Source organism: Bos mutus, chromosome 19 (assembly GCF_027580195.1).
Source record: "Bos mutus isolate GX-2022 chromosome 19, NWIPB_WYAK_1.1, whole genome shotgun sequence".
Classification (NCBI taxonomy): Eukaryota; Metazoa; Chordata; class Mammalia; order Artiodactyla; family Bovidae; genus Bos; species Bos mutus.
In genome coordinates, this window is record NC_091635.1 from 28,166,906 (window position 1) to 28,237,963 (window position 71,058).

The 71,058-nt window shown below is 40.9% G+C and overlaps 7 protein-coding genes, 1 non-coding gene and 1 pseudogene across 17 annotated transcripts; 5 read left to right on the forward strand and 4 right to left on the reverse strand.

Moving 5' to 3' along the window:
• Positions 1-7,108: 7,108 nt before the first annotated feature.
• Positions 7,109-7,670, reverse strand: KRTAP4-1 (keratin associated protein 4-1). Its single transcript, XM_070389822.1, is given in 2 exon segments — positions 7,109-7,412; positions 7,414-7,670. Coding segments are annotated over 2 exon segments (561 nt in total).
• Positions 7,671-13,856: 6,186 nt separating this feature from the next.
• On the forward strand, positions 13,857-14,696 carry LOC138983946 (keratin-associated protein 9-3-like). Its single transcript, XM_070357327.1, has 3 exons — positions 13,857-13,971; positions 14,080-14,197; positions 14,282-14,696. Exons 1-3 carry the CDS (start codon positions 13,857-13,859, stop codon positions 14,694-14,696), a joined length of 648 nt encoding a protein of 215 aa, XP_070213428.1.
• Positions 14,697-20,018: 5,322 nt separating this feature from the next.
• LOC106701021 (keratin-associated protein 9-6) lies at positions 20,019-20,522 on the forward strand. Its single transcript, XM_014479382.2, has one exon. It carries the CDS (start codon positions 20,019-20,021, stop codon positions 20,520-20,522), a length of 504 nt encoding a protein of 167 aa, XP_014334868.2.
• Positions 20,523-29,506: 8,984 nt separating this feature from the next.
• LOC138992115 (keratin-associated protein 9-2-like) lies at positions 29,507-29,974 on the forward strand (annotated as a pseudogene).
• An 8,157-nt stretch (positions 29,975-38,131) lies between these two features.
• On the reverse strand, positions 38,132-38,719 carry LOC138992114 (keratin-associated protein 9-9-like). Its single transcript, XM_070389821.1, has one exon. The coding sequence runs from the start codon at positions 38,717-38,719 to the stop codon at positions 38,132-38,134; it is 588 nt and encodes a 195-aa protein (XP_070245922.1).
• A 2,835-nt stretch (positions 38,720-41,554) lies between these two features.
• LOC138992113 (keratin-associated protein 9-3-like) lies at positions 41,555-42,322 on the forward strand. Of its 3 annotated transcripts, none has more exons than XM_070389820.1 (4): positions 41,555-41,601; positions 41,659-41,726; positions 41,835-42,038; positions 42,123-42,322. In XM_070389820.1, exons 1-4 carry the CDS (start codon positions 41,555-41,557, stop codon positions 42,320-42,322), a joined length of 519 nt encoding a protein of 172 aa, XP_070245921.1. The 3 variants fall into 3 exon arrangements, with proteins under 3 accessions (XP_070245921.1, XP_070245920.1, XP_070245919.1); XM_070389819.1 differs by having other exon boundaries at positions 41,835-41,952; positions 42,037-42,322; XM_070389818.1 differs by having other exon boundaries at positions 41,835-42,322.
• A 12,237-nt stretch (positions 42,323-54,559) lies between these two features.
• On the reverse strand, positions 54,560-55,134 carry LOC102267163 (keratin-associated protein 9-3). The gene has a single exon (XR_011467995.1). It is a non-coding gene; the product is annotated as a keratin-associated protein 9-3 (transcript).
• A 2,841-nt stretch (positions 55,135-57,975) lies between these two features.
• LOC138992023 (keratin-associated protein 9-3-like) lies at positions 57,976-58,629 on the forward strand. Of its 5 annotated transcripts, XM_070388846.1 has the most exons (4): positions 57,976-58,022; positions 58,089-58,259; positions 58,344-58,390; positions 58,430-58,629. In XM_070388846.1, the coding sequence occupies exons 1-4, from the start codon at positions 57,976-57,978 to the stop codon at positions 58,627-58,629; spliced, it is 465 nt and encodes a 154-aa protein (XP_070244947.1). The 5 variants fall into 5 exon arrangements, with proteins under 5 accessions (XP_070244947.1, XP_070244943.1, XP_070244945.1 ...); XM_070388842.1 differs by having other exon boundaries at positions 57,976-58,037; positions 58,089-58,390; XM_070388844.1 differs by having other exon boundaries at positions 57,976-58,037; positions 58,344-58,629.
• A 10,170-nt stretch (positions 58,630-68,799) lies between these two features.
• Positions 68,800-69,567, reverse strand: LOC138992022 (keratin-associated protein 9-7-like). 4 transcript variants are annotated; one of them, XM_070388840.1, is made up of 3 exons: positions 69,521-69,567; positions 69,170-69,340; positions 68,800-69,085 (listed from the first exon to the last, which is right to left on the reverse strand). In XM_070388840.1, exons 1-3 carry the CDS (start codon positions 69,565-69,567, stop codon positions 68,800-68,802), a joined length of 504 nt encoding a protein of 167 aa, XP_070244941.1. The 4 variants fall into 4 exon arrangements, with proteins under 4 accessions (XP_070244941.1, XP_070244940.1, XP_070244938.1 ...); XM_070388839.1 differs by having other exon boundaries at positions 68,800-68,999; positions 69,084-69,340; XM_070388837.1 differs by having other exon boundaries at positions 68,800-69,340.
• Positions 69,568-71,058: the final 1,491 nt, after the last annotated feature.

Sequence of the window (71,058 nt, forward strand, 5' to 3'; positions counted from 1 at the left end):
GGGAGAGGGGCTCAGGATGGGGAACACATGTACACCCGTGGCGGATTCATGTTGATGTATGGCAAAACTAATACAATATTGTAAAGTAATTAACCTCCAATTAAAATAAATAAATTTATACTTAAAAATAAATAAAAGCCAATGTCCTAGCCCCACACACACACAAAAATTATAAAGACAATTTTGTGTCCCCATTATCCCACACTAAAATTCTAAAAGCTGTCCTTTTAAGTCTTCCTTGCTGCAGTTTCTCTTGTCTTAAACTTGCAATGGTGAGATACCCCCATGGCTCTGATTTTAGCTTCTTTTATTTATCTTCTGTTTGCCTACACATCTTCCTTGTTCGATTTCACCCAACTCCATAGAACACCAAGAACACCACATTTTTAACACAATCCCTGACTTTTCCACTGAGCTGAAGACTCCCTAGTTAATAGCTTCATTTGGGTGGATAATATTAATCTCCAATTTGACATGGTTAAAACAAAACTCTTGGTCCATTTCTTCCTCCAGGTTTATTTTTCTCTCAGTCTTCATATCAGTAGATGGCTCTACAGATGGTCCTTGTCTTACAGTGGTTCAACTTAAGATTTTTTGACTCTACAATGGTGCATAAGTGACATTCCTTCAGTAGAAATTATATTTGAATTAAAATTTGAATTTTTATCTTTTCTTAGGTTAGTGATATACTGTATGATACTCCAGGCAGCAGCAATGGGCCATAGCTCCTAGTCACAAGAGTAAACAACCAATACACTTACAACCCACTCTGTATGCATGTTGTACCCGTACTCATTCTGTTTTTCATTTCAGTACAGTATTCAATAAATTGCATGAGATATTCAGCACTTTATAAAAAAATAGGTTTTGTGTCGAATGATTTTGCCCAACTGTAGGCAAGAGTAAGTGTTCCAAGCATGTTTAAAGTAGTCTAGGGTAAGCTATGATATTCAGTGTGAGTGTGTGCTCAGTTGTTCAATTCTGTCTGACTCTTTGTGATCCCGTGGATTGTAGCCTGCCAGTCTCCTCTATCCATGGAATTTTCCAAGCAAGTGGAATGGACTGTCACTTCCTACTCCAGGGGATCTTTCCAACCCAAGGATGAAACCCACATCTCTTGTGTCTCCTGCATTGGCAAGCAGATTCTTTACCACGGCCCATCATATTCAGTAGGTTTAGTGTATTAAATGCATTTTTAACTTATGATATTTCAAGTTACAATTGGCTTATCAGGATATAACCCCTCATATATTCCTGAAATTTGCATAGGACCACAAAAAACTTTGAATAGCCAAAGCAATCTTGAGAAAGAAGAACAAAGCTGGAGTTATCACTCTCCATGACTTTGAACTATTCTACAAAGCTATAGTAATCAAATCAGTATGATACTGGTAGAAAAACAGATACATAAATAAATGGAACAGAATAGAGAGACCCCATATAAATCCATACACATGAGAAACCTATATGCAGGTCAGGAAGCAACAGTTAGAACTGAACATGGAACAACAGACTGGTTCCAAATGGGAAAAAGTACTTCAAGGCTGTATATTGTCATCCTGCTTATTTAACTTATATGCAGAGTACATCATGAGAAATGCTGGGCTGGAAGAAGCACAAGCTGGAATCAAGATTGCTGGGAGAAATATCAATAACCTCAGATATGCAGATGACACCACCCTTAAGGCAGAAAGTGAAGAGGAACTAAAAAGCCTCTTGATGAAAGTGAAAGAGGAGAGTGAAAAAGTTGGCTTCAAGCTCAACATTCAGAAAATGAAGATCATGGCATCCGGTCCCATCACTTCATGGGAAATAGATGGGGAAACAGTGGAAACAGTGTCAGACTTTATTTTTTGGGCTCCAAAATCACTGCAGATGGTGATTGCAGTCATGAAATTAAAAGACGCTTACTCCTTGGAAGGAAAGTTATGGCCAACCTAGATAGCATATTGAAAAGCAGAGATATTACTTTGCCAACAAAGGTCTGTCTAGTCAAGGCTATGGTTTTCCCAGTGGTCATGTATGGATATGAGAGTTGGACTATGAAGAAAGCTGAGCACTGAAGAATTGATGCTTTGAACTGTGGTGTTGGAGAAGACTTTTGAGAGTCCCTTGGACTGCAAGGAGATCCAACCAGTCCATTCTAAAGGAGATAAGTCCTGGGTGTTCTTTGGAAGGAATGATGCTAAAGCTGAAACTCCAGTACTTTGGCCACCTCATGCGAAGAATTGACACATTGGAAAAGACTCTGATGCTGGGAGGGGTTGGGGGCAGGAGGAGAAGGGGACAACAGAGGATGAGATGGCTGGATGGCATCACCGACTCGATGAACATGAGTCTGAGTGAACTCCGGGAGTTAGTGATGGACAGGGAGGCCTCGTGTGTTGCAATTCAAGGGGTCGCAAAGAGTCAGACAGGACTGAGAGACTGAACTGAACTGAACTGATATGGTCAATTAAACTATGACAAAGGGGGCAAAAATTTACAGTGAGGAAAAGTGGGGAGAGACAGTCTCTCAAATAACTGGTGATGAGAAAACTGGACAGCTACATGGAAGAACATAAAACCTAAAACTAGATTTTTTTTTCACACCATATACAAAAATAGACTCAAAATAGATTAAAGACTTAAACTTAAGACCAGAAAGTATAAAACTCCTAGAAGAAATATAGACAGTATTCTCCTTGACTTTGGTCTTAGCAATTTTTTTTGATCTTTCTTTTTAAGCAAGGGAAACAAAAGCAAAGAAAATTAAAAAGTCTTTGTATAGTGAAGGAAACCTTAACAAAATGAGAAGGTTACCTAGTGAATGAAAGAAAATATTTGCAAATGATATGGCCAATAAAGGATTAATATCCAAACTATGTAAAGAACTCATACAAATGAAAGTCAAAGTGTTAGTCGCTCAGTTGTGTTCGACTCTTTGCAACCCCACGGATTGTAGCCCACCAGGCTCCTCTGTCCATGGTTTTTCCCAGGCTGGAGTGGTCGTCATTCCATTTTCCAGGGATCTTTCTGACCCAGGGATCAAATCCGGGTCTCCCACATTGCAGACAGATTCTTTACTGTCTGAACCACCAGGGAAGCCAAAGAACTCATACAGCTCAATATCAATAGAACAAGAAAATATAATTTTAGAATAGGCAAAGGTCCTAGATATACATTTTTCCACATAATATATATATATATGGTCTGTGGGCACATGAAAAGATGTTCAATATCACTAATGCAATCAAAACCACATTGAGATATCACCTGATACCTGTCAGAATGGCTATCATTAAAAAGACACAAAATAATAATTCTTGGCAAAGATATACAAAAAAGGTAACTGTTGTGCACTGTTGGTACATTGAAAATTGGTAACATTTACATTAAGGAAAACAGTATGGAGTTTCCTCAAAAAATTAAAAATAGGACTACCATGCAATTTAGGAATCCCACTCCTGGTATTTGCCCCCAAGAAAAGGAAAACACTAACTTGAAGAGATATATACACGTCAGTGTTCATTGCAGCATTATTTCCAGTAGTCATAACATGGGAAATAATTTATGTGTCCATTGATATGTAAATGGATAAAGAATGTATAAGTGGAATATTACTCAATTATAACAAAATGAGGAAATCTTACACGTGCAATAGCGTGAATGGACACAGAAGAGTATTATCTAAGTGAAATAAGCCAGACAGAGAAAGACAAATACTGTATGTTTTCACATATATGTGGAATCTAAAAAACAAAACAAACAAATGTAACAAAACAGAAACAGACTCATAGATACAGAAAACAAACCAGTGGTTGCCAGAAAGAAAGGAGGTTTGGGGAGAGCAAAATAGGTGAAGAAAATTAAGAGGTACAAACTGTCAGTTATAAAATAAATGTCACTGAGATGCAATGCATTGCATTGAGAATATAGTCAATAATGTTATAACTTTGTATATTGTATAGTTACAGAAATATCAAATTACTATGTTGTACATTGAAACTAATATAATGTTGTGAGTCAGCTATGCTTCAATTTTTCAAAAAGGCATACGAATCGCCAGTCCAGGTTCAATGCATGATACAGGATGCTTGGGGCTGGTGCACTGGGATGACCCAGGGGGATGGTATGGGGAGGGAGGTGAGAGGGGGGGTCAGGATGAGGAACATGTGTACACCCATGGTGGATTCATGTTGATGTATGGCAAAACCAATACAATATTGTAAAGTAATTAGCCTCCAATTAAAAGAAATAAATTTATATTAAAAAGGCAAACTTGTCTAATTTGATTAGCTAGAACTTAAAAAAATAATACCTTTTACCTTCTTTCTAGTACATTTGAAGCATAATTGAGATTCATAGCTAAAGAAGGCTTCTAAGTCATAAGTCAAGGCTTGGGTAGAGAATGATATGATTCATTTATAATTAGTGCTAAGTAGGTCCACATTGAGTTAAATATATCTTTTGTGATTATATTTACTTTAATTTGCCTTACACACAATCATTTTATGGAAGAAGCCAAATTTTATAGAAACACAGGTCAGGAAAAATAAGCTACGCATGTCCAAAGTGGGATGTGTCCAAATTAACTAGATTTTATTGTGTGAATGTCAAAGGAAGAGACTTAAAGAATGTTGGAGACATTCCGGACATTGTCTTAATCCTTTCTTAATGATTCAGGTACTATGTCAGTCAAGTGATGGATTATTGCACTGACATATAACATTCCCAGGAATGTATAAAGCCCTTAGTAAGGAATTACTTTCCTGAGAGTGAAAGTGAGTCACTGACCCCAGTTTTCAGTGTTCAGAATGTACACACGGTCATGTAAGGATTAGGTTGAGGCCTAAAAAAGCCCCAAGTGACTCACAGTTGGAATTACAACATCAGGCCCATGTTTGCAAGATCTTGGTTATAAATGTACTCCTTGAAATGTCTCTATTGGATTTGACAGAATTATAAGCCTGAAGTCCCATATTGCTATAGATTGCCACTCATCTACTCAGCAAACAGTTGTTGAGAGCCTCCTATTCTGTTCTAGGCATTATGCATGAACCACCATCCTATTTCTTCTTTTTTTTTTTTACTTTACAATATTGTATTGGTTTTGCCATATATCAACATGAATCCGCCATGGATGCACATGTGTTCCCCATCATGAACCCCTCTCCCACCTCCCTCCCCATACCATCCCTCTGGGTCATCCCAGTGCACCAGCCCCGAGCACCCTGTATCATGCATTGAACCCGGACTGGCGATTCGTTTCCTATTATACAGAGTGAAGTAAGCCAGAAAGAAAAACACCAATACAGTATACTAATGCATATATATGGAATTTAGAAAGATGGTAACGATAACCCTGTATGCGAGACAGCAAAAGAGACACAGATGTCTAGAACAGTCTTTTGGACTCTGTGGGAGAGGGTGAGGGTGGGATGATTTGGGAGAATGGCATTGAAACATCCTATTTCTTCCTTAAGACTTAGTTGTCATTATCTCCTCCAATAAACCCTTTCAGATACTTTCCACCCACATCACCGTTCCCTAGTCCTCTTCTAATATTCAAGGAGCATGCTCCTCATGTGTTTCACATTGTTTTATTATCACTTTTCCAGAGCTTCCTATGAAGATACTAATAGGTCTTTATTATAATCCCTATGCTTTGTTCACAGCATGGCCAAGAGCTGGCTCTATATACATGTCTGTTGAATAAATCATAGAATCCTTGCCTTTGAGAAACACAGTGTATATAGGGAAAGAGATAAATAGTTACAGTATAAAGAATAATTCTATATAGAGAATCAAGTGTTATAAACTTCCATATGGTAGGAGAAGTAACTGTCTAAAACTGATGCACAAAAGTGATGTTAGAACATGGACCTTGAATAATAAGAAGGAGACAGTTTGAGAGTGAACTCGAGCCAGAAATGCTGACATGTACAAAGGCAGAGACAGGTTTAAGGAGTGGTGGCTCAGACAGTTCAGCGTCTGTCTACAGTGTGGGAGACCCGGGTTTGATCCCTCTGTCGGGAAGTTCCCTGGAGAAGGAAATGGCAGTCCACTCTAGTACTATTGCCTGGAAAATCCCATGGACAGAGAAGCCTGGTAGGCTACAGTCTATGGGGTAGCAAAGAGTTGGACACGACTGAGTGATCTTCACCGTAAGTGATTTTGGAGAGCTAGAGTTTTAACAGAGATTCTCTAACATTGGTGTACTTAAGAATTACCTTAGAAACTTGATAATAATGCTGAGGGATTGAGAAGATCCCCTGGAGTAGGAAATGGCAACTCACTCCAGAGTTTTTTTTTGTTTGTTTGTTTTTTTGCCTAGAGAATCCCATGGACAGAGGAGCTTGGTAGGCTGCAACCCATGGGGTCTCACAGAGTCAGACACAACTGAAGCAACATAGCATGTACACATGCAGACAGAAATTCACCTTTCTCATGAATATTACCCAACATATTCTCCCTACCTGGGAGGGTCCTCTTAACTCCAGTGTTGGATTGTGAGCTCCTGATAGGAAGGAACCATGCCTCACACATGTTGGAATGATCTCCAGAGCCCAGCAGTGCAAGAACATGCCCAGGGATGGATCATTTTACTGACTGGGTAAGAATATTATTGTTTGTTAGGTAGGATGGCTTATCTTATTTTGGAAAATACATAAAATCCTTTCTATTATGTAATACAGGCATTAGGGGATATTTGAAAAACAAGTTTTCTTTCCTGGCCATAGAAACCCACACTTTTCTTCATCTTGAGAAAAAGAATGCTGGAAAATAAACTGAAAATCAACTCTCAAAAATAACTAAAGAAGAATACACGGATTTATTATATCAAGATACTGTTATTTAGAAATAGTTAACATAATTGTGAAGGTCAAGGCAAGTATAATAGTCAGATATCTGGGGGTTTAGTTCAAGTACATCATGCACATGAGGTTAGATGCAGGGAAGAGATCTGTGGGGAACAAGAATGGTCTTGAATGCAGAATGGGAGCCGTTTTGCTTGTGGCTTAGTGGTACCACAGAGTCCTAAAGCTGGTGGTCATTTAAAACAAGGAAAATTTTAAACGAATGATATGCCCACATTGATGTGATAGTGACTGGTTCATGGTTGATTTCAGCAAAAGGATCCACCACAGCTGGGGCGACAGCAAGTTGTACGGCAGCAGGTGGTCTGGCAGCAGACGGGGCGGCAGCAGCTGGACACGCCGCAGCTGGGGCGGCAGGTGGTCTGGCAGCAGATGGGGCGGCGGCAGCTGGACACGCCGCAGCTGGGGCGGCAGGTGGTCTGGCAGCAGATGGGGCGGCGGCAGCTGGACACGCCGCAGCTGGGGCGGCAGGTGGTCTGGCAGCAGATGGGGCGGCGGCAGCTGGACACGCCGCAGCTGGGGCGGCAGGTGGTCTGGCAGCAGATGGGGCGGCGTGGACACGCCGCAGCTGCAGCGGCAGGTGGTCTGGCAGCAGATGGGGCGGCAGCAGCTGGACACGCCGCAGCTGGGGCGGCAGGTGGTCTGGCAGCAGATGGGGCGGCAGCAGCTGGACACACCGCAGCTGGGGCGGCAGCAGGTGGTCCTGCAGCAGGTGGTCTGGCAGCAGCTGGGGGAGCAGCAGGTCTCTTGGCAGAGATTTTGGCCACAGCTCTGGTTAGAGCAGATGGAGCCACAACAGGAGCTGACCATGGTGTCAGAGGATGGAGATTCTAGGTGAGTTAGAGAGTGAGATTCTTGAGTTTGGAAGTCTCATTGCAACATGTCCCCTTTTATAACCATCTGAGGGACTGCTGTCACTATGTTAAGGGCTATTTCCTTGTTATTGTTTGCCTTAATAGATAGATAGGCGATTATCAAATTAGTTATTTGGTGAATAGAATGCATTTTTCCTTTCTCTGTGTTGTGGTTCAGCCAATCTAGTCTTTCCTCTTGACTCACATTTCATCTTCTTTCTTATGTGCATCATCTGATTTCAAAGACTCTTCAGCTTCTTCATCTAATTGGTTGTCATATAAACATCATTTAAATGTCAACACTTGGCGTCATCCTTAAAGCTGTGTCTCATATCAGCCCTCAAGTGGGATAATAGATCTTGTTCCCTAAAGACAGTTTGAGAAAAATAAACTGTGACCATACTGGAGTACTTGGAGGAATTTTTCTTAAAAAAGTGGAGAGGCTATTCTAAGACAGAAAACTTACTAACAATAAAGGAAAAGATTAAAAAATTTTAATGTCTAATTAGTCTTGGTAAAGCTTTAAACAAAACCAAAAGACTACAAAAGAGCAAACTGTACAATATTGTAAAGTAATTAGCCTCCAATTAAAATAAATAAATTTAAATTTAAAAAAAAGAGCAAACTGAAGTAAATAACAAATGGGTTAACCAATATAACCAAAAAGACCTAATTTTCTTTTTTTTTTTTCCTGTTTTACCCAAAGTTTATTTATTTATTTTACTTTACAATATTGTATTGGTTTTGCCATATATTGACATGAATCCACCATGGGAAAGACCTAATTTTCTTAATGCATGCATAGTAAGAAAAAAAACGTCAACAACCAAATAGAAAATTGAGGGAAGGATATTAACAGTCATTTCACTGAAAAAGAAATATTAATGCCTTTTAAGGTTTTAAAAGATGTTCAGTCTCATTTATAATTTTGAAAATTTTAATTGAACAATTTATCCATTTGCAAACCAAATATTGAACACTTACTATGTCCCAGGTCTTGCCCTAGGCTCTGGGGATAACAACAGTGAATAGTTTGAAATGACAAATACAAAATATCTAATTTTTTTAAACTCTAATAAGATGGAGAGCTTGAAAGGAAACAGATGTTTTCATACACAGAATGGTAGGTGTCTAAGCTGGAGTAAATTCTTTATAAAGTAATTCAGCAGTAACTATAAGATTTGATTGAGCAATATCACTTCTAGAAAAATATTCAACAGATACACATAAGCAGGAGCTCCAGGATATAAACTCAAAATATTCTTTGCAGCATTGTTGGTAAGAACAAAAGTCTGAAATTGAACTGTATTGTGACTATGGAGGAGAATGTCTCTGATGTAGAAAATATACACCAGGGCCTAAATTACAGAGCATCATTTTGTCATGAAGAACACTTCTTGAACTATTCTTGCAACTTTTCCATAATTTTTAAATTATTTTATTTATTTATTTATTTTTGGATTTTATTTTTTATTTTTTTATTTTTTTTAATTTTATTTTTAAACTTTACATAATTGTATTAGTTTTGCCAAATATCAAAATGAATCTGCCACAGGTATACATGTGTTCCCCATCCTGAACCCTCCTCCCTCCTCCCTCCCCATACCATCCCTCTGGGTCGTCCCAGTGCTCTAGCCCCAAGCATCCAGTATCGTAAGGAAAATAAGTATACTTCTATGGCAAAACAGACCATTCCTATTCCATATAGACACACCTTGTTTCTTAGACAAAATTTCAGCAAGGAGGGAAGAAGGTAAAAAAGAAAGCCAAGCTATAGGAACATGCTTGGTTGTGCTGTTTTTCAGTTATTTAAGTCTAATTTCATTGCATTTGGGTAAGAGAGAGAAGTTTATATTATTCTGCTTTAAGAGTTTTCTTTGTAGTCTATATGTTTGTGAACATCCTTGAGATATATAGATATATATGAAAATTATGAAAAGTTTGTCAGGCATGCCTGCTCAGTCATGTCTAACTCTTTCGATTCCATGGACTAGAGCCTGGAAGGCTCCTCTGTCCTTACGATTTCCCAGGCAAGAATACTGCAGTGGGTTGCCATTTCCTTCTCCAGGGGATCTTTTGGACCCAGGGATTGAACCTGTGGCTCCTGTATTGTCAGGCAGATTCTTTACCACTGAGTCAGCTGAGAGTGCGTATAAATGTCAATTACATCTAAGTTGATAATGGTTCTACTCACATTCTCTATTTCCTTGTTTATTTTTCTCCTTCAAATGACCATTCTAAAATAGGGTGTTAAAGTCTCTGCTATAATTGTGGTTTTATAAATTTTAACTATGTATAATAGGGTTTTTGCACTTAGTTTCAATATAGCTCAAAAGCATTTATGATAAAAAGAAAGTTACAATTTATATAGACATAAATTCATATATTAGTGAGAAGTCACAAAGTGAAAACAAGAACAGGTGTTAGAGATTTTGATCTAATTGGGCCACAGTTCTACAGCCATTTATTTGTTTGGAGATGGTTGGTGCTCTGCCTGAAGGCAGGAAGACAGCTAGGAAATATCCCTCCTCCTTAGAATGATTATAATGTGTTTTGAGGGAGTAGTTTTAAAATCATAATTACATTAGAAGAATATACACACTCTACTTCCTTCTGATTCATTCCTTCACTTTGTCTTATGTAGTTGTAAACTGTACACTATCCCTTGAATTTTCATACATGACACGTTTTACTTCTAAGAATCAATCTCTATACATTACCTGTCTTCAACAGAATGGTTTCTCTTTCTCATCAATATCACCAATACACTCTGCCTGACACGTGTCTTCCTGTTGAATCCAAGATTTCATTGTGAGTTACATTGTGATGGGAATTGGGTCACATTTGACTTAATGCTTCCCAAAAGGACCTTGCAGGGTGGTCCATAATTCAACTGTAGTAAAAAGGAAGCTCTTGTTTTCTCTCAATAAACTTGCAAAACCAATACAATATTGTAAAGTAATTAGCACCCAATTAAAATACATAAATTTATATTAAAAAATAAAATAAACTTGCAGGCAAGGAGGGGAATCTACTTTTGGGGGGGAAAGTCATTATTTAGCATTTTCTCTGATACAGGATTTGATTGATATGTAAAATCAGTTTTATTTGTTCACATGACAGAAATACAAATTTATCTCCAGTTCATAATCAACACTAAAAAAATAAAGGGCCAAAAATGTTTCTGATACCAAGTGTTTATGGCCACGTAATTGTTCCATCACACAGAACTCACTGCAAAGGCCAGGTCATGCACAGCAGTCACAGGATTAGGAGCCTGTCCCCACGAACTAGAGTAGACATTTGATCGTCTGCCGGAATGTCAAGGTAACAGGCACAGAATCTGGAGAGTCTCTGTGGTACTCAGTTTAAACTGCCTCTTTTAGAACAGCTTCTTGGTGGCACGATCGATGGGATGGACAAACACAATGACAGATCAGAGCCAGTCCAGATGCTGTGGACAAAAGAAATGAAAAAAAAAAAAGAATACACAGGAATACTGGTGGTTGACTCAGGGCTGGGGTGAGAAATGAAGTTCAACAACAAGAAAATCCGTAATGTTGGGAGACACCAGGCAGTCTGGCAACAGACTGGGCAGCAGCAGCTGGACACTCCACAGCTGGGGACACAGCAACTGGAACTGTAGCAACAGGGAGTAGCAACAACTGGAGACGCAGCAGCTGGATGCACGGCAGCTGCAGTGACAGCAAGTGGTCTGGCAGCAGTCTCCTGGCAGACACGTTGGCCACAGCCCTGGTCAGAACAGATGGAGCCACAACAGGAGCTGACCATGGTGTCAGAGGGTGTGGGTTCTGGGTTTCCAGGAGAGTGAGGTTCTCAAATGGAAGTCTTCTCCCAAGTCCTGTTGTATACCCTGATGAGGAGATGTCATCATCATGTCCAAGATTATTTTCTAGCTGCTGTTTATCACGTTTAAAGGGAAATTATCAGACATTTTGACGCGGCATCTGGTTAGCTTTGGTATTTAAAGAGTATGCTTACTTATCTTTATTTAATCATTTATGCCTGAAAAGGAGCATTTGCCTTTCTTTTCTTATTTTATCTTCATCCCATCTGCTCCCTCTTATACTTTCCAAAATGTGTTATTGATACTCTGAACATTATCATTCTTTAGCCTTAATGACATTTAACTTCTTGTACCCAAAACAGACACACAATCACAATTCTTGCTATTTGGACAATACTTAGATCCAAACATGGATAAGCTAATGCACCAAAATTCAGACCTCAATACACTATAGCAAAGTGGCTGGTGGCAAAATCAGCATATAACACACTAGTAACTTATGAAGAAGCTAAGGAATATAACTGGATTTAAGGCACATGGCTTCAGATTGTTCAAAATAGAAGTGATCACTGTTTCAAACCAACATCCCAACATCCCCATTACTCAGCCCTATTACAAATTACTGCTAGGTCAAGTTCCAAGCTAGTAAACTTGGAGTTCTCCTTTATTCAAGTGAGTCCATGTTGATTCCCACCCTTTAAGAGCCATTCTCAGGACAGAGGCACAGAAGGGAAAGATGATATTCAATCCATCCCACTTCTGCTATGATTCCACTCTGACTCAATGAACAGCAGCTGATTATTTGACTGGATGAACTGGTAATGCTATCACCCATACACTGGATCTACTAACAGGGGTTTATAGATCTTTGCCACCAAGACCAGGATGCCCAGCAGCAGAGGCATCAGAAATCCATAACTACAGTTAAGTCAGAGCAAATGAAATATCAGGAGCCAGTGTTAATCAGTGAAATAAATATGCTCTTTCTTTCAAAAGGTTACAAATATGGAAATAGCTAAGTATCCAAAATATTATGCTTTGCTCCACTGAGTCATTGTTGTCCCTTTTGTTCCTGCATGTTTATAATTTATTGACATTTGTATATTTTTATTGGCTTATAACATTGAGTTTTGCTTGTAACATATTATATTTAGATTTCTGTATACACTACCAAATGATCATTATCAAAGGTATGGTTTCCTTCACCATACATTTGTCCATCTTTACCCACTTTGACATCCTCCATAGCCTTTCTTTGAAACTGCAATTCAAAGAAAACTATTTCAGTTGTCAAATTAGCAGCTTTGAAACTTTTCCCTTTGCCGTTAAATGTATTAATAAAGATAGCGTCCCCAGGGTAAGTTGCTCAGTCGTGTCCGACTCTGACACCCCATGAACCACAGCACGCCAGGCTTCCCTGTCCATCACCAACTCCTAGAATTTACCCAAACTCATGTCCATTGAGTCGGTGATGCCATCCAACTATCTCATCCTCAGTAGTCCCCTTCTCCTTCTGCCCTCGATCTTTCCCAGCATCAGGGTCTTTTCAAGTGAGTCAGCTCTTTGCATCAGGTGGCCAAAGTATTGGAGTTTCAGCTTCAATATCAGTCCTTCCAATGAACACCCAGGACTGATCTCCTTTAGGATGGACTAGTTGGATCTCCTTGCAGTTCAAGGGACTCTCAAGAGTCTTCTCCAACACCACAGTTCAAAAGCATCAACTCTTCTGTGCTCAGTCCCTCGTTTTTAGGAAATGAGATACCAAGTGGAAAAGCTTCCTACTCACAGATTTATCTATCATTGAATTTTGTGTGGCATAGATGAAAGGCTTGTTAAAATGTAACTTTAATTCAGAATGTGTTAAAATATGAGTTGAATTCATCACTTTTGTTTCACCTGTCTTGAGGGGTGAATCCCAATATAAGTAGCTCCAAGAGGAAAATGTAGGTGGGGACAATGGCTCTGAAATCTTCTACAAATTATCCTAACTGACAGGTCACAAAAGGATGAAGTCTGTCTTGAGAAATGATGATTCATACTTAAATAAGGGTATGGATGTTGATGGTTTCTCCCGTTTCTGGAAATAAGTCCCTATGGTTTAATATTAACTAGGAGAATAATCCTATTTTCAGAATATTCATAATAGTTAGGGAACACTTCCTCCTTAAGCAATTTTCCATGGATCATGAAAAAAGTTATAAATAATAACAAGGAAATTTCTATTCATTGGTCCTAAATTTGGGAACCAGAGTATAAAAGGTCTGGTAGAGAAGAGGTATTCAGATTCTGAGAAATTTATCTCTGCTCAGAAGCCACCCCTCCACACCTGACACCATGAGCCATTCCTGCTGCTCCCCTTGCTGTCAACCTACCTGCTGCAGGACCACCTGCTGCAAACCTACCTGTGTGACCACCTGCTGCCAGCCCACCTGCTGTGAGCCCAGCTGCTGTCGGCCTTGCTGCCCCCCAACTTGCTATCAGACTAGTGAAAACACCTGCTGTAGGACCACCTGCCGCAAACCTACCTGTGTGACCACCTGCTGTCAGCCCACCTGTGGTGGGTCCAGCTGCTGCCAGCCTTGCTGCCTCCCTATCCGCTGTCAGACCACCTGCTGCAGGACCACCTGCCTCAAGCCTATTTGTGTGACCACCTGCTGCCAGCCCACCTGCTGTGAGTCCAGCTGCTGTCAGCCCTCCTGCCCCCAAACTTGCTGTCAAATCACTGAAACCACCTGCTGCAAACCTACCTGTGTGACCAGCTGCTGTCAGCCCACCTGCTGTGGATCCAGCAGCGCTGGACAAACCTGCGGTGGTTCTAACTGCTGTCAGCCTTGCTGCCAGCCAGCCTCCTGTGCACCCGTGTACTGCCATAGAACCTGCTACCACCCCACGTGCTGCTGCCTGCCTGGGTGCCGAGACCAGAGCTGTGGATCCAGCTGCTGCCAGCCTTGCAGCCGCCCTGTCTGCTGTCAGACCACCTGCTGTAGGACCACCTGCTGCAAACCTACTTGTGTGACCACCTGCTGCCAGCCTACGTGCTGTGGGTCCATCAGTTGTGGACAAACCTGCAGCAGATCCAGCGGCTGCCAGCCTTGCTGCTGCCCCGGCTACTGTAGGACCACCTGCTGCCACCCCAGCTGTGTGTCCACCTGCTGCCAGCCTTCCTGCTGCTGAAAATCTCACCAAAGAACCACCATCTCACAAATCAACCTTGCTGTTCCTAGGACAAATTCACTTCCAAATGATGCTGAAAGCCAGCAGTCTATTACCAATTTTTTTTGTTATTCATCTGCCTATATAAAAGCTTATGAATCAGCTTGATGGAAGGTAGAGGACTTCACCCTGATTCTCCCCTTCCTATCTGTGTGGGTCATGTGCCAGCTTCCTGCATCATTATAATGGAGCATCTTGGCTTTGACTTTGAAATCTAGATCTTCACCTTCTCTCTACATGTATTTTAGGTAAAAATCCTCATGACTTTTTATTTAGTTTCTAATACTTATTTTCATAAAAGTCTTCATAACCATGTATCTTTTCAATATACTGATTATTTTTGTATCTTACTTTCTTCTTTTCATAATCACTTTGAGTTGTCTCTCTAGATGCAGGGAATTTTACCTGGATTTCTAAATAAATCTTGTACCACTATTCATCGCATACTGTGTTTTTTGTTATTATACAGCACACACACATTAATCATAATTATAACTATAATGACTATAGTTTGGACAATCTATTAGATCAGTCTTTTCTCTGTGCAGGAATATCTAAAAGGAAAGTCAAATAGCAACTAGAAGTTTATTTTGTGAGACCAAAGAATCTAAATAAGTATTAGGAACAACAAAATGTGGAGATTAAATAAAATGCAACCGAACAACCAATGAATCAAAGAAGAAATCAAAAGAGAAAGTTTAAAATACCTTGAGACAAATGATAATGGAATTACACCATACCAAAATTTACGGGGTACTGAAACAGAAGTTCTAAAAGATAAGCTCATAGCAATGAATGCTTGAGAAACAAAAAATTTCAAATAAACTACCTAAGTTTACACTCAAGGACCTAGATAAAGAAGAACAAAGGAAGTGCAAAGTGAGTAGAAGCAAGGAAATAAAGATCATAGTGGAAATAAATGAAACAGAGACTAAAAAAGGAAAAAAAATAAGAGAAAAGAACAATATTGTAAAGTAATTAGCCTCCAATTAAATAAATTTATGATAAAAGAAAGATCGACAAAACTAAAAGCTGTTTTTATTTTAAAAAGGTAAGCAAATTAAAAACTTTAGGTAGACTCAGTAAGAAAAAGAGAAGTCTCAAATTTAATATCAGAAATGAAAGAACATTGCAAACTAGAGTGTAAACACTGTCAACTATAATACATTGGTGAAAGAAATTGAAGAAAATACAAACAAATTTTTTGCTCAGGGATTAGAATAATTAATATTGTTGAAATATCCTTACTACCTAAAATAATTTACAGATTCAGTGCAATCCCTATTAAAGATCCAATGGCATTTTCACCAAAATAAGAAAAAAAAATTGTAATCTGTGTATGGAAGCATAGAAAACTCAGATAACCAAAGCAATCTTGATAAAAAAGAACAAAGCTGGAGACATAATGCTTGCTGATAGCAAGGTGTGTTACAAAACTATAGTAAATAACACTGTATGGTTTGGCATAAAAACACACATACATCATGGAACAAAATAGAGAGCCCAGACATAAACCCATACATTCTACAGCCAATTAATTTATAGCAAAGGAACCAGGAATATACAATGGTGAAAATACAGTCTTTTCAATACATGGTGTTGAAAAAACTTACTGCCACTTACAAAAGAATAAAACTGAACTACTGTCTTACACCATACACAAAAATTAACTCGAAATGGATTTCTGGTGGTCTAGTGGTTAACAATCCACCTGCCAGTGCAGGGGACATGGGTTTGATCCCTGGTCTGGGAAGATTCCGTATGCCTCAGAGCAAATATGCTCAGTTGCCACATCTACTGAACCCCACGCACTCTCGGGTCTGTGCTCCGCAACAAGATACCACCACAGCGAGAAGCCTGCACACCTCAACTAGAGAGCAGCTCTCACTTACCACAACTAGAGAAAATCTGCACACAGCAATGAAGACCAACACAGGCAAAAAGAAAAGAAAACTCAAAATGGATTAAAGATGAATCTGAAACCGTACAATTTCTGGAGGAAGCATAGACCTTAACATTGATCTTGGTGCTTAAAAAAAAAAAAATAGACACTAAAAACAAAAGTAAAAAGCAAAGTGGGACTACATCAAACCAAAAAGCGGGAATTCCCTGGTGGTCCACTGAGTGTGACTCTGTGCTTTCACAGCTGGGAACCTGGGTTGAATCCCTGGTCCAGGAATTAAGATCCCACAAGCCACATGGTATGGCCAAAAGAAAAAAGCTTCCACACAGTAAAGTGAACAGTGAACAAAATGAAAAGGCAGCCTACTGATTGCGGGAAAATACTTGCAAATCATATACATGATAAGGACTGGTATTAAAATATATAAAGAACTCACTTGACCCAACAGCAAAAAACAAAGCAAAACAAAAACAATCTGATAGAAAAAATGGGCAGACGTTCAGAATAGACATTTTTTTTCTTATAAGACGTACAGATGGCCAACAGGTACTAGAAAGGTGCTCAACATTACTAAGCATCAGGGAAATGCCAATCAAAACCGTGATGAACCTGGACTGGCAATTCGTTTCTTATATGATATTATACATGTTTTAATGCCATTCTCCCAAATCATCCACCCCCCCTCCCACAGAGTCCAAAAGACTATTCTATACATCTGTGTTTCATTTGATGACCCAGAGGGATGGTATGGGGAGGGAGGTGGGAGGGGGGTTCGGGATGGGGAACACGTGTTCACCCATGGCAGATGCATGTTGATGTATGGCAAAACCAATACAATATTGTAAAGTAAAAATAAAAAAAAATAATAATAGTAAAGACAAATCAAAAATAAAAAACAAGCAAAAAAAAAAAAAAACCGTGATGAGTTACCACCTCATAGTTTTGCATGACTATAATCAGAAGGATGAGCTACATCAGGTCTTGGTGAGAATGTGGAGAAAATAAGAACATCTGTGGGCTGTTTGTGGGAGCATAAATTGGTGCAGCCACTATGAGAAATATTATGCCTGTTCCTCAAAAATTAAAAGAAGAACTACCATGGCTAGAGGTTAAAGCGTCTGCCTGCAGTGTGGGAGACCTGGGTTCGATCCCTGGATCGGGAAGATCCCCTGCAGAAGGAAATGGCAACCCACTCCAGTATTCTTGCCTGGAGAATCCCATGGATGGAGGAGCCTGGTGGGCTACAGTCCATGGGGTCGCAAAGAGTCGGACACGACTTCACTTTCACTTTCACTTTTCGCCATCCAATCCAGCAATTCCACTTCTGGGTATTTATCTGAAGAAAATAAAACACTAACGGGGAACAATATAAGCACCCACATGTTCACTGCAGCATTATTTATGATAGGCAAGATATGGAAACAACCAAAGTGTCCATCAATGGATGAATGAAGAATATATGTTATATATTATGCAATGGAATATAATTCAGCAGTAAAATATAAGCTGTTTTCCCATTTGTGACAATATAAATGGACCTGGAAGACCTTATGCTAAGTGAAAGAAGTCAGACAGAGAAAGACAAATGCTATATAATCTCACTTATATTTGGAAAGCAAAAGAAACCCAAAAAACAAAAACCTGAGAGAACACATTAATGGTAGCCAGAGTCGGAGTGGGAGGTGGAGGGTGGGCAAAACAGGTAAAGTGAGTCAAAAGTACAAGCTTCCAGTTATAAATAAACTCACGAGGAAGGTGATGTACAGCGTGGTGACTATAGTTGATAATACTCTATTGCATATTTGAAAGTTGCTAAGAGAGTAAATAGTAAAAGTTAATATTTTTATCACTCCAAAAAATTTGTAACTGTAGTTGGTGATGGAGTTGAACTAGACTTATTGCGGTGATCATTGTGCAATATATACAAATATCAAATCATTATGTTTTACACTTGAAACTAATATAATGTATTATGACAATTATACCTCAATTTATAAACACAAGAGAGACACACACCAGTAGAATTCAGAAAGCTCACAATAGACAGGAGAGCATATAACACTGCTGGTAGGGAAATGTTGAAATACTGTTCTATTCATTTTTAGTATTGTTGGCTATATTCTTTCCCTCTGTGTGTGAAAGTAGCATAGTCATGTCTGACTCTTTGCCAACCCAGAGACTATACATACAGTCCATGGAGTTCTCCAGGCCAGAATACTGGAGTGGGTAGCCTTTCCCTTCTCCAGGGGATCTTCCCAACCCAGAGATGGAACCCAGGTCTCCTGCACTGCAGGCAGATTCTTTACCAGCTGAGCCACAAGGGAAGCCTAAGAATACTGGAGTGGGCAGCCTATCCCTTCTTCAGTGAATCTTCCCAACTCAGGAATTGAACCAGGGTCTCCTGCATTGCAGGCAGATTCTTTACCAACTGAGCTATCAGGGAAGTCCATATTCTTTCCCTATGACATGACAATGACACTCCTACGTTTGTAACTAGAGGAGAGAGAGGGAGAGAATTGCACAGGAAAAAATTTAAGAAATTATGTCTCACACATTCAACATCTGTTAAAATTTATAAATCGCCAAATTCAAATATACCTTGTCTATCGTTGTATTTGCCTCAATTTTTAAAAATCTATGTGTAAGTTGGAGGTCTCACCTCAGATCACTGACCCAGCTACAAAATAGGGATGGAATATTAATTGGTTGATGCTATCTGAAACCCAGTGTACTGCTTCTATGCCTGCTTCTAGTCTCCTGCCTTGGTGCTGATTTTCACATAAAAAAACATTGTGCAAACTATCCTCTACCTGAATGTCTCTGATAAAACTGGGAAACATATTGAGTAAGTTGTCCAGATATGGACTGATGTGAAAGCCTTGAACCTGAGTTTCTAGGGATCAGAGTTGGACTCAAGCAGGCTTCATCCATCACAGAATGCATCAGCATCCTGATCCTTTCGAGGCACGTCCCAATCTAAGTAGAGCCAAAGGAACAAAGCTGAGAAGGGAGAACAGTTCTAACCTTCACAGAGCCAGCAGGAAGTACCCCATGACCAGATGATGTCACATGACCAGAAATGCTGCTGGTGATGATTCCTGACCTTTTCATTTCTAGGAAAGATTCTTAAGTACTAGATCCAATTAAGAAAAAGATCAAACACTAATTTACAGAGGCCTCTCTATAAAACACTAAGAAAGCAACTTCCTCCATGGCAATTACCCTAAACTACAACAATAACATAAATAACATCCAGGAAAGTCCTGCTTATTGGTCCCAACATTGGGGGTTCAGTGTGTAAAAAGCCCCACAACAGAAGGGCTCATCAGAATCTGAGAAACTCAGCTCTGAGCCAGAGTCCACCCTCCATCACAGACACAATGACCCACTCGTGCTGCTCCCCGTGCTGTCAGCCCATCTGCAGGACCACTTGCTGTGAGTCCAGCTGCTGCAAGCCCTGCTGCCCCCCAACTTGCTGTCAAACCACCTGCTGCAGGACCACCTGCTGCAAACCTACTTGTGTGACCACCTGCTGCCAGCCCAGCTGTTGCAGCAAACCCTGCTGTCAGCCCACCTGCTGTGAGTCCATCTGCTGCCAGCCCTCCTGCCCCCCAACTTGCTATCAAACTAGTGAAACCACCTGCTGTAGGACCACCTGCCGCAAGCCTACTTGTGTGACCACCTGCTGTCAGCCCACCTGCTGTGTGTCCAGCAGCTGTGGACAAACCTTCAGTGGGTCTAGCTGCGGCCAGCCTTGCTGTCAGCCAGCTTGCTGTGCACCTGTGTACTGCCGAAGAATCTGCTACCACCCCACGTGCTGCTGCCTGCCTGGGTGCCAAGACCAGAGCTGTGGATCCAGCTGCTGCCAGCCTTCCTGTTGCTGATCACTTCACCAAAGTTTCCCCATCCCCACACAACCTCGTTTGTTCACTAGCTCGCTATTGTGTGGACAAAATCACTTCTTAGACATTGCCGACAACTGCCATGTTCTACCAGAATTTCTGTTACTCATCTGCTGTTTAAAAGCTTGTGAGTCACCTGAATGGAGTGAAGAGGGCTTCCCCCATCTCTTCCTTCCCTGTATGGGGATAATGTATCAACTTCATGCATCCTTGATATGGAGTTCTTCTAGGTATTAACACTGATGTCAGGATCTACTTCCTAGTCATTCTAAATAATTCATGAAAACAAATCCTCATAACATTTTCATAGGTTTCTGCAACTGACCGTAATCTTCATAAACATATTTTCTCTATCGGTGTACTCATGGATCCTGTAACTTGCTTTCTTCCTTAAGACCATTTTGTGTTGTCTTCCTAGATGCAGGAGTCTTACATACGTGTTTCTTAATAAATTCTATTCCACAATTCACTCCATATTGCGTTTGATTTATTGTACAGCACTGTTGATATACGAACATGTATCCATATTGCATACCATATGAGCCATACAACTGAGGTGCAAACATCCTGCCATTAACTATTTCATACATTTTTAGATGAGAAATTTCACTGTGAAATATTATGTAACTAATAATGGACAAGCTGAGACCCCAGGCAACTTCTGTTTTTGCTTAAGGACACCTATATTTACATGAAAATGTTAAGAAGAAATGATGTCCAGTACTGAGGTCTATTATGTTATGAAACTGAATTGTTACTTTAACAATGGAAGGAATGATAAATCCCTCACATTTAATAGCTGGGGCTTCCTAGGTGGCTCAGTGATAAAGAATTCACCTGCCAAAGCAGGAGATGTAGGAGATGCAGGTTCAATCCCTGGGACAAGTAGATCCTCTGCAAAGGAAATGGCAACCCACTCCAGTATTCTTGCCTAGAGAATCCCATGAATAGAGGATCATGGCAGGATCATATTGTCCATGGAGTTACAAAGAGTCGGACACAGCTGAGGGACTGAGAATGCACGCATACATGCATATATAATAGATGATGCCTGTTTACAAAGTCATTCCTATATTGGTTTCCTACAATGCAGCAGCAGCAGTTACATGTTAGGGCAGTAGGGAATGCATTTAGAGCTCTGGTGAAAGTGTGGAGCCTTTCCTGTCTCGGGGGCAATTCAGCCACTAATGCAATTCAACTGTATCAAATATTTTTAGAATCTGTTGTGTCATCACAAGACAAAGTCCATATAAAGGGACTTCTTTCTTAATATCACACAAGTCAAATTCTGAATTGTCTCCTTCTCCTGAATTTCTACTGAAAGAGCAAGGAATTAAATAATTACCTGGAAAAAAAAAAGTGCTCTTTCAGTAGAAATTCAGGAGAGGAGACAATTCATGCAATGTCATTGATGCTATCCAACCATCTCATCCTCTGTTGTCCCCTTCTCCTCCTGCCCTCAGTCTTTCCCAGCATCCGTGTCTTTTCCAATGAGTCAATTCTTCACATCAAGTGGCCAAAGTATTGGGGTTTCAGCTTCAGCATCAGTCCTCCAAAGAATATTCAGGGCTGATTTCCTTTAGGATTGATTGGTTGGATCTCCCTATAGTCCAAGGGACTCTCAAGAGTTTCCTCCAACACCACAGTTCAAAAGCATCAATTCTTTAGGGCTCAGCTCTTTTTATAGTCCAACTCTCATATCCATACATGACTACTGGAAAAATCATAGCTTTGACTAGACAGACCTTTGTTGGCAAAGTAATGTCTCTGTTTTTTAATATGCGGTCTAGGTTGGTCATATCTTTTTTTCCAAGGAGCCAGCATCTTTTAATTCCATGGCTGCAGTCACCACCTGCAGTAATTTTGGAGCCCCCAAAATAAAGAGGTTAGACTGGTACAAAATGACTGATATCAAAATTGTGAGAAAACCAACACCTTGCATTTTTAAAGTCTTTGATGGAGCACTAAACTCTGCTGTTCTCCATGGATGTAGTATTTTTCTGGTTAATACTTTGGTCCAGAGGAGAGTGCTTAGGGACTCACACTGGACCTTTCTTTCTATCATGGTTCTCACTTTGCATGTCTGTAGATGCTTTTCTGCTGCAAGGGCTGCAGGCAACTGACAGCCTCCAACTGTTAGTGAGTTTAAGATCTGCATCAGATTTAGAGTTAAAGCCATGGTCTTCCTATCAACCCCTAGCTAACAGCTGGACATCATGGGGGAACTAAAGTTTGAACCTTTCTTCTTTAGTTTTATTCACTCATTTATTTTTGGCTGTGCTGGGTCTTGGTTGCTGTGCACAGCCTTTCTCTAGTTGCTGCAAGCAGGGGCTGCTCTCTAGTTGCGGTGTGTGGACTTCTCATTATGATGGCTTCTCTGGTGGTGCATGGGCTTTAGGGTATGAGGCCTTCAGTAGTTGTGGCATTTGGGCTCTAGAGAACACACTCAGTAGTTGTGGCTCTCGGGCTTAGCTGCTCTGCAGCATGTGGCATCTTCCTTGGCCAGGGATCAAACCTATATGCCCTACATTGGCAGGCAGATTCTTTACCCCTGGCTCACTAGGGAAGTCCAAAGCCTTGAACTTTTCTTACCAACATAGGACTTTTTAATCGTAATCTTTGCTTTGATTATTTCCATTTGAATGACCACAGTGTTGTTCAGTCTGCATGGCAAGTCTTATATCCTCCTTGTTTAATGCTGCCTCTTCACACTTTTCTTTGAAAGATGTTATATTTACTTTGCAATGTGTAGCCCTCAAATTGTGATATTTCTGTTATGTTAGCGTAAACTTCCTTTTGGCTCATTTCTGCAATAATATTTAAGAGCTAGTTGCATTCCAAGTCATAGAAATCTACGTATATTTTACTTATTTATTGAGGAATAGTTACTTTACAACATCATGTTAGTCTCTGCTTTACAAAGAAGTGAATCAGCTATGTGTATACATATACTCCCTCTCTCTTGGACCTCCATTCCTCCCCACCCCCATCCCACACATTCTAGGTCACCACAGAGCACTGAGCTGAGCTCCCTGCGCTATATAACTGGCTCTCACTATCCAATCTTTTACTACACATGGCACTTTACATATGTCAATCCCAATCTCTCAATTCACCCCGCCCCCTCTTCCCTCCCAGTGTCCACGTCTGTTCTCTGTCTGTGTCTCTATTCCTGCCCTGCAAAAAGGTCATCTCTACTGTATTTCTAGGTTGTGTGTGTGTGTGTGCGTGCGTGCACGCCCGTGCATACACATTAATATACAATATTTCTTTTTCTTTTTCTGACTCAACTTCACTCTCTATGAAGACTCTAGGTCCATCCATATCTCTGAAAATGACCAATTTCATTCTTTTTATGCCTGAGTAATAGTCTATTGTATATATGTACCACATCTTCTTTATTCATTCATCTGTTGATAGACATTTAGTTTGCTTCCATGTCCTGGCTATTGTAAATAATGCCACAATAAACACTGGAATGCATGCATCTTTTTGAATTATCATTTTCTCAGGGTATATGCTCAGTAGCAGAATTACTAGGTCATATGGCAGGTATATTTTAATTTTTTAGGAAATCTCATACTGTTCTCCATGGTGGCTGTATCAATTTACATTCTATTAATAGTACAAAAGGGTTCCCTCTTCCCCACACCTTCTCCAATATTTATAATTTGTAGATTTTTCAAATTATATTTTTAGTTGATAACACAGTCTCCAATCTTTTTCAAAATGCAAATGTAAAACTCAGTGGAATAGATTTGTCTTACAAAGTTGTCTGGGTTTTCACATTTGCATGACTATTGATCAGATGAAAACATTGAATTGTTTTCATAGTTACAAGGTTGGTTTAGCATTTGAACGTTAATTGATATTTGGAAATAACACTAATTGAAAAACTACAGGAGAATAATCATAAGGGTATCTCAACAAGTAAAGAAAAAGCATTTTAGAAATTTCAACACATTTCCAATATAGAATACCTTAGCAAGGAATAGGAAAACTCTAGTTACTCTGATGGAAACAACCTACCAAAAAAAACAGAAAGCTTCCTGTTGAATTACGAAATATTGAGAGTTGTCCCTTCTAAAGAGAATACACAAAGATATCTTCTTCACCATTCTGCTCAACTGTACCAGCGGACTAGGATAAGAAAAAATTTTATAAGATAAAAAAGCTGCTGACTTTAGACTATACTACAAAGCTACAGTCATCAACACAGTACAGTACTGACACAAAGACAGAAATATAGAGCAATGGAACAAAATAGAAAGCCCAGAGATAAATCCACGCACCTATGGACCCCTTATCTTTGACAAAGGGGGCAAGAATATACAATGGAGAAAAGACGATCTCTTTAACAAGTGGTGCTGGGAAAACTGGTCAACCACCTGTAAAAGAATGAAACTAGAACACTTTCTAACACCATACACAAAAATAAACTCAAAATGGATTAAACATATACATGTAAGACCAGAAACTATAAAACTTCTCGAGGAAAACATAGGCAAAACACTCTCTGACATAAATCACAGCAGGATCCTCTATGACGCACATCCCAGAGTAATGGAAATAAAAGCAAAAATAAACAAATGGGACCTAATTAAACTTAAAAGCTTTTGCACAAACAAGGAAACTATAAGCAAGGTGAAAAGACAACTTTCAGAATGGGAGAAAATAATAGCAAACAAAGCAACTGACAAAGAACTAATCTCAAAAATATACAAGCAGCTCATGCAGCTCAATACCAGATAATCAATAAACAATAATACCAGATAAACAATAAACAATCCAATCAAAAAATGGGCCAAAGAACTAAACAGACATTTCTCCAAAGAAGACATTGATGGCTAACAAACACATGAAAAGATGCTCAACATCACTCATTATCAGAGAAATGCAAAACCACCATGAAGTACCATCTCACGCCAGTCAGAATGGCTGTTATCCAAAAGTCTACAAACAATAAATGCTGGAGAGGGTATGGTGGGAATGCAAACTAGTACAGCCACTATGGAGAACAGTGTGGAGATTACTTAAAAAACTGAAAATAGAACTGCTATACAACCTAGCAATCCCACTGCTGGACATACACACCAAGGAAACCAGAATTGAAAGAGACACATGTACCCCACTGTTCATCACAGCACTGTTTACAATAGCTAGGACATGGAAGCAAGCTAGATGTCCATTGGCAGATGAATGGATAAGAAAGCTGTGGTATATATAAACAATGGAATATTACCTGACTATTAAAAAGAATACATTTGAATCAGTTCTAATGAGTTGGATGAAAAAGTAAGTCAGAAAGGAAAAAATACAGTATATTAATGCATATATATGGAATTTAGAAAGATGATAACAATGGCCCTATATTCAAGACAGCAAAAGAGAAACAGATATAAAGAACAGACTTTTAGACTCTGTGGGAGAAGGCGAGGGTGGGATGATTTGAAAGAATAGCATTGAAACATGTATATTACCATATATGATGAAACAGATCACCAGTACAAGTTCGATGCATGAAACAGGGCACTCAAAGTTGGTGCACTGGGACAACCCAGAGGGATGGGATGGGGAGGGAGGTGGGAGAGGGGTTCAGGATGGAGGATACATGTACACCCATGGCTAATTCATGTCAATGTATGGCAAAAACCCCTACAATCTTGTAAAGTAATTAACCTGCAATTAAAGTAAAGAAATTAATTTTTTAAAGATAAAAAGGCTGCTAACCTCATCATTCATCATTGTTCAGTCGCTCAGTCATGTCCAACTCTTTGTGACCCCATGAATGACAGCATGCCAGGCTTCCCTGTCCTTCACCATCTCCCAGATCTTGCTCAAACTCATCTCTATTGAGTCGGTGATGCCATCCAACCATCTTGTCCTCTGTTGTACCCTTCTTCTCCTGCCTCCATTCTTTTCCAGCATCAGAGTCTTTTCTAATGAGTTGGCTCATGACACTATTTAAATAGCTAACACATGGAAGCAACCTAGGTATCCATCAATAGATGAATGGTTAAAGAAGATATAGGGAGTGTGTGTGTGTGTGTGTGTGTATACACACCAAAGGAATATTACTCAACCATAAAAATGAATGAAATATTGCCATTTGTAGCAATGTGAATGGACCTAGGTAATGTCATACTAAGTGAATTAAGTCAGAGGAACAAAGATAAATATCATATGATATCACTTATGTTGTTCAGTCACTCAGTCATGCCTGGCTGTGACCCCATGGACTGCAATACTTATATGTGGAATCAAAAAAGCAATATAAATGAATCTATATAGAAAACAGAGACTCACAGACATAGATAGCAAACTCACAGTTACCAAGGGAGAAAGATAAGGGGAGAGGAACAAATTAGAAGTATAGGATTAACAGGTACACACTACCACATATATATTGAATAAAATAGATAAGTAATAAGGATTTACTGCATAACACAGGATACAGTGGTCAATATCTTTTAATAACCTACAAGGGAAAATAATCTGAAATATATATATATATACATATAACTGAATCACTTTACTGTACACCTGAAACTAACACAATATGTAAACCAACTATTCTTTAATTTTAAAATGGCTGCTATGCTATTTACTATAGCTAGAACATGGAAGCAACCTAGATGTCCATCAACAGATGAATGGATAAAGAAGTTGTGGTACATATACACAATGGAATATCAGCCAGAAAAAGGAATGCATTTGAGTCAGTTCTAATGAGGTGGATGAACCTAGAATCTACAGAGTGAAGTGAAAACACAGAGTGAAGTAAGTCAGAAAGAGAAAGGTAAATACCATATTCTAAAGCATATATACAGAATCTAGAAAAATGGTACTGAAGAATTTATTTACAGGGCAATAGTGGAGAAACAGACATAGAGAATAGACTTATGGACATGGGGAGAGGGGAGGAGAGGGTGAGATGTATGGAAAGAGTAACAAAGAAACTTATATTACCATATGTAAAATAGATAGCCAATGGGAATTTGCTGTATGGGTCAGGAAACTCAAACAGGGGCTCTGGATCAACCTAGAGGGGTGGGATGGGAAGGGAGATGGGAGAGAGGTTCAAAAGGGAGGGGATATATGTATACCTATGGCTGATTCATTTTGAGGTTTGACAGAAAACAGCAAAAATCTGTAAAGCAATTATCCTTCAATAAAAAATAAATTAATTAAAAAAATTTTTAAAGGTTGCTATGAAATGGATAAAGCTATCGTCATCTGTAGATGATATGATTGTGCAAGTAAAATTTCCCAAAAAATCTATTGCTAGATATTAAAAATAATAAGAGAGTTTAGTTACAACATCAACATATATGAATACATTTTTATATGTCAGAAGCAGTTGAAAAAATTCAATTGTAAAATAAAATTAGCATAAAAATTAGAATATCTAGGAATAAATCAAACGAAAGATGGGCAAGAATAGGATAAACATTTGACCAAGCAATTATATGAGCCATCTACTCCTAGGTTTACATCCAAAGAAATGTGTTTACCAAACAACTGGTACAAAAACATTTATAGAAGGACTCTTTTCAATACTAAACTTAAAAAAAAAAATGTATATCAGGAGGACCATCAACAAATAAATTGTGTCATATTCACACACAATCCAAGATTATACAGCAATGACAATAGATAAACTACAAATAATAACTTTGTTGAATCTCACAGTCATAATGTAAAGGGAAGTCAATTCTATATTCTTTTATTACATAAAGGTTAAAAAAAAAAGTTAAAACTGACCTACAGGATTGTAAGTCATCAATAGATTATTTAGCAACATTTGGGGATTAGTGAAGAGGTTATAATTGGAAAGCACCACTTTAAATTTCTATTTCTTAACCTGGTAATATTGACATGGGTTTGTTCATTGCATAATAATATATAAAGCTGGAAATTAATTATTTGCATTTACCATTCACTTTTTACCTTAAAAAGTTTAAAACCTAAAGATAAATTAGGAATTAACTAATTCAATTCTATCATTAAAATAAAGAAAGGAAGTAAAAGAGATAGAGGAAGAAAGGAGGAAAGATTGAAAGAAGAGAAGGAAGAAAGAAATAGAATAAGGAAAAGAAAGATTACAACGATAAACATGTTATCAGTAAGATGAGGTCATCGACTCCGCTGATACACAAGGATAGAAACAGAGTCACCAGCTCTTCCTGGTTTGCCTGGAATTGCCCCAGTTATTCAGCAGGTCACTGAATGACCCACATCCAGGGCAACTCCACACTCCTGGCCCAATTAGGACTATTGGTCACCCAGAAGTAAATTGACTGAAGCTTTCTCAGTCCCAGCTTCTTCTCTTCACCTGCTTTGGTTCTGCTTTGCCATATGAAAGAGATTATGCCAAACAGCATCTTACCAAGAGCCATTGATAGAAGTGGGATAGAAGGCAGCAAGTGAGGGTAGGTTGCTACAGAGGAATGCCAGTAGTGGTCCTGAACCAGGCTTTTGTGGGTAAACAGATTTGGACTCGGGCATGGATTCAATTTGTCACTGTGAAAACATCAGCATCAGCCCCTCACCACAAGGGAACTTGCCAATTTCCATATAGCAGAAGGACCAAAGCTAGGGGGAGACAACTGCTGTGACCCTCCTCAGGCCAGTGAAAACTGTATCCCATGATCATATTATGACTGAAGCAGGAATGATGTTGATGATGTGATCGCCTTTCTTTTACCTGAAAAAATGTTTCTATGAATTCTCAATCAGGAAACAGATTCAATCCTTATTTACCAAAGATTCATAACCCTTAGGGAACAACTTCCGCCTCTAAAATTCCGTCAGTGACTGTGAAAACAATGTAAAGAACAGTAAAGAAAATCCTGTTTATTGGTTCACATATTGAGAGCCCAGTGTATAAAAGTACTGGAATTGAAGAAGTGATCAGAATCTGAGAACTCACCTCTGTGTAGGAACCCACACACCACCCTGACACCATGACTCACTCCTGCTGCTCCCCTTGCTGCCAGCCTACCTGCGGTAGGATCACCTGCTGTAGGACCATATGCTTCCAGCCCACCTGTAGGGGATCCAGCTCTTGTGGGTCCAGCTGCTGCCAGGCCTGCTGCCCCTCAACTTGCTGGCAAATCACTTGCTGCAAAACTACCTGCGTGACCACTGGCTGTCAGCCTGCCTGCTGTGCATCCAGCAGCTGTGGACAAAACTGTGGTGGGTCTAACTGCTGTCAGCCTTGCTGTCAGCCAGCTTCCTGTGCACCTGTGTACTGACATAGAACCTGCTACCACCCCACATATTGCTGCCTGCCTGGGTGCCAAGACCAGAGCTGTGGACCCAGCTGCTGCCAGCCTTGCTGCCGCCCTGTCTCCTGTCAGACCACCTGTCGTAGGACCACCTCCTGCCACCCCAGCTGTGTGTCCAGCTGCTGCCAGCCTTCCTGCTGCTGATCACTTTGCTAAAGAATCACTGTCTCTCAAACCAATCTTCTCATCACCTGATTTGGCATTCCAGAACAAGTTTTACTTCCAAAAGTTGCTAAAGCCAATGTCCTATCACCAAATTTTTGTTATTAATCTCCCTGTTTAAAAGGTTGAGAATCAGCTTGATAGAGTGCGGAGGACTTCCCCTTGATTCTCTTCTTCCTGTGTATATGAGTCATGTTCCACATTCCTACATCCTTGATATGGAGTGTGGGTCTCTACTTTGACTCAGAAATCAGGATCTTCATCTTCTCTCTACATGTAACTTACAAAGACACATACTCATGACTTTCTTCAGTTTCTGCTACTATCTTCATAATAATCTTCATAATCATGTTTCTTTTCAATGTACTCATGATTCTTATGTCCTGCTTTCTTCTTTTTATAATCACTTCTAGTGTCTCCCAGAAGCAGGGAATCTTACCTGAATTTCTAAATAAATCTTGTGCCACTATTCATTTCATATTGTGCTTTGTGTTATTATGCAACATTCAGGATGTGAGCATTTATACACATATGCATATACTGTGAATTGTTCATCTGAGCTCATACAATGCCCCACATTTATTATTTCTATTTCACATCAGAAAATGACCAACTTGGTAGATTATCTCCAAGTGAACACACTCCTGTCACTCTTACCAGCTTAAGAAATAGAATTTGCTATCTTCAAATTCTCTCACTCATTCCCAAACGTAGGCAAGTTCACAATTTTTCTAAACTTTATATAAATGAGATACTATATAGTTGGCCACTTGTTCTTTATATTAGGATTGTGACACTGATCCATGTAATTATCTGAAGTTCATTTATTCTCCTTACTGTATCATCTTCCACTGAATGAACATGACACCTTTCGTTTGTTTACTACTGATATATGTGTGGACTGTTTGCAGTCTGGGGCTAATAAAATCATGCTGCTTTAAATGTTTTAGAACAGGTTCTTTGGTACATTTCTATTGGATAAATATCTACAAGTAGAGTTGCTTGGTAAAAGTATTTATACTGATCTCTGTAGAGGTTTTCCCCATTTTTATTAGGTTTATTTCTAGGTGTTTCATAATTTATGCTATTTTAGGGTACAACTTAAAATTCTAATTTTTCAGTGTTTCTGACATGTGTGTGCAAATGTGTGTTTTCATATGTAAGGGTATGTGTGTCTCACTCTTTGTGACTCCATAGACTGTAGCCCACCAGGGTCTTCTATCCATGGAATTCTCCAGGCACGAACACTGGGATGGATTGCCATCTTCTTCTCCAGGGGATCTTCCTGACCCAGGGATCGATCCCGGGTCTCCTGCATTGCAGGCAGATTCTTTACCATCTGAGTTACTGGGGAAGTCCTGTTTCTGACATACAAAATAGCAATTAGTTCATGTATGTTGATATTGTAACCAAACTTCCTCATTATTTCTAATAGTTTATCAATAGATGGGTTTTCTTTTTAATTTTGCATGCATAGTCATTATCAACTACAGTTGATGGCTTGACCCTTCTAAAGTCTAACTTATAAGACATAAGTAAGACTAGAACCAATTTATACAAAAGAACTTATAGAGAAATTGTGATATCAAGACTAGCAGAATTTCCTCTTGCCTGAAAAGGATTTGAAAAATGAATGTGTGTGTTTTAAATAGGGTTGGAGTAGTCAGCCATGGGCTTTCAGTTGATAGAGGCACACAATCAAGGGTGGCAGTGCAACCAAGAACTGTACAGGGGAGGGGGCGCTGCACCTGAGTCTTCCAGCCCTTATAAAAGACTACATAATTGACCCGAGTGCATTAGATGCCACTCAGCATTCTGGTATTCCATATACTTCTTCTGACTGCTCACAAAATGACCTTCTGATTATTATTTAACTTTACTTGTAGGTATTCATGCACAGAGAAATAACTGATCAAATGAACTATGAAAACTATAGTTTCTGCAATTATAATTGTGATCAATACATTTGCATATTAATAATGGGATAGATAAATTGTTAGCCTCAGGAGGGGAGCTCAACCTTTGTATATAAATAAGAACAGATTTCTGAGTCTACAAGAATAATTTTGGACCCTGTGTATTTGTCAAAATAATAGCAATCAACTTGAAAGCACTTGGGGAGAGAGCTACATTTTGCCCAGGTGAATGAATGTCATAATTCCATGGCACCATGTAATATTTTAATTTTATGCCTTTGAGTGCTTGTGGATTTCAGAGAAGGACAGCAATGCCAGCAATCAATGTCAGTTACAGCGTTTGAACAAGACGGAGAATGTAGGGACTTCACAGAGACTCAGTAATGAAGAAACCCTTATAGTCTCCTGCTAGAATTAACTCACAGAAGCTGCAAATCAAAGACACAATATTCCTACTGCCAACTATTTGTTTAGTTGAGATATCTTGTCTCCACAGTAGCCCATTCCTTTTTCAGACATCTCCTATCAAGAGTGATTATGTTAACCTCTATCCCCCATTCCCCTCCCAGCCTGGTCTCCTGAATCTTTTGCTCATTGAGATCACTTGTTAGACAGTCAGAATGGCATTACTGAGCAGTTACTGAGCAGTACTCTCCCCAGCAGAAGATATGCACACTGAAAAATCACATTTGTTTCACACTAACCCCTGTCATGTCGGAGAAGGCAATGGCACCCCACTCCAGTACTCTTGCCTGGAAAATCCTATGGACAGAGAAGCCTGGTAGGCTGCAGTCCATGGGGTCGCTAAGAGTCGGATATGACTGAGCGACTTGACTTTCACTTTTCACTTTTCTGCATTGGAGAAGGAAATGGCAACCCACTCCGGTGTTCTTGCCTGGAGAATCCCAGGGACAGGGGAGCCTTGTGGGCTGCTGTCTATGGGGTCGCACAGAGTCGGACACTACTGAAGCAACTTAGCAGTAGCAGCAGCAGCAGCAGCAACCCCTGTCATGTACTTTTCCACCTCCCAGGGTGCCTTTTGGACAAAGCCCAGCATTTCCCTACTGACTGCAGATGTTCATTTTTCCCTGAGGCCCCAGTCACTGGCCTTTTCAACTAGATCTATAGTGTTAAGTCTAAATATTTTCTCTAAATATTCTAAATGTAGTGGATTATGGTTTAGTGGAATGAAATACCATTGAAATGCATGAACATATGTTATCATTCGTATGATTGTGTCTGTGCCTTTTTAAGATGTTTCTGATTTACATTATCCACTCTCTGTACTGGACTTCCCAGGTGGCTCTAGTGATAAAGAACCTGCCTGCCAATGCAGGAGACATAAGCGATCCCTGGGGAGGGAAAATTCCCTTGAAAAAGGCATAAAAACCCACTCCAGTATTCCTGCCTGGAGAATCCCATGAACAGAGGCATCTGCCAGGCTACAGTACACGGGATCGCAAAGAGTCAGACACGACCGAAGCGACTTAACATGCATGCACGCACTTTCTTTACTAAACTCACTCTTAGACTGTGCTTTTATTTACTTCTGATTTTACCTTCAACCATAAAATCTCTATAAAGGAAGGAAAGACAACAGCTCTTAGTATTCTTGCCTGGAGAATTCCATGGACAGAGTAGCCTGACAGGCTACAGTCCATGGGGTCACAAAGAGTTGGACATGACAGGAACTATCACTCACTTAGTTACAGGAATTAAAGCCATATGGAAGAGTACTCAAATTCTTGTTCTGCCACTCACTAGTCTTATTGGGAGAATGTACAGAACATACTTTTCATATATATTATGTTATCATTTGTTATTCTTAACTTATTTTTATTTATAGTTGATTTACAATGTTATGTTAATTTTCCACTACTTTCTTTCATATTATGTCCACTCATGTATTAATCTACAAGCATTTTCTTTCTCTTCCCCCTTCTGTTATGGGTCAACCAGTCTATAAGCAGACGCCTTTGAAAAACCACAATTGCTATATTTTCAAGAATATCACAGAAAAACAAATCTATTCATCACTAGAGAATTGGTTTTTCCCTTCCTTGTTCCATGATAATCTAAGCTTTTGTCTCTTTTGTTTAACACTGTATGCCTGCATGGGTGCATGCTAAGTTGCTTCAGTCATGTCCAACTCTTTGTAAACTTATGGACTATAGCCTAACAGGTTCCTCTGTAAATAGGATTCTCCAGGCAAGAATACTGGAGAGGGTTGCCATGCCTCCTCCAGGGGATCTTCCCAATCCAGGGATGAAACCTATGTCTCTTAAGTCTCCTGCATTGGCAGGTGGATTCTTTAACACTAGCGCCCCCTGGGAAGCACCTGTATGCCTGACCTTTTTTTTTTTTTTTTTTTGCTGTAACTACTGAATTCATTTTTTTAATATAAATTTATTTATTTTAATTGGAGGCTAATTACAATATTGTATTGGTTTTGCCTGACTGAACACAAATTAGCTTCAAATTTGCTAATTATAAACTTCCAAGTCTTCAACAGATAGGAATACCAGACCACCTTATCTGTCTCCTGAGCAACCTGTATGCAGGTCAAGAAGCAACAATTAGAATTGAACATGGAACAACAGACTGGTTCAAAATTGGTAAAGGAGTGCGTCAAGGCTGTATATTGTCACCATGTTTATTTAACTTATATGCAGAGTACATCATGTGAAATGCCAGGCTGGATGAAGCACAAGTTGGAATCAAGATTACCAGGAGACATATCAATAACCTCAGATATGTAGATGACACCACCCTTGTGGCAGAAAGCAAAGAGGAACTAACGAGCTTCTTGATGAAGGTGAAAGAAGAGAGTGAAAATATGGCTTAAAACTCAACATTCAAAAAACTAAGATCATTGCATCCAGTCCCACCACTAACGGCATACAGATGGGGAAACAATGAAAACAGTGACCGATTTTATTTTCTTGGGCTCCAAAATCACTGCACATGGTGACTGCAGCCATAAAATTGAAAGATGCTTGCTCCTTGGAAGAAAAGCTATGACCAACCTAGATAGCATATTAAGAACCAGAGACATTACCTTGCTCACAAAGTTCCCTATAGTCAAAGCTATGGTTTTTCCCATAGTCATGTATCAATGTGAGAGTTGGACCATAAAGAAGGCTGAGTGCCAAAGAATCGATGCTTTCAAACTGTGGTGTTGAGAATCCCTTGGACTGCAAGGAGATAAAGCCAGTCAATCCTAAAGAAAATTAACCCTGAATTTTCATTGGAAGAACTGATGCTGAAGCTGAAGCTCCAATATTTTTGCTACCTGATGCAAAGACCTGACTCATTGGAAAATACCCTGATGCTGGGAAAGATAGAAGGCAGGAGTGAGAGGGGATGACAGAGGATGAGATGGTTGGATGGCATCACCAGCTCAATGGACATGAGTTTGAGGAAGCTCCAGGATATGGTGAAGGACAGGGAAGCCTCATGTGCTGCAGTCCATGGGGTTGCAAAGAATTGGATACAGCAGAGAGACTGAACAGCAACAAAGTCAAGGTATTGGAAGGTATGAGAACTTGTACCACATCCAAGGAGAACAGTAGAGTTTTGCACTGTCCTCAATGACTAAAGAATACACAGATAATAATTGCATTTGATTCTTGAAAAATCCAATTGATCATAATATATAAACATGCCATACCTCAAGTTTCACCAGTCCATAGCCCCACAGAAGTTTTTATGCCAGGTGGAGAATTTTGAGTACCACAGATAACACTTTTGCTCTTCAAAGGCAATGGAAAGAGAAAATATTTACAGTAAACAATCAACAGTACACATGGGCATGACATATTTATTTTGAGGAAAAGTAGCCTCACAATGATGTTTGTTGGCTGTTTGCAAGTGGTGAAAGGCCTGACTGGATTGAGCTTGGGAGAAGCAAGACTGCAACATAAGGAGATTTGGAGAATAATTATTTACATAAAGATGGCTTGAGGACAGAAAGTGTTTCCCACTTGTGTCCCACATCAATGATCTTCAGAGTGTTCATGATAGAGAAGGCACTGCTGCTGCTGCTAAGTCGCTTCAGTCATGTCCAACTCTGTGCAACCCCAGAGATGGCAGCCCACCAGGCTCCCCTGTCCCTGGGATTCTCCAGGCAAGAACACTGGAGTGGGTTGCCATTTCCTTCTCCAATGCATGAAAGTGAAAAGTGAAAGTGAAGTCGCTCAGTCATATCCGACTCCTAGCGACCCCCATGGACTGCAGCCTACCAGGCTCCTCTGTCCATGGGATTTTCCAGGGAAGAGTACTGGAGTGGGGTGCCATCGCCTTCTCTGAGAGAAGGCACTAGACAACTACAAATTTGGAATAACTCATCCCATCTCTGTCTTTGGGTGCATCAATATTTACCCAAGATAGCATGAACAAAGCATCCATGGTGGCAGTGATAGAGGATTTGTGTGAACCCAATAACATAGGCTCCCTCTCACCATGGCTACCCCTGCTGTATGTGCTGCTAGTCAGAAGCAGAGAATGTTGTTGAGCACCGATGGGGTAGCATCATAACTTATTAACCATGCCGCACAAAGGCAAGTTATCCTCTCAGACTAGTAGGAAAAGAGAGAGGTTCTTCTTTCTAGGATTGCATATTCTAAACATGGATTTGTCATCCCTATCAGCTGTACTGTTGGCTTAGAGTATTACTGTCATAGGATTCTGAATAGCATCAATTTGGACCAAGAGACCCACTTTTTGAAGAACAAGATCAACAACAGCTACACAAACATGAGAGCTACTTGCTCTACCATATATCACATGACAGAGATGACTGGCCCCATGGAAAATTGGAACGGTCTTGCAAATGTGGAGCAAAGAACCAACTTAGAGGTGACAACACATGGTTTTGATATAGTGTCTTCTGGATGTGGTGTATATCTTGATCCAAAGACCATTACCTGGTTCCTATGTAGGTAGTACCAAATATATCCACAGAGGTAGTACACATGGTTTCAGAAATTGATGTAGGAGTGAATCCTCCCAGCTTAACTCAAGGTAATGTTCTTGGGAATCTGTGCTTCCCATCCTGGGTTGAAGGCTTTAACACTGTGAAAGTCACATCTCTTTGAAGGAATATCAGTTCAGTTCAGTTCAGTCACTCAGTCGTGTTCATCATCTGATCAGTTTGCATTCTTCATGTAGGTAGACCAGTGGGAAGCTCTTTGAACTCCATCAGGCTGATTCACAATTTTTTTTTTAAGAGAGATTTGTAACAAATTCTGGTGGAGCATACCAGTTGTCAGCAAAGTCTAAGAAGTTATTTTTTTGTCCTCAGTAGCAAGTCAGTTAACATAAGGTGTTGTGTGGGGACAGGTGTTCTTTTACAGTTACTAATTGCTGAGGGATGGTTATCAAGAAGAGGTAGAGAGTAGGGAGAAATAGTCTGAACATAATTTCTTTGGCATATCTTATGGTGTGTCCATGCCCAGCAATAGTATATAAACAAAGAAAACAACTACAGCTTAGTCACTGAGGTTCAAGCATCTATTTCCTTGGGATGTAAAGGGAAATATCTGTGCGCAGGAACAGAAGACTCTATCCTTGATGAGTGTGTTCATTATTAGCTAAAGCATACTACACAATTTACTTAATGAGCTAATAATTGATTTTGAGAGCTAACATGATACTCATAATGGATAATGCATATAGTATGTAGTATGTACTTAAATCTCTATATCAGGAATTCCATGTAAAAATCAAACACAATATAGGAAGATTATGGCAAAGAATTTATTGAGAAACACACAGGCAAGACTACTGCATCTAGGAAGACAATTCAAAGGTATCATAAAAGGAAAATGCAGGGTACAAGAGTCATGGGGATATTGATAGAGAAACATAGGATTATATTAATTATGATAAGCTGCAGAAACCTATAGAAACATTATGAGGATTTGTTTTCCTATGTTACTTAGAAGTACAACATGGTCAGTCCTATTTTCAGAGTCAAAACCAAGACATAATTCCTTATCAAAGATGCCTGGCACATGATCCTCCTACACCAGAGAAAGGCAACTGGGGGAAACCCTCTGCACTCTATCAAGCTGATTTATAAGCTTTTAAAGAGGCAGATGGGTAACAAATTCTGGTAGAGCATAGCAGTTGTCAGCAAAGTCTAAGAAGTAATTTTTTGTCCCCAAGAAGCAACTCAGTTGCTATAAAGTGTTGCTAGGAGACGGGTTCTTTGGTGAAGTGATCAGCAACAGGAAGGCTGACAGCAGCTGGACACACAGCTAGGGCGGCAGCAGGTGGTCCTGCAGCAGGTGGTCTGACAGCAGACAGGGTGGCTGCAAGGCTGGCAGCAGCTGGATCCACAGCTCTGGTCTTGGCACCCAGGCAGGCAGCAGCACGTGGGGTGGTAGCAGATTCTATGGCAGTACACAGGTGCACAGCAAGCTGGCTGACAGCAAGACTGGCCACAGCTAGACCCACTGAAGGTTTGTCCACAGCTGCTGGGCACACAGCAGGTGGGCTGACAGCAGGTGGTCACACAAGTAGGCTTGCGGCAGGTGGTCCTACAGCAGGTGGTTTCACTAGTTTGATAGCAAGTTGGGGGGCAGGAGGGCTGGCAGCAGATGGACTCACAGCAGGTGGGCTGACAGCAGGGTTTGCTGCAACAGCTGGGCTGGCAGCAGGTGGTCACACAAGTAGGTTTGCAGCAGGTGGTCCTGCAGCAGGTGGTTTGACAGCAAGTTGGGGGGCAGCAGGGCTTGCAGCAGCTGGACTCACAGCAAGTGGTCCTGCAGATGGGCTGACAGCACGGGGAGCAGCACGAGTGGGTCATTGTGTCTGTGGTCAGGGTGGACTCCGGCTCAGAGCTGAGTTTCTCAGATTCTGAGGACTCCTCCTGTTCTGGGGTTTTATATCCTGGACCCCCAATGTTGGGACCAATAAGCAGGACTTTCCTGGTTGTTATTTATGTTATTGTTGTAGTTTAGGGTAATTGCCATGGAGGAAGTTGCTTTCTTAGTGTTTTATAGAGAGACCTCTGTAAATTAGTGTTTGATCTTTTCCTTAATCGGATCTAGTACTTAAGAATCTTTCCTAGAAATGAAAAGGTCAGGAATCATCACCAGCAGCATTTCTGGTCATGTGACATCATCTGGTCATGGGGTACTTCCTGCTGGCTCTGTGAAAGTCAGAATAGCTCTCCTTTCTCAGCTTTGTTCCTTTGGCTCTACTTAGATTGAGACATTCCTCGAAAGGGTCGGGATGCTGATGCATTCTGTGATGAATGAAGCCTGCTTGAGTTCAAGCCTGATCTCTGACAAAGTCAGAGTTAAGACTTCCACATGTATCTACATATATCTATATTTGGCAACTAGTTTGAAATGTTTCCCAGTTTTATCAGGGTCATCTGAGTACAGGATGGTTGCCATGTTGTTTTTCAAATGAAAATCAGCACCAAAACTGGAAGAGAGGCAAAGCTGAATCCTATTTTCAAACAGGATCCCTTCCTTACTGCTTCATTGCTGTTTTCTAGTTAGGTTAATGACCTCTGGTGAGACATCCCAACTTGCATATACTTTCTTCTACAATTTGTGACAAGCAGGTTAGATAGGAGAATAACTAAGGTATGTTTCAATCTGTAAATTTACATATTCTGACAAATGTGGAATCTCAACCACAATTTCTTAAAGTTTTAGGCTTCATTTTCTCTCTTTTAGATACATAAGTTAGAGTATAATTGCCATGTAATGGGAAAACATATAGTCAACAGCAGTAGAAAGGATAAAATGATCATGTAGAAAGGATAAAATGATAATGTAATTCCAATGGCAGAAAAAAGGAAAAAAATTAAAATTTGTATGGAACCACAAAATAGCCAATGCAATATTGATAAAGAAGAACAAAGCTGAAAGCATCATTTTCCTTGATTCCAAACAGTAGTACAAAGCTATATTAGACAAAACAGTATGGACTGGAAAAAACCAGCACCTAGATCAATGGAATAGAATGAAGAGGCCAGAAATGAGTCCACACATTATATGGCCTACTAATTTATTACAAAGGAGCCAAGAATATATTAATGCAATAAGGGGATTGCAATCTTTTAAATAAATGGTGGCGGGAAAACTGGGCAGCCATGTGCAAAACAATGAAACTGGACTCCTCAAACTCAAAATGATATTCCTGAGGGATATCTTCCCATTTATGACAATGTGAATGGACCTTGAGGACATTAAGCTAAATGAAAAAAGTTAGAGAGAGACAAATACCAGGTGATCTCACTTATATATGGAATCTTAAAAAATTTTTTTCTAAAACTGAGCTCATAGACAGAACAGATCAATGGTAGCCAGAGGTGGGAGGTGGGGTGGGTGAAATAGGTAAACGGGATCACAAGGTAGAGGCTTCCAGTTATAAAATAAATGCCTGGGGAATGTAACGTACAGCATAATGACCATAGTTAATAATACTGAAACCTTTGAAAGTTGCTAGAAAAGTAGATGTTAAAAGCTCTCATGCAAGAAAAAAGACTATAACTATCAGTTGTGACAGATGTTAACATTAACTAGACTTACTGCAGTGATAACTTTGCAACATCTACAAATATCAAATTATTATGTTGAACACCTATAAACAATATAAAGCTCAATTTAAAACACACAAACAAGGATAGATACATACCAGTAGAGTTCAGAAGTCTCATATCAGGAGAGTGCATGACACTACTGCAGTGAAATACTGAAACACTTTCATTGTTTCTACCGCTGTTGATGATATGCTTTCCCTATGACATGGCAATTACACTCTTACATATGTACCTAAAAGAGAGGGCAGAAAAACTCTAAGAAACTATGGCTGACACATTTTACATTTATGGAAATATATAAATCTATAACTGTATCATCCTATCTACCTATTTGTCACAAATTATAAAAGAAAGTATGTGCAAGTTGTGATGTCTCACCAGAGGTGATTGATCCAGCTAAAAGTAGTTATGGGACATTAATGAATTGAGGTTGTCTGAAAACAGGGTACAGCATTTGCCTCTATTCCAGCTTTGGTGCTGAATTGCTAGTGAAGAACAATGTGCCAACATCTTCTACCTAAATGTACCTAATAAAGCTGGGAAATATTTTAGGTCAGTCACTACTGATTTGAAAGACATGTATATAGATACACGTGATCGTCTTGAATCTCAGACTTTGTCCGAGATCAGACTTGGACTTTAGCAGGCTTCATTCATCACAGAATGCATCAGCATCCAGCAAGTCTCAACCTAAGCATAGTCAAAGGCACACAGAAAAGGTGACTGTTCTGACCCTGGCCAAGGCAGGAAGAACTATCCCATGACCTGATGATGTCACATGACCAGAGATGCTGCTGGGATGATTCCTTATTCTTTTTCACTTCTGGAAAAGGTTCTTAAGTACTAGTCCTAATTAAAGAGAAGATCAAACACTAATTTATAGAGGCCTCAAAACACTAAAGAAATCATTTCCTCTTGGATAATTTCCCATTGACTACAAAAACAACACACATAACGAGGAAAGTCTTGCTTATTGGTCCCAACTTTGGGGGTCCAGTGTATAAAAAGCCCCAGAACAGAAGTAGTCATCAGAATCTGAGAAATTCACTTCTGAACAAGAGTCCACACTCCACCACTGACAAAATGACTCACTCTTGCTGCTCCCCGTGCTGCCAGCCCACCTGCTGTGAGCCCAGCTGCTGCCAGCCTTGCTGCCCTCCTGTCTGCTGTCAGACCACCTGCTGCAGGACCACCTGCCTCAAGCCTACTTGTGTGAGCAGCTGCTGCCAGCCCACCTGCTGTGAGCCCAGCTGCTGTCGGCCTTGCTGCCCCCCAACTTGCTATCAGTCTAGTGAAAACACCTGCTGTAGGACCACCTGCCGCAAACCTACCTGTGTGACCACCTGCTGTCAGCACAACTGTGGTGGGTCCAGCTGCTGTCAGCCTTGCTGCCTCCCTATCTGCTGTCAGACCACCTGCTGCAGGACCACCTGCCTCAAGCCTATTTGTGTGACCACCTGCTGCCAGCCCACCTGCTGTGAGTCCAGCTGCTGTCAGCCCTCCTGCCCCCAAACTTGCTGTCAAATCACTGAAACCACCTGCTGCAAGCCTACTTGTGTGACCAGCTGCTGTCAGCCCACCTGCTGTGCATCCAGCAGCGCTGGACAAACCTGCGGTGGTTCTAACTGCTGTCAGCCTTGCTGCCAGCCAGCCTCCTGTGCACCCGTGTACTGCCATAGGACCTGCTACCACCCCACGTGCCTCTGCCTGCCTGGGTGCCAAGACCAGAGCTGTGGATCCAGCTGCTGCCAGCCTTGCAGCCGCCCTGTCTGCTGTCAGACCACCTGCTGTAGGACCACCTGCTGCCGCCCTAGCTGTGTGTCCAGCTGCTGCCAGCCTTCCTGCTGCTGATCACCTTGCCAAGGATCCACTGTCCCTATGCAACACCTTCTATTAATTGACTTGCTACCTGGGGACAAAACAAAGTCACTTCCTAGACTTTGCTGACAACTGACATGCTCTACCAGAATTGCAGTTACTCATCTCCTTGCTTAAGAGCTTGTGAATTAGCTTGACAGAGTGCAGGGGGCTTCCTCCAATTGTCTTCCTCTGGTGTAGGAGAACCATGTGCCAACATTCTGCATCTGTGATAAGGAAGTATGTCTTGGTTTTGACTCTGAAAATAGGATTGACCATCTAGTTCTTCTGAGTAACTTAACAAAACAAGCCCTCAGAATGTTTCTATAGGTTTCTACAGCCTATCATAATCTTTATAATCATATTTTCTCTTTTGCTATCCTCATAGTTCTTGTATCATCCTTTCTCCTTTTACCATCACTTTGAGTTTTACCTGTATGTTTCTCAATAAATGGTGTATCACAAGTCTTCTGTATGTGTTTGATTTATTGCACTTCTTTCCTCATATAGAAATTTATATATTATATGCCTTATCCAATATGAGCATCATATTAGCCCACTTCCTAATTATTATCTCATTATTAAAAACCCATTTTATTGTGTAGTGTGATTTACCTAATAATAAACAGACTCATCCAGGATGAAGTCTTCTGTTCCTGCTCAAGGGCACTTACATTGACATCCCAAGGAAGTATTAATAGATGTCTGAACCTCAGTGACTATGTCCTTGGCAAGCTATACTTGCTGTCATTGTTCATGTGGTTATCTATTGCTGGGCCTGGACACACCATGAGATGCTCCAAGGAAATTTTGTTCTCACTATTTCTCGCTGCCCTCAATCTTTCCATGATAATTATCCCTCAGCAACTAGTAACTCCTCTCTCTGCCCACTGGTCTATCTAGATGAGGAGTCCAAAATGACCAGGTGACAATTTAAACATAGACTATATTCCCTAAAAACTGTGACTTTTATAGTGTTAAAGCCTTCAATCCAGGAGAGTGTAGATCCATGGGGAGGGGAAGAACAGATTCCCATATATGTCACCCTGAGTTAAAGTGAGAGGGTTCACTATTACTTCCCTTTCTGAAACCATGTATACTACCTTTGTGGATACACATGGTACTACCTATATGGGATCCACAGAGTGGCCATTAGGTCAAAGTATGTGCCATATTCAGAAACAACATATCAATCTTGTGTGGTGTCATCTCTAAGTTTGTTCTTTACTGCACATCTACAAGACCATTTTAATTTTCCATGGGTCAGCCATCTCTTGAGGAAACTAAAAGAGGCTTAATACTCTTGGCTTAAAACTCAACATTCAGAAAGCTAAGATCAATGCATCTGGTCCCATCACTTCATGGCAAATAGATGGGGAAACAATGGAAACATTGAGAGACTATTTTGGGGGGGCTCCAAAATCACTGCAGATGGTGACTACAGCCATGAAATTAAAAGACGCTTGCTCCTTGAACGAAAAGTTATGATCACCCTAGACAGCCTATTAAAAAGCAGAGAATTACTTTGCCTTCAAAGGTCCATCTAGTCAAATCTATGGTTTTTCCAGTAGTCATGGATGGATATGAGAGTTGGACTATAAAGAAAGCTGGGCACCAAAGAATTGATGCTTTTGAACTGTGGTGTTGGAGAAGACTCTTGAGAGTCCCTTGGACTGCAAGGAGATCCAACCAATCCATCCTAAAGGAAATCAGTCCTGACTATTCATTGAAAGGACTGATGCTGAAGCTGAAACTCCAATGCTTTGGCCACCTGATGTGAAGAACTGACTCATTTGAAAAGACCCTGAAGCTGGGAAAGATTGAAGGCAGGAGAAGGGGACGACAAAGAATGAGATGGTTGGATGGCATCACCGACTCAATGGACATGAGTTTGAGTAAGCTCCAGGAATTGGTGATGGACAGGGAAGCCTGGTGTTCTGCAGTCCATGGGGTCGCAAAGAGTCGGACATGACTGAGTGACGGAACTGAACTGAACAAGACGATTCTAGTTTTCCATGGGTCAGCCATCTCTGTCATGTGATGTATGGTAGAACAAGTAGATCCCATGTTCATTTGCCTCCTGTTGATCTTGTTCATCAAAAAGTGGGTTTGTGGCTCCAAAGTTTTACTATTCAGAATCCTATGACAATATTACTATAAGCTGGTGGATAGTACTGCTGATAAGGACAACAAATCCATGTTTACAACATGGAATCTTAGTAAAGAAGAATTGCTGTCTTTTCCTTGCACATGTAATCTAAGAGGAAAACTAGCTCGCCTTCAAGTTAGATGGCTAGCTTTCCTGAGGGATATTATTCTCTGCTTCTGACTAACAGCATATACAGCAGGGCCAGCCACGGTCAGAGTGAGCTTGTGCTGTTGGTCCACACAAATCTTCCATCCCTGCCACCATGGATACTCCGTTCATGCTGTCTTGTATAAGTATCGATGCACCTAAAGATAGAGATGGGATAAGATATCCCAAACTTGTAGCCGTCCAGTGTCTCCTTTGTGACACTCTGGAGGTCATTGATGTGGGACACAAGTGAGAAACACTTTCTGCCCTCACACCTACCTCCATCTAAATAATTCTCCAAATCCCTTTACTTTCCACTCTTGCTCCTCCCTTGGCTCAATCCAAACAGTCAGTCCTTTCACCACATGCAAATAGGCAAAGAACATCGTTTCGTCAGGGCACTTTTTCTCCAAAACAAAAACAAACAAACAAAAATATATATATATGTAATGGACATGTGTACTGACTCACTGTTCACTGTGAGTATTTTCTCTGTCCACTGCCCTTGCACAGCAGAAGTGTTATCTGTCATAATCAAAATTCTCCATTTGGCTTCAAAGCTTCTACTGAAGTTAACAGTTGATGAAATTTAAGATATTGAATGCTTATATATTATGATCAGTTTGATTTTGTAGGAATCAAATGGAATTGGGTTGGTAATTATTTTCAATATTATTTTTAATTGGAGGATAGTTACAATATTGCAATGGTTTCCACCATACATCAACATGAATCAGCCATAGGTATATATATGAAGGAGGAAACAGACAGAACAGGCTCCATCTTGAAAGCAGGACTCCATCTTGGTCCGGACTCTGGACTTCGAGCTGTATGCCCAGTATCTATAGAAACGACATACCAAGTGGAAAACCAGACCCCCTGGATGGAAGAGCCCCAGGGCTCATACCTAGACTCTCCATCACCTAAAAGAATACTCTAATTGTCTGTGGAACGAAATAGAATCATAAATTCTATTATGTGTATTCAGGTATGACCACAGGTCTGTTGATAATTGTCCACTGCTAACTACCTAGGCTTAAGGCATATGAATCACAAGTTAACTTTGATTGTGTCTTTCTTTTCCTTTGTTCAGACTAGTTTCAGAGAATTTCGGGAGGTTGGTTTGGGCAAGAACACTTAGGGTATGTATGGTTTTCACAAAAACTGGTCGGGGTCCTTGGCTAAGAGGAGACTCTACTTGGGCCCGCTGGTGTAATAAACTGCACTCCACTACCTGCATTGCCCTTCTGACTGAGTATGTTTCCCGGAACGCGTGGCTACAACACATACATCCCTTCCTCCTAAACCACCTTCCCACCTCCTTCTCCATCTCACCCTCTAGGTCAGCACAGAGCACCAGCTTTGGGTTCTGCATCACACTACAGACCTACACTGGCTATCCACTTATGGCCTCCCTGGTGGCTCCGATGGTAAAGAATCTGCCTGCAATGCAGGAGACCTGGGTTCAAACCCAGGGTAGGAAGATTCCCCTGAAAAGGGAATGGCTCCAGTGTTCTTGCCTGGACAATTCCATGAACAGAAGAGCCTGGAGGGCTACAGTTCATGGAGTCTCAAAGAGTCAGACATGGCCTAGTGACGAACACACACATACACACACATATACACACGTTCACTTCATATATGGTAATGCATATGTTTCGATGCTACTTTCTCAAGTCATGCCACCCTCTCCCTCCTGCACAGTGACCATACATCTGGTCTTTATGTCTGTATCTCCTTTGCTGCCCTGCAAATAGGATCATCAGTACCATCTTTCTAGATTCTATAGATATGCGTTAATTTGCAAATTTGTCTTTCTCTTTCTGACTTTCTTCATTCGTATAATAGGCTCTAAGTTCATCCACTGCATTAGGATTGATTCAAATGTGTTCCTTTCTATAGCTGAGTAATATTTCATTGTGTATGGAATGTACACAATTATCTACCACAATGTCTTTATCCATTCATCTGTTGATAGACAGCTAGGTTGCTTCCATGTCCTTGCAATTGTAAATTAGTGCTGCAATGAACACTGGGGCAGATGTGTTTTTTTCAATTAAAGTTTCCTGAGGGCATATGCCCAAGCAGCTCAATACCAAAAAACCAAACAACCCAATCAAAAAGTGGCCAGAAGAACTAAATAAGTGAAAGGTTGTTGCTAAACCATGAAAGACGACAGGATTCTTGGCCTCTGGAGAAGAATTCAATCCAGGGCTAGTGACGAGCTTCTGAGCTTTGATTGCTCAGACCTTTTGTGTAATAAAGTTTTGTTAACGTATAAACAATATAGAGAAAGCTTCTGACATAGACATCAGAAAGGGGCGGAGAGAATGCCCCACTGCTAGTCTTTAGCCAGATGTTATATAGCTACTAAGCTAAGCTAAGTCGCTTCAGTCGTGTCCGACTCTGTGCGACCCCAGAGATGGCAGCCCACCAAGCTCCCCCGTCCCTGGGATTCTCCAGGCAAGAACACTGGAGTGGGCTGCCATTTCCTCCTCCAATGCATGAAAGTGAAAAGTGAAAGTGAAGTCACTCAGTCATGTCCGACTCTTCACGACCCCATGGACTGCAACCCACCAGGCTCCTCCATCCATGGGATTTTCCAGGCAAGACTACTGGAGTGGGGTGCCATTGCCTTCTCCGTATATAGCTACTAGCAGTCTGCTAATCAGAGAAAGGAAATTTCTCAAAACTCAGAGAATGGCACCAGACCCCTCACCTACAACACATATTTTGAGATAACATTGGCAGCAGCTGAGTCATCCCGGGCCATAAAACGATTGACATAAATCTTGAAGACAGGCAGTTTACCAAGCAAATATATGATTTCATTAACATAGATTAGGAGAACAGTGTATAAGTACAACACACTCGTTTGTCAAGTGGGTTCTGAGTCTTGGTGGAACCGACTTGAAGACAGTTCAGGGTCCATACATAGCACATTAACACAGCTGAAGACAAACATTTCCATAGAAAACGCACTGATTAGCTCAGGGTCTGAGAACAGTTACGTTCAGGTGGAATCAGGTGCCTTCATGGCAACACAGGATTTTAAGAGAAACCTCTTTTTACATTTGTATAGAGAAGGGGAAAAAAAATCTTAACACTTGTCATTCGTTTCCTCCTGCCACTTAAGAGAGAGAGAAAAAATGTCTGACACTTGCGGCTTACTTCCTCCATTTGGAGACCCCTGGCCTTCCTGCCTGTTACCCTCTCACAAGCATTTCCCCAAAGAAGACATAAAGATGGCTAATAAACACATGAAAAGATGCTCACCATCATTCTTTATTAGAGAAATGCAAATTAAAACTACAATGAGGTATCATCTCACACCAACCAAAATGGCCATCATCAAAAAGTCTACAAACCACAATGGGCTGGCAGTTATTACTCATGTATTCTTTAATCATTGAGGGTAGCACTAAACTCTGATGTTCTCTATAGATGTGCTATAGGTTTTATTAATACTATGACTTGGAAGTTAAATAATTTATAAATTTGAGAATGCTTTATGTTAAGTCAGGCATACAGACTTAAATAAAGTAGATAAAATCTTACATTACCATGGAACAAGTAAGAGAAACAATGATTCTCTACTAATAATGGTGATGAATCAATTTGTTTTGAGATATCCCTGAAAATATAAGAATTGTTGGTTTTGCAAAAGGTGTCTATTTGCAGGCTGACTGACCCAGTGAGAGACAGAAAGAGAAAGAAAATACTTCTAATCTATGGGTAGACATACTACATAGAAAGAGAGTAGTAGGAAAATAGATATAAACAATTCTTGAGGTGACTTATGTATATATTCCCCTAATCAAGTGTTAATGAGTAGCAGAACAGAAATTTGAACTCTCTTCCATATGATATTAATTCCCATAACAGAGCTAATTTCTTTTTCCACCATGGAGAATTTATGGTTGAAGATAAGATAAACAGAAGCACAAATCTATGAGGGAACTTAGTACAGAAAGTGGATAGTGTACACTAGAAGCATCTTACAAAGGCACAAATAAAAGTCAAAAGAATGATCATGTACATCTATTTGTTTCAATGATATTTCATTTGACTAAACTAGAATCTGGAAACGTCTAGAATATTTACAGAAACTACTCTGACTTAACCTTAACACTACATATCTGATTGAAAAGGTCAGTGATAGAGGTCTTGGGGAAAAATGAGAATCTTCAGGTTCTGTAGTCAGTAGGCAAATACTGGGCATACAGAAAAGCACATCCCAAGAGGTGGGAGAGTGAGCACATGCCAGGGATAAGGGAGAAATCACTGTGATTTTGCAGTACAGGCATCTTCTCCTGGGAAGAGTAACAGCTCAGCAACACCATTCTGTCTAACAAGTGATCCCAGTGAGCAAAAGATTCAGGAGACTGGACTGGGGGAAGGAGAAATGCTAAAGTAATCAATTTCTATTTATAAGAGATGCTTAAAAATGGAATGGGTTACACGGCAGTAGGAAGTCACACCACTGGAGGCATGGAAGTGTTCAACTAAACACTCAAACAGTTGGAATATTGTATTTTTGATTTGTAGCCTCTGTGAGTGAATTCTATCAGGGGACTGCAAGTTCAGTTCAGTTCAGTCGCTCAGCCGTGTCTGACTCTTTGCGACCCCATGAATCGCAGCATGCCATACCTCCCTGTCCATCATCAACACCCGGAGTTCACTCAAACTCATGTCTGTCGAGTCGGTGATGCCATCCAGCCATCTCATCCTCTGTCGTCCCCTTCTCCTCCTGCCCCCAATCCCTCCCAGCATCAGAGTCTTTTCCAATGAGACAACTCTTCCCATGAGGTGGCCAAAGTACTGGAGTTTCAGCTTTAGCATCATTCCTTCCAAAGAACACCCAGGCTGATTTCCCTTAGAATGGACTGGTTGGATCTCCTTGCAGTCCAGGGGACTCTCAAGAGTCTTCTCCAACACCACAGTTCAAAGCATCAATTCTTCGGCACTCAGCTTTCTTCACAGTCCAACTCTCGCATCCATACATGACCACAGGAAAAACCATAGCCTTGACTAGACGGACCTTTGTTGGCAAAGTAATGTCTTTGCTTTTCAATATGCTATCTAGGTTGGTCATAACTTTCCTTCCAAGAAGTAAGCATTTTTAATTTCATGGCTGTAATCACCATCTGCAGTGATTTTGGAGCCCCCCAAAATAAATTCTGACACTGTTTCCACAGTTTCCCCATCTACTTGCCATGAAGTGATGGAACCAGATGCCATGATCTTTATTTTCTGAATGTTGAGCTTGAAGCCAACTTTTTCACTCTCCTCTTTCACTTTCATCAAGAGGCTCTTTAGTTCCTCTTCACTTTCTGCCATAAGGGTGGTGTCATCTGCATATCTGAGGTTATTGATATTTCTCCTGGCAATCTTGATTCCAGCTTGTGCTTCTTCCAGCCCAGCATTTCTCATGATGTACTCTGCATATAAGTTAAATAAGCAGGGTGACAATATACAGCCTTGACGAACTCCTTTTCCTATTTGAAACCAGTGTGTTGTTCCATGTCCAGTTCTAACTGTTGCTTCCTGACCTGCATATAGGTTTCTCAAGAGGCAGATCAGGGGGTCTGGTATTCCCATCTCTTTCAGAATTTTCCACAGTTTATTGTGATCCACACAGTCAAAGGCTTTGGCATAGTCAATAAAGCAGAAATAGATGTTTTTCTGGAACTCTCTTGCTTTTTCCATGATCCAGCAGATGCTGGCAATTTGAACTCTGGTTCCTCTGCCTTTTCTAAAACCAGCTTGAACATCTGGAAGTTCGCGGTTCACGTATTGCTGAAGTCTGGCCTGGAGAATTTTGAGCATTACTTTACGAGCTTGTGAGATGAGTGCAATTTGTGGTAGTTTGAGCATTCTTTGGCATTGTCTTTCTTTGGGATTGAATGAAAACTGACCTTTTCCAGTCCTGTGGCCACTGCTGAGTTTTCCAAATTTGCTGGCATGTTGAGTGCAGCACTTTCACAGCATCATCTTTCAGGATTTGGAATAGCTCAACTGGAATTCCATCACCTCCACTAGCTTTGTTCGTAGGGATGCTTTCTAAGGCCCACCTGACTTCACATTCCAGGATGTCTGGCTCTAGGTCAGTGATCACACCATCGTGATTATCTGGGTCATGAAGATCTTTTCTGTACAGTTCTTCTGTGTATTCTTGCCACCTGTTCTTAATATCTTCTGCTTCTGTTAGGTCCATACAATTTCTGTCCTTTATCGAGCCCATCTTTGCATGAAATGTTCCCTTGGTATCTCTAATTTTCTTGAAGAGATCTCTAGTCTTTCCCATTCTGTTGTTTTCCTCTATTTTTTTGCACTGATCGCTGAGGAAGGCTTTCTTATCTCTGCTTGCTATTCTTTGGAACTCTGCATTCAGATGCTTATATCTTTCCTTTTCTCCTTTGCTTTTCACTTCTCTTCTTTTCACAGCTATTTGCAAGGCTTCCTCAGACAGCCACTTTGATTTTTTGCATTTCTTTTCCATGGGGATGGTCTTGATCCCTGTCTCCTGTACAGTGTCACGACCTCCATCCCTAGTTCATCAGGCACTCTATCTATCAGGTCTAGACCCTTAAAATTATTTCTCACTTCCACTGTATAATAATAAGGGATTTGATTTAGGTCATACCTGAATGGTCTAGTGGTTTTCCCTAATAGATCTGTGGTCATACCCCAATAAGCATAATAGAATTATGATTCTACTCAGTTACACAGATGATTAGGGTATTCTTTTAGGTGATGGAGGGTCTAGGTACAAGCAGTGGGGCTCTTCATCCAGGGGGTCTGGTTTTCCAGTTGATATGTCATTTCTATAGATACTGGGCATATAGCTCAAAATCCACAGTCTGGCCCAAAGATGGAGTCCTGCTTTCAACATGGAGCCTGTTCTGTCTGTTTCCTCCTTCATGCATATACTTATGGCTGATTCATGTTGATGTATGGTGGAAACAATTGCAATATTGTAATTATCCTCTAATTAAAAATAATATTGAAAATAATTACCAACCCAAGTCCATTTGATTCCTACAAAATCAAACTGATCTTAATACATGAGCATTCAATATCTTAAATTTCATCAATGTTAACTTCAGTAGAAGCTTTGAAGCCAAATGGAGAATTTTGATTATGACAGATAACACTTCTGCTGTGCAAGGGCAGTGGACAGAGAAAATACTCACAGTGAACAGTGAGTCAGTACACATGTCCATTATTATATATATATATATATATTTTTTTTTTTTTTTTTTGGAGAAAATGTATGGATTGAGCAAAGGGAGGAGCAAGAGTGGAAAGTAAAGGGATTTGGAGAATTATTTAGATGGAGGTAGGTGTGAGGGCAGAAAGTGTTTCCCGCTTGTGTCTCACATCAATGACGTCCAGAGTGTTTACCACAAAGGAGACACTGGACGGCTACAAGTTTGGGATATCTTATCCCATCTCTATCTTTAGGTGCATCGATACTTACACAAGGGAGCATGAACGGAGTATCCATGGTGGCAGGGATGGAAGATTTGTGTGGACCAACAGCACAAGCTCACTCTGACCGTGGCTGGCCCTGCTGTATATGCTGTTAGTCAGAAGCAGAGAATAATATCCCTCAGGAAACCTAGCCATCTAACTTCAAGGCAAGCTAGTTTTCCTCTTAGATTACATGTGTGTGGAAAAGACAGCAATTCTTCTTTACTACGATTCCATGTTGTAAACATGGATTTGTTGTCCTTATCAGCAGTGCTATCCACCAGCTTATAGTAATATTGTCATAGGACTCTGAAGAGTAAAACTTTGGACCCACTTTTTGATGAACAAGATCAATAAGAGGCAAATGAACATGGGATCTACTTGTTCTACCATACATCACATGACAGAAATGGCTGACCCATGGAAAATTAGAATCGTCTGGTTCAGTTCAGTTCTGTTCTGTCACTCAGTCATGTTTGCCTATTTGCGACCCCATGGACTGCAGCACACCAGGCTTCCCTGTCCATCACCAATTCCTGGAGCTTACTCAAACTCATGTCCATTGAGTCGGTGATGCCATCCAACCATCTCATCCCCTGTCGTCCCCTTCTCCTGCCTTCAATCTTTCCCAGCTTCAGGGTCTTTTCAAAAGAGTCAGTTCTTCACATCAGGTGGCCAAAGCATTGGAGTTTCAGCTTCAGCATCAGTCCTTTCAATGAATAGTCAGGACTGATTTCCTTTAGGATGGATTGGTTGGATCTCTTTGTAGTCCAAGGGACTCTCAAGGGTCTTCTCCAACACCACAGTTCAAACCATCCATTCTTCGGTGCTCAGCTTTCTTTATAGTCCAACTCTCACCTTCATCCATAACTACTGGAAAAACCATAGCTTTGACTAGATGGACCTTTGTAGGCAAAGTAATTCTCTGCTTTTTAATAGGCTGTCTAGGTTGGTCATAACTTTTCTTTCAAGAGCAAGCATCTTTTAATTTCATGGCTGCTGTCACCATCTGCAGTGATTTTGGAGCCCCTCAAAACAGTCTCTCAGTGTTTCCATGGTTTCCCCATCTATTTGCCATGAAGGGATGGGACCAGATGCCATGATCTTAGTTTTCTGAATGTTGAGTTTTAAGCCAAGAGTATTAAGCCTCTTTCAGTTTCATCCAGAGATGGCCGACCCATGGAAAATTTGAATGGTCTTGTAGATGTGCAGTAAAGAACCAAAAAAGAGATGACAGCACTCGAGATTGATATGTTGTTTCTGAATATGGCACATACTTTGACCTAATGGCCACCCTGTGGTTCCCATATAGGTAGTACCATGTATATCCACAAAGGTGGTATACATGGTTTCAGAAAGTGAAGTAGCAGTGAACCCTCTCACTTTAACTCAGGGTGACATATATGGGAATCTGTTCTTCCCCTCCCCATGGATCTACACTCTCTTGGATTGAAGGTTTAAATACTATAAAAGTCACATATTTTAGGAAATATAATCTATGTTTAAACTATCACCTGGTCATTTTGGACTCCTCATCTCGATAGACCAGTGGGCAGACAGGAGTTACTAATTGCTGACGGATGAAAATATATCATGAAAAGATATCATGCAAAGATAGAGGGCAGGGAGAAATAGTCTGAACATAATTTCCCTGGAGTATCTCATGGTGTGTCCAGGCCCAGCAATAGATAACCACATGAACAATGACAGCAAGTACAGATTGCCAAGGACATAGTCACTGAGGTTCAGACATCTATTAATACTTCCTTGGGATGTCAATGTAAGTGCCCTTGAGCAGGAACAGAAGACTTCATCCTGGATGAGTCTGTTTATTATTAGGTAAATCACACTACACAATGAAATGGGTTTTTAATAATGAGATCATAATTAGGAAGGGGGTAATATGATGCTCATATTGGATAAGACATATAATATATAAATTTCTATATGAGGAATGTGGTGCAATAAATCAAACACATGCAGAAGAATTGTGGTACACCATTTATTGAGAAACATACAGGTAAAACTCACAGTGAGCGTAAAAGGAGAAAGCATGATACAAGAACTATGAGGATAGCAAAAGAGAACATATGATTATAAAGGTTATGATAGGCTGCAGAAGCCTATAGAAACATTCTGAGAGCTTGTTTTCTTAAGTTACTCAGAAGAACTAGATGGTCAATCCTATTTTCAGAGTCAAAACCAAGACATACTTCCTTATCACAGATGCAGAATGTTGGCACATGGTCCTCCTACACCAGAGGAAGACAATTGGAGGAAGCCCCCTGCACTCTGTCAAGCTAATTCACAAGCTCTTAAGCAAGGAGATGAGTAACTGCAATTCTGGTAGATCATGTCAGTTGTCAGCAAAGTCTAGGAAGTGACTTTGTTTTGTCCCCAGGTAGCAAGTCAATTAATAGAAGGTGTTGTATAGGGACAGTGGATCCTTGGCAAGGTGATCAGCAGCAGGAAGGCTGGCAGCAGCTGGACACACAGCTAGGGCGGCAGCAGGTGGTCCTACAGCAGGTGGTCTGACAGCAGACAGGGCGGCTGCAAGGCTGGCAGCAGCTGGATCCACAGCTCTGGTCTTGGCACCCAGGCAGGCAGAGCATGTTGGGTGGTAGCAGATTCTATGGCAGTACACAGGTGCACAGCAAGCTGGCTGACAGCAAGACTGGCTGCAGCTGGACCCACTGAAGGTTTGTCCACAGCTGCTGGACACACAGCAGGTAGGCTGACAGCAGGTGGTCACACAAGTAGGCTTGCGGCAGGTGGTCCTACAGCAGGTGGTTTCACTAGCTTGATAGCAAGTTGGAGGGCAGGAGGGCTGGCAGCAGATGGACTCACAGCAGGTGGGCTGACAGCAGGGTTTGCTGCAACAGCTGGGCTGGCAGCAGGTGGTCACACAGGTAGGTTTGCAGCAGGTGGTCCTGCTGCAAGTTGGGGGGCAGCAGGGCTTGCAGCAGCTGGACTCACAGCAAGTGGTCCTGCAGAAGATGGGCTGACAGCACAGGGAGCAGCACGAGTGGGTCATTGTGTCTGTGGTGGAGGATGGACTCTGGCTCAGAGCTGAGTTTCTCAGATTCTGAGGACTCCTCCTGTTCTGGGGCTTTTATATCCTGGACCCCCAATGTTGGGACCAATAAGCAGGACTTTCCTGGTTGTTATTTATGTTCCTGTTGTAGTTTTGGATAATTGTCATGGAGGAAGTTGCTTTCTTAGTGTTTTATCAGAGGCCTCTGTAAATTAGTGTTTGATCTTTTCCTTAATTGGGTCTGGTACTTAAGAATCTTTCCTAGAAATGTAAATGTCAGGAATCATCACCAGCAGCATTTCTGGTCATGTGACATCATCTGGTCATGGGGTACTTCCTGCTGGCTCTGTGAAAGTCAGAATAGTTCTCCTTTCTGAGCTTTGTTCCTTTGGCTCTACTTAGATTGAGACGTGCCTCGAAAGGGTCGGGATGCTGATGCATTCTGTGATGAATGAAGCCTGCTTGAGTTCAAGCCTGATCTCTGACAAAGTCAGAGTTAAGACTTCCACATGTATCTATATATATATCTTTATTTGGCAACTAGTTTGAAATGTTTCCCAGTTTTATCAGGGTCATCTGAGTAGAGGATGGTTGCCACATTATTTTTCAAATGAAAATCAGCACCAAAACTGGAAGAGAGGCAAAGCTGAATCCTATTTTCAAACAGCATCCCTTCCTTACTGCTTCATTGCTGTTTTCTAGTTAGGTTAATGACCTCTGGTGAGACATTCCAACTTGCATATACTTTCTTCTACAATTTGTGACAAGCAGGTTAGATAGGAGAATAACTAAGGTATGTTTCAATCTGTAAATTTACATATTCTGACAAATGTGGAATCTCAGCCACAATTTCTTAAAGATTTTAGGCCTCATTTTCTCTCTTTCAGATATATATGTTAGAGTATAATTGCCATGTAATGGGAGAACATATAGTCAACAGCAGTAGAAAGGATAAAATGATCATGTAGAAAGGATAAAATGATAATGTAATTCCAATGGCAGAAAAAAGGAAAAAAATTAAAATTTGTATGGAACCACAAAATAGCCAATGCAATATTGATAAAGAAGAACAAAGCTGGAAGCATCATTTTCCTTGATTCCAAACAATAATACAAAGCTATATTAAACAAAACAGTATGGACTGGAAAAAACTGGCACCTAAATCAATGGAATAGAATAAAGAGGCCTGAAATGAGTCCACACATTATATGGCCTACTAATTTATTACAAAGGAGCCAAGAATATATTAATTCAATAAGGAGATTGCAATCTTTTAAATAAATGGTGGTGGGAAAACTGGGCAGCCATGTGGAAAACAATGAAACTGGACTCAAACTCAAAATGATATTCCTGAGGAGTATCTTCCCATTTATGACAATATAAGAACATTAAGCTAAATGAAAAAAGTTAGAGAGAGACAAATACCATGTGATTTCACTTATATATGGAATCTTAAAAAATTTTTTTCTAAAACTGAGCTCATAGACAGAACAGATCAATGGTAGCCAGAGGTGGGAGGTGGGGTGGGTGAAACAGGTAAACGGGATCACAAGGTACAGGCTTCCAGTTATAAAATAAATGCCTGGGGAATGTAATGCACAGCATAATGACCGTAGTTAATAATACTGAAACCTTTGAGGTGGCTAGAAAAGGGGATTTTAAAAGCTCTCATGCAAGAAAAAAGACTTTGTAACTATCAATTGTGACAGATGATAACATTAACTAGACTTACTGCAGTGATAACTTTGCAACATCTACAAATATCAAATTATTATGTTGAACACCTATAAACAATATAACGTCGTGTCAACTAAAGCTCAATTTAAAACACACAAACAAGGATAGATACATACCAGTAGAGTTCAGAAGTCGCATATCAGGAGAGTACATGACACTACTGCAGTGAAATATTGAAACATTTTCATTGTTTCTACTGCTGTTGATTATATGCTTTCCCTATGACATGGCAATTACACTCTTACATATGTACCTAAAAGAGAGGGCAGAAAAACTCTAATAAATTATGGCATACACATTTATCATTTATGGAAATATATAAATCTATAACTGTATCATCCTATCTACCTATTTGTCACAAATTATAAAAGAAAGTATGTGAAAGTTGCGATGTCTCACCAGAGGTGATTGATCCAGCTAAAAATAGTTATGGGACATTAATAAATTGAGGTTGTCTGAAAACAGGGTACAGCTTTTGCCTCTATTCCAGCTTTGATGCTGAATTGCTAGTGAAGAACAATGTGCCAACATCTTCTACCTAAATTTACCTAATAAAGCTGGGAAATATTTTAGGTCAGTCACTACTGATTTGAAAGACATGTACACAGATACACGTGATCGTCTTGAATCTCAGACTTTGTCCAAGATCAGACTTGGACTTTAGCAGGCTTCATTCATCACAGAATGCATCAGCATCCAGCAAGTCTCAACCTAAGCATAGTCAAAGGCACACAGAAAAGGTGACTGTTCTGACCCTGGCCAAGGCAGGAAGAACTATCCCATGACCTGATGATGTCACATGACCAGAGATGCTGCTGGGATGATTCCTTATTCTTTTTCACTTCTGGAAAAGGTTCTTAAGTACTAGTCCTAATTAAAGAGAAGATCAAACACTAATTTACAGAGGCCTCAAAACACTAAAGAAATTATTTCCTCTTGGATAATTTCCCACTGACTACAAATACAACATACACAACAAGGAAAGTCTTGCTTATTGGTCCCAAGATTGGAGGTCCAGTGTATAAAAAGCCCCAGAGCAGAAGTAGTCTTCAGAATCTGAGAAACTCACTTCTGAACAGGAGTCCATACTCGACCACTGACAAAATGACTCACTCCTGCTGCTCCCCGTGCTGCCAGCCCACCTGCTGTGAGTCCAGCTGCTGTCGGCCTTGCTGTCCCCCAACTTGCTATCAGTCTAGTGAAAACACCTGCTGTAGGACCACCTGCCGCAAACCTACCTGTGTGACCACCTGCTGTCAGCCCAACTGTGGTGGGTCCAGCTGCTGCCAGCCTTGCTGCCTCCCTGTCCGCTGTCAGACCACCTGCTGCAGGACCACCTGCCTCAAGCCTATTTGTGTGACCACCTGCTGCCAGCCCACCTGCTGTGAGTCCAGCTGCTGTCAGCCCTCCTGCCCCCAAACTAGCTGTCAAATCACTGAAACCACCTGCTGCAAACCTACCTGTGTGACCAGCTGCTGTCAGCCCACCTGCTGTGGGTCCATCAGTGCTGGACAAACCTGCGGTGGTTCTAACTGCTGTCAGCCTTGCTGCCAGCCAGCCTCCTGTGCACCTGTGTACTGCCACAGAACCTGCTACCACCCCACGTGCCTCTGCCTGCCTGGGTGCCGAGACCAGAGCTGTGGATCCAGCTGCTGCCAGCCTTGCAGCCGCCCTGTCTGCTGTCAGACCACCTGCTGTAGGACCACCTGCTGCCGCCCTAGCTGTGTGTCCAGCTGCTGCCAGCCTTCCTGCTGCTGATCACCTTGCCAAGGATCCACTGTCCCTATACAACACCTTCTATTAATTGACTTGCTACCTGGGGACAAAACAAAGTCACTTCCTAGACTTTGCTGACAACTGACATGCTCTACCAGAATTTCAGTTACTCATCTCCTTGCTTAAGAGCTTGTGAATTAGGTTGATGGAGTGCACGGGCTTCCTCCAATTGTCTTCCTGGTGTAGGAGAACCATGTGCCAACATCCTGCATCTGTGATAAGGAAGTATGTCTTGGTTTTGACTCTGAAAATAGGATTGACCATCTAGTTCTTCTGAGTAACTTAAGAAAACAAGCTCTCAGAATGTTTCTATAGGTTTTTACAGCCTATCATAATCTTTATAATCATGTTTTCTCTTTTGCTATCCTCATAGTTCTTCTATCATGCTTTCTCCTTTTATGATCACTGTGAGTTTTACCTGTATGTTTCTCAATAAATGGTGTATCACAATTCTTCTGTATGTGTTTTATTTATTTCATCACATTCCTCATATAGAAATTTATATATTATATGTCTTATCCAATATGAGCATCATATTACCCCCTTCCTAATTATTATCTCGGTATTAAAAACCCATTTCATTGTGTAGTGTGATTTACCTAATAATAAACAGACATATCCAGGATGAAGTTTTCTGTTCCTGCTCAAGGGCACTTACATATACCTCCCAAGGAACTATTAATAGATGTCTGAACCTCAGTGACTATGTCCTTGGCAATCTGTACTTGCTGTCATTGTTCATGTGGTTATCTATTGCTGGGCCTGGACACACCATGAGATACTCCAAGGAAATTTTGTTCTCACTATTTCTCGCTGCCCTCAATCTTTTCATGATAATTATCCCTCAGCAACTAGTAACTCCTCTCTCTGCCCACTGGTCTATCTAGATGAGGAGTCCAAAATGACCAGGTGACAATTTAAACATAGACTATATTCCCTAAAAATGTGACTTTTATACTATTAAAACCTTCAATCTAGGAGAGTGTAGATCCATTGGGAGGGGAAGAACAGATTCCCATATATGTCACCCTGAGTTAAAGTGAGAGGGTTCACTGCTACTTCCCTTTCTGAAACCATGTATACTACCTTTGTGGATACACATGGTACTACCAATATGGGATCCACAGAGTGGCCATTAGGTCAAAGTATGTGCCATATTCAGAAACAACATATCAATCTTGTGTGGTGTCGTCTCTAAGTTGGTTCTTACTGCACATCTACAAGACCATTTTAATTTTCCATGGGTCAGCCATCTCTTGATGAAACTGAAAGAGGCTTAATACTCCTGGCTTAAAACTCAACATCCAGAAAACTAAGATAATGGCATCTGGTCCCATCACTTCATGCAAATAGATGGGGAAACCATGGAAACATTGAGACTATTTTGGGGGGGGGCTCCAAAATCACTGCAGATGGTGACAGCAGCCATGAAATTAAAAGATGCTTGCTCTTGAAAGAAAAGTTATGACCAACCTAGACAGCCTATTAAAAAGCAGAGAAATACTTTGCCTACAAAGGTCCATCTAGTCAAAGCTATGGTTTTTCCAGTAGTCATGGATAGATGTGAGAGTCGGACTATAAAGAAAGCTGAGCACCGAAGAATGGATGCTTTTGAACTGTGGTGTTGGAGAAGACTCCTGAGAGTCCCTTGGACTGCAAGGAGATCCAACCAATCCATCCTAAAGGAAATCAGTCCTGACTATTCATTGAAAGGACTGATGCTGAAGCTGAAACTCCAATACTTTGGCCACCTGATGTGAAGAACTGACTCTTTTGAAAAGACACTGAAGCTGGGAAAGATTAAAGGCAGGAGAAGGGGATGACAGAAGATTTGATCATTGGATGGCATCACCTACTCAATGGACATGAGTTTGAGTAAGCTCCAGGAGTTGGTGGTGGACAGGGAAGCCTGGTGTGCTGCAATCCATGGGGTCACAAAGAGTTGAACATGACTGAGTGACGGAACTGAACTGAACAAGACGATTCTAGTTTTCCATGGGTCAGCCATCTCTGTCATGTGATGTATGGTAGAACAAGTAGATCCCATGTTCATTTGCCTCCTGTTGATCTTGTTCATCAAAAAGTGGGTTTGTGGCTCCAAAGTTTTACTATTCAGAATCCTATGACAATATTACTATAAGCTGGTGGATAGCACTGCTGATAAGGACAACAAATCCATGTTTACAACATGGAATCTTAGTAAAGAAGAAGTGCTGTCTTTTCCATGCACATGCAATCTAAGAGGAAAACTAGCTCGCCTTCAAGTTAGATGGCTAGCTTTCCTGAGGGATATTATTCTCTGCTTCTGACTAACAGCATATACAGCAGGGCCAGCCACGGTCAGAGTGAGCTTGTGCTGTTGGTCCACACAAATCTTCCATGCCTGCCACCATGGGTACTCCGTTCATGCTCCCTTGTGTAAGTATCGATGCACCTAAAGATAGAGATGGAATAGGAGAGCCCAAACTTGTAGCCGTCCAGTGTCTCCTTTGTGGTAAACACTCTGGAGGTCATTGATGTGAGACACAAGCGGGAAACACTTTCTGCCCTCACACCTACCTCCATCTAAATAATTCTCCAAATCCCTTTACTTTCCACTCTTGCTCCTCCCTTGGCTCAATCCACATAGTCAGTCCTTTTACCTCATGCAAATAGGGAAAGAACATCATTTCGTCAGGGCACTTTTTTCTCCAAAACAAAAACAAAAAATATATATATATATATACATATATAATGGACATGTGTACTGACTCACTGTTCACTGTGAGTATTTTCTCTGTCCACTGCCCTTGCACAGCAGAAGTGTTATCTGTCATAATCAAAATTCTCCATTTGGCTTCAAAGCTTCTACTGAAGTTAACAGTTGATGAAATTTAAGATATTGAATGTTTATATATTATGATCAGTTTGATTTTGTAGGAATCAAATGGAATTGGGTTGGTAATTATTTTCAATATTATTTTTAATTAGAGGATACTTACAATACTGCAATGGTTCCACCATGCATCAACATGAATCAGCCATAGGTATATATATGAAGGAGGAAACAGACAGAACAGGCTCCATCTTGAAAGCAGGACTCCATCTTGGTCCGGACTCTGGACTTTGAGCTGTATGCCCAGTATCTATAGAAACGACATACCAAGTGGAAAACCAGACCCCCTGGATTGAACAGCCCCAGGGCTCGTACCTAGACTCTCCATCACCTAAAAGAATACTCTAATTGTCTGTGGAACGAAATAGAATCATAAATTCTATTATGTGTATTCAGGTATGACCACAGGTCTGTTGATAATTGTCCACTGCTAACTACCTGGGCTTAAGGCATATGAATCACAAGTTAACTTTGATTGTGTCTTTCTTTTCCTTTGTTCAGACTAGTTTCAGAGAATTTCGGGAGGTTGGTTTGGGCAAGAACACTTAGGGTATGTATGGTTTTCACAAAAACTGGTCGGGGTCCTTGGCTAAGAGGAGACTCTACTTGGGCCCGCTGGTGTAATAAACTGCACTCCACTACCTGCATTGCCCTTCTGACTGAGTATGTTTCCCGGAACGCGTGGCTACAACACATACATCCCTTCCTCCTAAACCACCTTCCCACCTCCTTCTCCATCTCACCCTCTAGGTCAGCACAGAGCACCAGCTTTGGGTTCTGCATCACACTACAAACCTACACTGGCTATCCACTTATGGCCTCCCTGGTGGCTCCGATGGTAAAGAATCTGCCTGCAATGCAGGAGACCTGGGTTCAAACCCAGGGTAGGAAGATTCCCCTGAAAAGGGAATGGCTCCAGTGTTCTTGCCTGGACAATTCCATGAACAGAAGAGCCTGGAGGGCTACAGTTCATGGAGTCTCAAAGAGTCAGACATGGCCGAGTGACGAACACACACATACACACACATATACACATGTCCACGTCATATATGGTAATGTATATGTTTCGATGCTACTTTCTCAATTCATGCCACCCTCTCCCTCCTGCACTGTGACCATACATCTGGTCTTTATGTCTGTATCTCCTTTGCAGCCCTGCAAATAGGATCATCAGTACCATCTTTCTAGATTCTATAGATATGCGTTAATTTGCAAATTTGTCATTCTCTTTCTGACTTTCTTCATTCGTATAATAGGCTCTAAGTTCATCCACTGCATTAGGATTGATTCAAATGTGTTCCTTTCTATAGCTGAGTAATATTTCATTGTGTATGGAATGTACACAATTATCTACCACAATGTCTTTATCCATTCATCTGTTGATAGACAGCTAGGTTGCTTCCATGTCCTTGCAATTGTAAATTAGTGCTGCAATGAACATTGGGGCAGATGTCTTTTTTTCAATTAAAGTTTCCTGAGGGCATATGCCCAAGCAGCTCAATACCAGAAAAACAAACAACCCAATCAAAAAGTGGCCAGAAGAACTAAATAAGTGAAAGGTTGTTGCTAAACCATGAAAGACGACAGGATTCTTGGCCTCTGGAGAAGAATTCAATCCAGGGCTAGTGACGAGCTTCTGAGCTTTGATTGCTCAGACCTTTTGTGTAATAAAGTTTTGTTAACGTATAAACGAGATAGAGAAAGCTTCTGACATAGACATCAGAAAGGGGCGGAGAGAATGCCCCACTGCTAGTCTTTAGCCAGATGTTATATAGCTACTAAGCTAAGCTAAGTCGCTTCAGTCGTGTCCGACTCTGTGCGACCCCAGAGATGGCAGCCCACCAAGCTCCCCCGTCCCTGGGATTCTCCAGGCAAGAACACTGGAGTGGGTTGCCATTTCCTCCTCCAATGCATGAAAGTGAAAAGTGAAAGTGAAGTCACTCAGTCATGTCCGACTCTTCACGACCCCATGGACTGCAGCCCACCAGGCTCCTCCGTCCATGGGATTTTCCAGGCAAGAGTACTGGAGTGGGGTGCCATTGCCTTCTCCGTATATAGCTACTAGCAGTCTGCTAATCAGAGAAAGGAAATTTCTCAAAACTCAGAGAATGGCACCAGGCCCCTCACCCACAACATGCATTTTGAGATAACATTGGCAGCAGCTGAGTCATCCCGGGCCATAAAACGATTGACATGAATCTTGAAGAAAAGGCAGTTTACCAAGCAAATATATGATTTCATTAACGTAGATTAGGAGAACAGTGTATAAGTACAACACACTCGTTTGTCAAGTGGGTTCTGAGTCTTGGTGGAACCGACTTGAAGACAGAGTCTAGGGTCCATACATAGCACATTAACACAGCTTAAGACAAACATTTCCATAGAAAACGCACTGATTAGCTCAAGGTCTGAGAACAGTTACGTTCAGGTGGAATCAGGTGCCTTCATGGCAACACAGGATTTTAAGAGAAACCTCTTTTTACATTTGTATAGAGAAGGGGAAAAAATTCTTAACACTTGTCATTCGTTTCCTCCTGCCACTTAAGAGAGAGAGAAAAAATGTCTGACACTTGCAGCTTACTTCCTCCATTTGGAGACCCCTGGCCTTCCTGCCTGTTACCCTCTCACAAGCATTTCCCCAAAGAAGACATAAAGATGGCTAATAAACACATGAAAAGATGCTCACCATCATTCTTTATTAGAGAAATGCAAATTAAAACTACAATGAGGTATCATCTCACACCAACCAAAATGGCCATCATCAAAAAGTCTACAAACCACAATGGGCTGGCAGTTATTACTCATGTATTCTTTAATCATTGAGGGTAGCACTAAACTCTGCTGTTCTCTACAGATGTGCTACAGGTTCTTATTAATTCTATGACTTGGAAGTTAAATAATTTATAAATTTGAGAATGGTTTATGTTAAGTCAGGCATACAGACTTAAATAAAGTAGATAAAATCTTACATTACCATGGAACAAGTAAGAGAAACAATGATTCTCTACTAATAATGGTGATGAATCAATTTGTTTTTGAGATATCTCTGAAAATATAAGAATTGTTGTTTTTGCAAAAGGTGTCTACTTGCAGACTGACTGACCCAGTGAGAGACAGAAAGAGAAAGAAAAAACTTCTAATCTATGGGTAGACATACTACATAGAAAGAGAGTAGTAGGAAAACAGATATAAACAATTCTTGAGGTGACTTATGTATATATTCCCCTAATCAAGTGTTAATGAGTAGCAGAACAGAAATTTGAACTCTCTTCCATATGATATTAATTCCCATAACAGAGCTAATGTCTTTTTCCACCATGGAGAATTTATGGTTGAAGATAAGATAAACAGAAGCACAAATCTATGAGGGAACTTAGTACAGAAAGTGGATAGTGTACACTAGAAGCATCTTACAAAAGCACAAATAAAAGTCAAAAGAATGATCATGTACATCTATTTGTTTCAATGATATTTCATTCGACTAAACTAGAATCTGGTAACGTCTAGACTATTTACGGAAACTACCCTGACTTAACCTTAACAATACATATCTGATTGAAAATGTCAGTGATAGAGGTCGTGGGGAAAAATGAGAATCTTCAGGTTCTGTAGTCAGTAGGCAAATACTGGGCATACAGAAAAGCACATCCCAAGAAGTGGGAGAGCGAGCACATGCCAGGGATAAGGGAGAAATCACTGTGATTTTGCAGTACAGGCATCTTCTCCTGGGAAGAGTAACAGCTCAGCAACGCCCTTCTGTCTAACAAGTGATCCCAGTGAGCAAAAGATTCAGGAGACTGGATTGGGGGAAGGAGAAATGCTAAAGTAATCAATTTCTTTTTATGAGGGATGCTTGAAAATGGAATGGGTTACCACGGCAGTAGGAAGTCACACCACTGGAGTATGGAAGCATCAACTAAACACCCAAACAGTTGGAATATTGTATCTTTGTTTGTAGCCTCTGTGAGTGAATTCTATCAGGGGACTGTAAGTTCAGTTCAGTTCAGTCAGTCGTGTCCGACTCTTTGCGACCCCATGAATCGGAGCACGCCATACTTCGCTGTCCATCACCAACACCCGGAGTTCACTCAAACTCACGTCCATCGAGTCAGTGATGCCATCCAGCCATCTCATCCTCTGGCGTCCCCTTCTCCTCCTGCCCCCAATCCCTCCCAGCATCAGAGTCTTTTCCAATGAGTCAACTCTTCACATGAGGTGGCCAAAGTACTGGAGTTTCAGCTTTAGCATCATTCCTTCCAAAGAAATCCCAGGGCTGATCTCCTTCAGAATGGACTGGTTGGATCTCCTTGCAGTCCAGGGGACTCTCAAGAGTCTTCTCCAACACCACAGTTCAAAAGCATCAGTTCTTCGATGCTCAGCCTTCTTCACAGTCCAACTCTCACATCCATACATGACCACTGGAAAAATCATAGCCTTGACTAGACGGACTTTTGTTGGCAAAGGAATGTCTGTGTTTTTGAATATGCTATCTAGGTTGGTCATAACTTTCCTTCCAAGGAGTAAGCGTCTTTTAATTTCATGGCTGCAGTCACCATCTGTAGTGATTTTGGAGCCCAGAAAAATAATTCTGACACTGTTTCCACTGTTTCCTCATCTATTTCCCTTGAAATAGTGGGCCTGGATGCCATGATCTTCATTTTCTGAATGTTGAGCTTGAAGCCAACTTTTTCACTCTCCTCTTTCACTTTCATCAAGAGGCTTTTTAGTTCCTCTTCACTTTCTGCCATAAGGGTGGTGTCATCTGCATATCTGAGGTTATTGATATTTCTCCCGGAAATCTTGATTCCAGTTTGTGTTTCTTCCAGTCCAGCATTTCTCATGATGTACTCTGCATATAAGTTAAATAAACAGGGTGACAATATACAGCCTTGACGAACTCCTTTTCCTATTTGGAACCCGTCTGTTGTTCCATGTCCAGTTCTAACTGTTGCTTCCTGACCTGCATACAGATTTCTCAAGAGGCAGGTCAGGTGGTCTGGTATTCCCATCTCTTGAAGAATTTTCCACAGTTTATTGTGATCCACACAATCAAAGGCTTTGGCATAGTCAATAAAGCAGAAAGAGATGTTTTTCTGGAACTCTCTTGCTTTTTCCATGATCCAGCAGATGTTGGCAATTTGATCTCTGGTTCCTCTGCCTTTTCTAAAACCAGCTTGAACATCAGAAAGTTCACCGTTCACATATTGTTGAAGCCTGGCTTGGAGAATTTTGAGCATTACTTTACTAGCATGTGAGATGAGGGCAATCGTGCGGTAGTTTGAGCGTTCTTTGACATTGCCTTTCTTTGGGATTGGAATGAAAACTGACCTTTTCCAGTCCTGTGGCCACTGCTGAGTTTTCCAAATTTGCTGGCATATTGAGTGCAGCACTTTCACAGCATCATCTTTCAGGATTTGGAATAGCTCAACTGGAATTCCATCACCTCCACTAGCTTTGTTCATAGTGATGCTTTCTAAGGCCCACTTGACTTCACATTCCAGGATGTTTGGCTCTAGGTCAGTGATCACACCATCGTGATTATCTGGGTCATGAAGATCTTTTTTGTACAGTTCTTCTGTGTATTCTTGCCATCTCTTCTTAGTATCTTCTGCTTCCGTTAGGTCCCTACCATTTCTGTCCTTTATCGAGCCCATCTTTGCATGAAATGTTCCTTTGGTATCTCTAATTTTCTTGAAGAGATTCCTAGTCTTTCCCATTCTGTTGTTTTCCTCTATTTCTTTGCATTGATCGCTGAAGAAGGCTTTCTTATCTCTCCTTGCTATTCTTTGGAACTCTGCATTCAGGTGTTTATATTTTTCCTTTTCTCCTTTGCTTTTCGCTTCTCTTCTTTTCACAGCTATTTGTAAGGTCTCCCCAGACAGCCATTTTGCTTTTTTGCATTTCTTTTCTATGGGAATGGTCTTGATCCCTGTCTCCTGTACAATATCATGAACCTCATTCCATAGTTCATCAGGCACTCTATCTATCAGATCTAGGCCCTTAAATCTATTTCTCACTTCCACTGTATAATCATAAAGGGATTTGATTTAGGTCATACCTGAATGGTCTAGTGGTTTTCCCTACTTTCTTCAATTTAAGTCTGAATTTGGCAATAAGGAGTTCATGGTCTGAGCCACAGTCAGCTCCTGGTCTTGTTTTTGTTGACTGTATAGAGCTTCTCTATCTTTGGCTGCAAAGAATATAATCAGTCTGATTTCGGTGTTGACCATCTGGTGATGTCCATGTATAGAGTCTTCTCTTGTGTTGTTGGAAGAGGGTGTTTGTTATTACCAGTGCATTTTCTTGGCAAAACTCTATTAGTCTTTGCCCTGCTTCATTCCATAGTCCAAGGCCAAATTTGCCTGTTACTCCAGGTGTTTCTTGACTTCCTACTTTTGCATTCCAGTCCCCTATAATGAAAAGGACATCTTTTTTGGATGTTAGTTCTAAAAGGTCTTGTAGGTCTTCATAGAACCATTCAACTTCAGCTTCTTCAGCGTTACTGGTTGGGGCATAGACTTGGATTACTGTGATATTGAATGTTTGCCTTGGAAATGAACAGATTCAGACATCTATTAATAGTTCCTTGGGATGTAAATGTACCTGCCCTTGAGCAGGAACAGAAGACTTCATCCTGGATGAGTCTGTTTATTATTAGGTAAATCACACTACACAATGAACTGGGTTTTTAATAATGAGATAATAATTAGGAAGGGGGTAATATGATGCTCATAGTGGGTAAGACATATAATATATAAATTTCTATATGAGGAATGTGGTACAATAAATCAAACACATATTGAAGAATTGTGGTATACCATTTATTGAGAAACATACAGAAAAACTCAAAGTGACCGTAAAAGGAGAAAGCATGATACAAGAACTATGAGGATAGCAAAAGAGAAAATATGATTATAAAGATTATGATAGGCTATAGAAACCCACAGAAACATTCTGAGAGCTTGTTTTCTTAAGTTACTCAGAAGAACTAGATGGTCAATCCTATTTTCAGAGTCAAAACCAAGACATACTTCCTTATCACAGATGCAGAAAGTTGGCACATGGTCCTCCTGCACCAGAGGAAGACAATTGGAGGAAGCCCCCTGCACTCTGTCAAGCTAATTCACAAGCTCTTAAGCAAGGAGATGAGTAACTGAAATTCTGGTAGAGCATGTCAGTTGTCAGCAAAGTCTAGGAAGTGATTTTGTTTTGTCCCCAGGTAGCAAGTCAATTAATAGAAGGTGTTGTATAGGGACAGTGGATCCTTGGCAAGGTGATCAGCAGCAGGAAGGCTGGCAGCAGCTGGACACACAGCTAGGGCGGCAGCAGGTGGTCCTACAGCAGGTGGTCTGACAGCAGACAGGGCGGCTGCAAGGCTGGCAGCAGCTGGATCCACAGCTCTGGTCTCGGCACCCAGGCAGGCAGAGGCACGTGGGGTGGTAGCAGGTCCTATGGCAGTACACGGGTGCACAGGAGGCTGGCTGGCAGCAAGGCTGACAGCAGTTAGAACCACCGCAGGTTTGTCCAGCGCTGCTGGATGCACAGCAGGTGGGCTGACAGCAGCTGGTCACACAAGTAGGCTTGCAGCAGGTGGTTTCAGTGATTTGACAGCAAGTTTGGGGGCAGGAGGGCTGACAGCAGCTGGACTCACAGCAGGTGGGCTGGCAGCAGGTGGTCACACAAATAGGCTTGAGGCAGGTGGTCCTGCAGCAGGTGGTCTGACAGCGGACAGGGAGGCAGCAAGGCTGGCAGCAGCTGGACCCACCACAGGCGGGCTGACAGCAGGTGGTCACACAGGTAGGTTTGCGGCAGGTGGTCCTACAGCAGGTGTTTTCACTAGACTGATAGCAAGTTGGGGGACAGCAAGGCCGACAGCAGCTGGACTCACAGCAGGTGGGCTGGCAGCAGCTGCTCACACAAGTAGGCTTGAGGCAGGTGGTCCTGCAGCAGGTGGTCTGACAGCAGACAGGAGGGCAGCAAGGCTGGCAGCAGCTGGGCTCACAGCAGGTGGGCTGGCAGCACGGGGAGCAGCAAGAGTGAGTCATTTTGTCAGTGGTGGAGTGTGGACTCTTGTTCAGAAGTGAATTTCTCAGATTCTGATGACTACTTCTGTTCTGGGGCTTTTTATACACTGGACCCCCAAAGTTGGGACCAATAAGCAAGACTTTCCTCGTTATGTGTGTTGTTTTTGTAGTCAATGGGAAATTATCCAAGAGGAAATAATTTCTTTAGTATTTTGAGGCCTCTGTAAATTAGTGTTTGATCTTCTCTTTAATTAGGACTAGTACTTAAGAACCTTTTCCAGAAGTGAAAAAGAATAAGGAATCATCTCAGCAGCATCTCTGGTCATGTGACATCATCAGGTCATGGGATAGTTCTTCCTGCCTTGGCCAGGGTCAGAACAGTCACCTTTTCTGTGTGCCTTTGACTATGCTTAGGTTGAGACTTGCTGGATGCTGATGCATTCTGTGATGAATGAAGCCTGCTAAAGTCCAAGTCTGATCTCGGACAAAGTCTGAGATTCAAGACAATCACGTGTATCTGTGTACATGTCTTTCAAATCAGTAGTGACTAGCCTAAAATATTTCCCAGCTTTATTAGGTACACTTAGGTAGAAGATGTTGGCACATTGTTCTTCACTAGCAATTCAGCACCAAAGCTGGAATAGAGGCAAAAGCTGTAGCCTGTTTTCAGACAACCTCAATTCATTAATGTCCCATAACTACATTTAGCTGGATCAATCACCTCTGGTGAGACATCACAACTTTCACATACTTTCCTTTATAATTTGTGACAAATAGGTAGATAGGATGATACAGTTATAGATTTATATATTTCAATAAATGTGAAATGTGTCAGCCATAATTTCTTAGAGTTTTTTCTGCCCTCTCTTTTAGGTACATATGTAAGAGTGTAATTGCCATGTCATAGGGAAAGCATATCATCAACAGCGGTAGAAACAATGAAAGTGTTTCAGTATTTCACTGCAGTAGTGTCATGTACTCTCCTGATATGAGACTTCTGAATTCTATTGGTATGTATCTATCCTTGTTTGTTTGTTTTAAATTGAGCTTTAGTTGACACAGCATTATATTATTTATAGGTGTTCAACACAGTAATTTGATATTCGTAGATGTTGCAAGGTTATCACTGCAGTCAGTCTAGTTAACGTTAACATCTGTCACAACTGATAGTTACAAAGTCTTTTTTCTTGCATGAGAGCTTTTAAAATCTACTTTTCTAGCAACTTTCAAAGGTTTCAGTATTATTAACTACGGTCATTATGCTGTACGTTACATTCCCCATGCATTTATTTTATAACTGGAAGCCTCTACCTTGTGATCCCGTTTACCTATTTCACCCACCCCACCTCCCACCTCTGGCTACCATTGATCTGTTCTGTCTATGAGCTCAGTTTTAGAAAAAATTTTTGAGATTCCATATATGAGTGAGATCACATGGTATTTGTCTCTCTAACTTTTTTCATTTAGCTTAATGTCCTCAAGGTCCATTCACATTGTCATAAATGGGAAGAT

Coding starts and splice junctions, on each gene's coding strand:
- LOC138992113 (XM_070389818.1), top strand. CDS start 41,555: ATGACTCACTCTTGCTGCTCCCCGTGCTGCCAGCCCACCTGCTGTGA. Junction 41,602..41,658: donor TGCCAGCCCACCTGCTGTGA/GCCCAGCTGCTG, acceptor CACCTGCTGCAG/GACCACCTGCCTCAAGCCTA. Junction 41,727..41,834: donor CTGCTGTGAGCCCAGCTGCT/GTCGGCCTTGCT, acceptor AGCACAACTGTG/GTGGGTCCAGCTGCTGTCAG.
- LOC138983946 (XM_070357327.1), top strand. CDS start 13,857: ATGAGCCATTCCTGCTGCTCCCCTTGCTGTCAACCTACCTGCTGCAGG. Junction 13,972..14,079: donor CTGCTGTGAGCCCAGCTGCT/GTCGGCCTTGCT, acceptor AGCCCACCTGTG/GTGGGTCCAGCTGCTGCCAG. Junction 14,198..14,281: donor TGCCAGCCCACCTGCTGTGA/GTCCAGCTGCTG, acceptor CTGTGTGACCAG/CTGCTGTCAGCCCACCTGCT.
- LOC138992114 (XM_070389821.1), bottom strand. CDS start 38,719: ATGACCCACTCGTGCTGCTCCCCGTGCTGTCAGCCCATCTGCAGGACC.
- LOC106701021 (XM_014479382.2), top strand. CDS start 20,019: ATGACCCACTCGTGCTGCTCCCCGTGCTGTCAGCCCATCTGCAGGACC.
- LOC138992022 (XM_070388836.1), bottom strand. CDS start 69,567: ATGACTCACTCTTGCTGCTCCCCGTGCTGCCAGCCCACCTGCTGTGAG.
- LOC138992023 (XM_070388842.1), top strand. CDS start 57,976: ATGACTCACTCCTGCTGCTCCCCGTGCTGCCAGCCCACCTGCTGTGAG. Junction 58,038..58,088: donor TGTGAGTCCAGCTGCTGTCG/GCCTTGCTGTCC, acceptor CACCTGCTGTAG/GACCACCTGCCGCAAACCTA. Junction 58,391..58,429: donor CATCAGTGCTGGACAAACCT/GCGGTGGTTCTA, acceptor GCTGCCAGCCAG/CCTCCTGTGCACCTGTGTAC.